Source organism: Rhinolophus sinicus, linkage group LG04 (assembly GCF_036562045.2).
Source record: "Rhinolophus sinicus isolate RSC01 linkage group LG04, ASM3656204v1, whole genome shotgun sequence".
NCBI classification, from domain to species: Eukaryota; Metazoa; Chordata; class Mammalia; order Chiroptera; family Rhinolophidae; genus Rhinolophus; species Rhinolophus sinicus.
In genome coordinates, this window is record NC_133754.1 from 117,087,837 (window position 1) to 117,159,925 (window position 72,089).

The window sequence follows — 72,089 nt, forward strand, 5'->3', positions numbered from 1 at the left end:
AGATGTATTATAGGAAATGTCTCTATATGCAAATAAAATATGTAATATCAATCTTAAATAAATATTATAATATTTTCTTATAAGTGTGAATGGGAAATGTCTTGATCATCAAATACCACCACTCTCAAGGCATCTTTTAGAATAATTTATTTTAAATATTATATGTAAATATTTAAACTTTAATGTAAAATTGATTTGAATTAGTATAGACCATTATATTAATTACAGTAAATAAGAATAAAGAATTTTGTGGTTAACATCAAGTAAAATATAGAAAAAAGCAATTGCATGGACTTTATTAAGTGCTTAAGGTAATTTTTCTATTTAAAAAAATTGGCTTAAGTTGTAATCTATATTGAGACTCAAGTTCACATTGTATATTTTTACTTTTATTGGTATTTTGTTGCTGAGTAACAACTTACTACATGCTTAGTGGATTAAAACAACACACATTTATTATCTCACATTTCCATGTGTCCGGAGTCCAAGCATGGCTTAGCTAAGTTCTCTGATCAGTTCCTTAAAAGGCTGAAATCAACCCCTGAGGTGCTGGTCCTCTTTCATGCATACTGGTATCATTTAAAAGTAAATCCAGACTTAGGTAAAGATAAATTTTATTCAAGAAGAGTATTGTAATAAGGAGAATGCTCCGATCTTAGGATCTGCAAGTATCTCAAAATCAACAGGAAAGGCATTTTCTTTTTCTTTTTCTTTTTCTTTTTTCTTTTTTTTTTGGTATCTGTGTGTGTGTGTAGGGGATGTAGAGCTAGCAGGAACTCTGTGTGGAGGAAGGATAAGTGATGGAGGGAGCAGGTGGCAACACAGGATGCTACATGTTTCAGTAGTCCATTCATTCTTGGGAAGAGCAGTTAAGAGGGGATGCCCTGCACCTTAATGCTTATTTAATATTGGGTGTGATTCAAAGTTCAGAGGCTTTAGGGAAGGAGAGAAGCCTGACTAAAGTTTAGCTGAGTCAAGGCAATGGGTAATTGTGAATATTTGGTAGCCTCCCACCCCTTAATGTTTAAAACAACCAAAAGCTGTTCTTAAACACTGTTAGGGATAGAATCAGAATCATTGTGAAGTTAAGAATTGCAAAATACTTTTCAGGGTTGGACTTGCCTTCATGTTGTTGGCAGTAAAATGCTAAAACAATTGTTGAAGGTTGAATAAAGGAATAAAGCCAAAATCTGAGGTTTGAAGGGGGAGCCAGTTGAGAATATTCTCCGGCATTGGACTTTAACAGTCCTTAGATGGTAGAGTGAAGGCAGCAGTGGAGATCTAATGAATTTTCTGGTTTGCAGTACAAGTATTTTTGGTGATAACACAGACATAAGAGAAGTTTCAGGGAACATATATACAGTAGTCAACTTCTGACCACTATACATGTCCCTATGGGAAGCCACCATCATGTCCAGTGCCATACCATTTTAGAGAATCACTCACTAGAGTTCCTTAGTTCTCTGTTAATAATGTTGGTGGTTTCAGTAAAATCATTTATAGTCCTGGTTATTTCCCAGGGCCACAGTCATAGAAGTTGCCCATACATGAACTGCTGAGGTAGTCAAGTCTTGTAGGTTTACTCGCAATCTTTTAGACTCTTGTTCTAAAGTTTCATGAGAAACTAATTGAAAAAAGCAGGAAATATGTTCCTTATGGAACTAGGATTTTTCAACTGTGTTTATAGATTTAACTTTTTTGTTTTTTTTGACTTTTTGGGTGGTCCAGTGCCTGAAAAACTTAAATCAGAGGTAACAAAGTAGTTAAGAAATGAAGTCAGTCTTTATAAAGATTGGATAAGATCTGATTACATTACTTAGACAGCAGGATCCAGGCCAATTAGGCAGATACTATAGGCTTAGTGGCCACAAATAATGTCTTAGTAGGGGCTATATAGCATTCATGAAAATAATTGCCCATAGATTTGTACTTTGGATTTTGTATGAGCTCTTTTTTGGGAACATTGTCTCATCCACTTGGGAGTGGAAGAATTTGTGGGTTTTTGTTTGCAGGGCAGACAGTTCCAAACATACCAGGTAAAATTATGCTCGGGATCATCTGAGTCTATCATATATATATATATATATATATATATATATATATATATATATATAACAAGGCAAGGAATGTATAACATTGTCTCCTGTAACAGCAGCGTAGGTAAATTAGTAAATTAGTTGTAATTGCAAATGCTTAGACCCATGAAAGGACCTTGGTTCTGTTAAGGTGGGAGTATAGATTTCTCTTTTGAAATGTATTGAAGAATATTTCTTTTTGAAATCTAAAAAGAAAAGCTAAAGACCCATAATATTAATACAAAGGGTGCCCTTAAATCAGAAACAGGTTTAGGAATTTGGGGGAAATGGATGCTACCCAAAAGGAATGGGAGTCCATAATCAGCAATCAGAAATAGTATTACAACATTGTGTTATGAGTTGACTGAAGAAATGTCATGGATTCAGGGGTCCTTAGAGGGCCTGGGGTGGGGGCTATCATTGAGAGAGCACCTTGGCTGAGGAGAAGGAGAAGGAGGGAAAGGAAGAGGGAAGGGGAGGAGACAATGTAATGTAAGGAAGGTTTCTTATGGAAAGTTAGTTACAATGAGTTTGGGAAGAGGGATATATAAAAATACATTAAAAGAGGATAAAAAGTAGGAAAGGGAATCTGAGGGGGTCTATTATAGTATCTTGAGAAATTAAAACTTTGTGCTGTCATCTGCTTGGCCCAAGGTTCAGGGGAAGAGTCTACCTCATGGCAATATGTGATTCTGGGGATCTCAAGAGAAAACCTTAGATTAAGGTCTCCAATTGGGATGAACCTCCATTCACACTAGATTTGTATCTTTTAGTTAAGATAAGTGAATCCAAGATTGGGTCCTCTGGAGTCTGGCAGTAGTGCTAGAGGAAGATGGAATGGTTTTAAGATTAGTTTTCCAGTAATATTGTCTTCAGAAAACTAAGTGTCCAGTTTCTTGATTATAGAGTAGTTTGGATGTTAAGAACTGAAGGAAAAGTGTCTACCCAACCTGATGGCGGTGGATATAATCAATAATTATTTTGAAGTATTTTAGAATGTACGAGCTGAATAGGTTAGAAGATTCAAAACTCGGGAATAATAGAAATCACCAAGGGCCAGATACTAATTTCTATGTGGACAGTTGGTATGACCAAGGCATGGACTGGAGGGCAGTCAGTTTAATAAACTTTAATTTTAATAGTCCCTTATTTTTCTATATCATTCCAGAAGACTGGAGATAATGCATAACATAATTTGGAGGATAAAGGAAGAATTCCTTAATATACTGGATGACTTAACTGGTGAAATGGATCTATTTTTGTCTGATTAACTTGGGGACCAGAAGCCTAATCAAAGTGTAGGCAGGCCAATCCAATGAGTTGGCTTTCCAGTATTGCTAGAAATTGTAGAGACTGAATAAAAGATGGCAAGATAAGAACTCAGGAAGGTATATAAAAGGTAAGACAGTTTATAATAGAAGTGGTATGTGGAAGCTGGTAATATTTCACAAGCTTTTAAAAAATTCCTGCAAAATAGTGTTCATGAACTAAGGCAATTACTTAGGGATCTGGCACCAAAACTAAACATGTAGGTATGAAACACTTAGCATGAAACAAAGTACTGTTACTGATATAATTTGGCTAGGGAATGGAAACTGTAGACATTAAGAAAATAAATGAAAAGCTTTGAGGAGCCAAATATTAACTAACTGAATTCCAGATGGTGGCATTTGAGCTTTACAACACACCAACCATTATAATGATTTGGACTCTAAAGTAATCATCTGTATTTATACAATGATCCATTTAAAAGTTGTTCCTTTTAAAAATTCCATAACAATAAACCAGACTATAAATTCTTCATGATATAATCTAAGTTTCTTAATCATTTCCCCATATGTTTCTGGATATGGGCTGACCTAAGAAAAAATTATGAAGTGCTAAAGATTATTTTTGGACGACTCACTATCTGATTATCTTTTTTTTTTTTTTTTTTTGGCTTTCTCAGCAAAACTTTGTAAAAAGTAATTGATTTTTTAAAAGTTAAAATGGTATGTTATCTATATTTTAAATATGTAAGTAAAAATGGTAACACTTTACTGTATTTTACAATATGGCACTTAATGAACACGTACAATCTAATTTTTCACACATTTAAATCAATACATCCTGCATATGTTGTGTTAGATAATTTTACGACACCGATTTTTTTAAGACAGTGAAACAAAAATACTTCTTAGCTTGATATTTAAAACCATATGCAAAATTATAAGTATTTCTAAATTGTACAGAATTTTCTCAGTGCAAAAGAAAATTAGTGTGTCTTTGGTATCGTCAATGAAAATATTTCAGACAACAGAACTCATTGAAATTGCAGACACCATCTAAATCATGTCATATGCATTTAAATGTTAAAGTTTTAATGCACTTCTAGAAATCAGAGGTATTGTGTTGATAAGTGTTATGATCTGGTAGAATTTACTTCCGAACCAATTGGTGGTGGTTTGGGAAGAAGAAAATCTTATTCCAATTTGCTTCATATAGTCAATTTCCTTAGGCTAGCATATTAAATTCTAAAAAGATAAGAATCATTTCTCAGCATGCATAAACACCGAAGATATTGTACAATTCATTTGGAATATTATTTGAAATTGCAGACTTTTAGAATGAGAAAATGGATATAACTTTCTGTTGGAAAAACAAGAGACATAATGTTTAGAATTCATCACAATCAAGAGAAATGCATCTTTGTTGCTGTCCAAGCTTATTAAACTCTGGTTTTGTTCAAAACTAATGTAATAAAGATACATATTTTTTCTTGACATCCCTGAGAGTTACAGATCATTATTCAACCTACTTTTAACCAATAAAACATAAAGGGAAGTTTAATAGGAAAGTTCGTGAATAGCCTTTGCCAAACTCGAACAGAGACTGATGCTGGAGAATTCCTCACTGGCACCATTCCTTTTGCTTTATTTATGCCTTGTAATAGATAAGTTGTCCAGACCTACAACAGCTATCTTGTGATGATGAGGTGAAAACCTTAATGATTAAAAAATCAAGAGCTATGTATGGTGCCAGTTAGAATGTGAAAAAAGCCTAGTTTCTTGGTAATATTATTAAGTAATAAACTACGTGTGTGTGTCAGTTATGCCTCTGTTCATTAGGCTTCTATTATTTGCTGCTGGATCTGTCTTACTGCTGCAGAACTGCAAGGGAAACTGGCAAGAAATCATAACAGCAGGTTTGCAAATAGGTAAAGGGGCTCTAACCCATGGCTCTACTGGATAGCAGTTAGATATTAGGAAAGAAGGTTGGAGCGTGGGTCTGCAAAAAAATGAATCAGAACAAAACATGCATTTAGAAGATTAAGTGTATCAGATACAGGAGATCAAACCCTGAGTCAAACTTGTTTGTAAGAAACTATTGTTCTTATAGTTGTTGATAAATTTATAAAAACATAAATTTCATGTGTGAACATATGTAATCCTGATTTCCTTTAACTGAAACTAACTTGGCTCATGGATTAATTTTGCTAATTCATGGTAATTTGAGGCACTTGTAGTTTACACTAACTCTTTCTAGTAACCCTATTAAATGAATCAATATTCACTTCTCTCTACAATTCATTTTCATCCTGTAAGGTGATATTTGGGTTGCCAGGAGGTCTGTAAGGTAGCATACATACAGGCTCAGCCCATGGTTGTATTCTTAGCTTGCTAGACTCCACTCAGATTTAAGTCATTTTGTAATGCATGGCAGGTCTGCCCCTGTCCCTGTGGCAGTAACTACTTTTATTTTCTGTTCCTACATAACATCTAGTTCAGAAAATTCTCCATTGTCCTCTTGTAAATTTTTCAAGGTCCTTTTTTTCTTCCAGTCCTTCCAGCTACTTACATATTCCTTTTTGAAGGCCTAAAATGTTCATAGTTTCCCCTATATTTCTTAAGCAACTGGTTCTAACAATTGAAATATTATGTGGCTTTCAAGATTTTGTTTTGCTAACAATTTTCAGAAAATTTATTGGTCATCCTTTTCTTAAAGCTAGTGCTTATGTACTTCTGCTTTAATATTGTTGACAAGGAGGATGGATAACATAAAATTGGAAAAAAAAAACAACAAAAAACACGTAGCTCAATACCAAATAATTAGCCTGGTCCATGTACTGTGTACCAGTCACTTTGTTAAGCGTATAGGTAAATAAGATGCAGTATTTGACACTAAGGTCCTTAAAATTTATCAAAGCATTCAAACATAAAAACAATATATGAGTAAATCAAGGAGTGATGAGATAGAGATTTGTGATTTTGTTCTAAACATTCACAGAACTTTTATTTTTAAATAGAGTATAGTTACTGTTAATTTGAGAAACTATTGTCTTGGCATATGTTATCCACACTGATAAGTATCAGTGGTTAGAAATAATAATAGGAATTGGAGAAAACCCAATCTCTCTTTCCATATTTCCATACTGTTTCCTCTTCCCATATTTCTATACTTTTTCCTCTTTCCATATATTTTGTTCCTTATTTCAAATTTTTGATAATAAACACTTGTTACTATGTGTTAATGGAGATTTTTAAAAGAAAAACTGACCCTACATGAAAGCATGTGGGTAGAAAAAAACACAGTGGGAATCAGAGTCAGATAGAATATATAGATGTTGAGGAGAAAATAGAATCAAATTAAAGTAAGCCAATTTGAATAAAAGGTAAAGTAAAACTAAGATAAAACAACTGCATAAAGAATGACTGAAAAAGAAAACAAACTTTTGAACACTCAGTTATTCAAATATGTAGAACAATATTATTTTTTATTTTTTTTAAATTAAAGTTTATTGGGGTGACAGAGGTTAGTAAAGTTACATAGGTTACAGATGTACAATTCTATAATACATCATCTATATATCACATTGTAGGTTCACCACTCAGAGTCAGATATATGGTGAGGGAAGGAGAACTGACTCTGACCATATATATTTGGTCAAGGAGGATATATTATATCTCCTTCCCTCACCATATATATTTGACCCCCTTTACCCTCATCTACGATCCCCCTGCCCTCTTACCATCTGGTAACCGCTACACTATTGTCTGTGTATATTAGTTTTTGTTTCTTTGGTTGTCTTCTTCCGTTGTTGCTTTCAGTTTTATAGCCCACATATCAGTGAAATCATATGGTTAAAACAATGTTCTTGTGGAGACGGCAGGGTGTAGCTGGAAGATTAATTGCCAGTGAGACTGGAATATGGATCCTGAGCAGTTAGAACTTTACAGAAAAGAGATGGGTTACCTCAGATTTACTCCTCTTTCCAAACCAAGCCTACATATACAATTGAAGTCTTTAATCTACCCCTTTTCCAGTCTGGTTAAGTGATTTTTTTTTTTTTTTTTTAATGCCATAGGATCATAGAATCAGCACTGACCCTAGACAAATAGGAGGGGTCCTGCTGTAGCTCTATTGTTGAGAGGTACCCTTTCAGGATTTCTTCTGTAGCAGAGGAGTCTGAGGTCAGAGGGACTGGCCTTGCCTTTTGACAAATCTCCTGGTAAACCATTAGAAAATCCTCCCCACCCCCCAAAGGCCTCCAGCTTGTGTTTGGTGCTTGTGCAGCACATTTTCCCCTGCACCATGTTATCAGTGAGTAGACTGGACTGGAGCTAATGAGTGCAAATTTATACTGAGGGATAACTAAGTGATAGTTACTTGGGCATGTGTGAAGGAGGCCTTGAATTCTGTGGCATGAGCCTGACACAAGGAAAGAAGGGAACCTGGAGACTGCTGGGCACATACTATTATATTTCTATTCAGAATTACAGAGGAGTTCTATAATTCTAAATTTGAACTTGGTTTTGAAGCTCATCATCCTCTAAGTTTCTTTAAAGGATAATGCCAGCAAGGGTAGGGGCCTGGGGCACCTTGCAGGCAGAAGTTGTCCAGCTTAGATAGGGTGGGACAATTTAAAAAGTCCCTAGATCCTAGACAGTGGTGGTGGGAGAGAGGCAAAGGTCAGACAGAAACCAGACTGTGCAGTGAGGATAAAGAAGTCTGTATCCCCTCACCCTAGAGAGGAAGAGAAAGTGGGTATTTATTTTGTGATCATAGTTTTTGGAAGGGAAACAGTAAAAGAAATTAATTTTGAAATTATGCTAGGTTGTACACCATTATTTTAATATGTATTATTGCTTTAAATGTAACATTAAAAAGAAATCAACTCCCTGCCCTACATTTCCCTTTTCTTCGTTATTTGACTTGGAATTGCAATAGGTCTTGGGATACAGGGATAAAAGCACATGTTGAAGAGGCAAAATTATGTTGCTAGGCTCAGAATCTACTTCTACTTCCTTTGGATTATGTGAGACAAAAAGAAATATGTCTTTAATTCTTGGCCAATGTTTTCTGTGATTTCTTTGTTGCAGAAGCTTATTCTTTACCCCAACTAATTACCTTTCATCTATTACAACATGGCCACTCCAAGGTCATGACTGAACATACTGAGATCCTAAGGAAATGCCAGGCTACATACATGTTCTGTAAAGAGGAATTTGTAATATGCAGTGAACTTTACACAGTTAAAATAATTAAATAATATTTAACTGGCCTCCTACAATTACACGTCCCTTCATAGTTTAGGCATCCTTGCATTGAGACCTAGCAAATCTGTAGGAAAGTTATAATCTCATCGATTAGATAGAGGCATAATAGTTTAGACATGCAAATAAAAGGAAACATTTTCTAAGAGTTGTTAATAAGAAAATAACCCAAAGAACACGTACTACCTTGTTTTTTTGGTACTTTTGATCACTGCTACCTTCGATAGGGAGATTATTGATTAAAAAAAGAAAACACAGTATCCTTTTGTCACCCCTAAGAAATCCTTTATCGTCTTTTTCCTCTTTTCACCTAATGATGATTCCAACTATTTCCTGGAGTAAAAGTTTACAAAATCATATAGATTTTAGACTGAAAAGAGTCTCCTGGAAAATTCAGGATATTATAATATGTTCTCCAGTACATTATAAAACAATATAAAGGATATTCAGCCAATAATCTCCTGTAGATGAATTTTATTTTTCTTTTGGGAAGTCAGTGCAATTGTTCATGTTGGGTTGGAGTGATGCAATTCTTATTTTTATCATTATGGTTTTACAAAAAATTTACACTATTTGGGAACATGAAATAAGCACTTGTTTTTGGTAGCAATTTTTGTTTTTCCTTCTACTCTATCAAGTATCAACACACAGAAAGAAGTAACAGCTTTTCATGAAGTAGGTATTTCATCCAAAGTTAACCAATATATCATTAACAGGATCATAATAATCCAAATTCCAATGTATTATACTTTACATTCATCACATTTATTTATCTTATGCATGAACAGATTAAAGAAAACTCTATCCTATAATTTAGACTGCTTTAAATAATTACTATTAAACAATTGTTTTCTTTGCAAAGATGATCTTGTATTACCTTAATATCTGCACACGTATGTGTATATTGACAATTCATTTTTGTCACCTAAGAAAAATTTCAAATTAATCTTATCTTAATCTGAATAATTAACCTTAATCTAAAAATTACACTTTTCTGTGGATTTTATGTTTGTATTTGTCAAAGCGCAAACACTCAGAAAAAGAACATAGAAAGCCATCAAAATATAAGAGAAACAAGTTCCATGATAACTACCAAAAACACTGCCTTTGCGATTAAAATCATATCAAATTCAATGAGATATAAGCAGTGTATCTTCTTATTTAAGATCATTTTTAGCAGTTCAGAGTCATTTTTTCTTAGAATATAATTTTTTCATTGAAATATTTTTTGTATAAAAGTGGATGGAACTCAAATTGAGTGTGCCTCATTTATTTTGGAGTTAATATCTGTGATTAACAAGAAATATTTATAATAAAATTAACAGTTATCAGAAATATTTTATAAACATTAGATCTTCACCAATTTATATAATTAATATTCATTGATATCTGACAGTTGGAATATTTTTCTATTTGTGGAGTCTTTATTTCATCACGTACAATGCTTTTTCCCCCTTCCATTAATAGCAACAACACAACTGCACCGGTTATAACAAGAGTAACTGGTTCTTGAGGGGGAAAAAACAAAACCCACAAAGAACATGTCACAGCTACTGTGTTTCCCTGAAAATACAACCTAGCTGGACAATCAGCTCTAATGTGTCTTTTGGAGCAAAAATTAATATAAGACCCGGTCTTACTTCACTATAATATAAGACCGGGTCTTATGTAGTATAATATAATATAAGACTAAGTCTTATATAGTATATAATGTAAGACTGGGCCTTATATAGTACTACTTTTTATATTAATTTTTGCTCCAAAAGACGCATTAGAGCTGATTGTCCGGTTAGTTCTTATTTTGGGGGAAACACGGTAGCTATGAAATCTCTTGATTATTTGCCCAGTGGTTGCTGCTTGGATTATCCATTGATGACTTTTAATTGTGACTAATTATTAAACCACTCGTACTTGTAGTTTATTTTAAACAAGTCCTCTTGATTCTCAGTCTAAAAATTACTGTCATGTAGCTTCTCTCATTATTCTATTTAAATGCTGGTTACTAAGTTGAGCAGTAGACTTTCTTATGTCATATGGAGTGAGTTTAATATATTCTTTGCCGTGTGGGATAATTTACCACTCCTACCCTCTTAAAATTCTGTATTCTGATTCCCCTTATATACTCATATCTAAAAATTTCATCTCCTTATGCTTCTCATTCTCCTCGTCATGCATTGGCCCCTGTTTGTGCACTATTGCCTGCCCTTATATATAATTACTTCTTAGTATTTTCTATCTGGGTTTGTTTTTCTCACTTCTGATTTCATTTCCGGGTATTATTTATCATATATTGGCTGTTAACCTCGGTAGAATTTTATCTCCAGAACAACATTTGTGTAGGTATTTATGAATATTTTAAACCAATATATCCAACTCTCTATTATCCTTTTATACTTTGATTGACAGGCATAATATATCTCAAGTGGTATATATTATCTTCCTCCATTCTTTTCTAAACCACTGTTTGCTTTTTTAGTGAGATAAACTTGATTTTGTTACCCAAGCTTGAAATCCAGTCTCTCTTTGAGTTTTTCGTTTTTTCTCCTCACACATCCAAACCATAAAACTCAGATGATATTACATTCTACATGTCTGAAGAAATATCTCTACCTCTCCATCTCTATTAGTAGTTATAATTCAAGTCCTTGCATTGCTTGTCTGGAATTTTGTGTCACCCACAGAAATTGCCTGTGTTTTTTTTGAGGATATCTCTCTGAAATCTGTCCTCTAAAATCACCGGAGTGAATTTTTTCTAATGCAAATGACACCTCCTCCCCAATTTTAGAAAATTGTAATAGTTTCCATAAATATAGATGCAGATATTAATCATTTATTTGACTTCTGTTGGTATTTCTAGTTATTCTTACCTAACACTGTTCACTTTGGAAATATTTAGAACTTGGGATTTCTCGTACATAACGTGTTCTCAGTTTCCTCTTTTGTTGAATGCATTCTCTTCGAAAAACTTCTTAGCCTGGATAAATATTACTCAGAGTTTAATATCAAGCTCAGACATCATTTCCTCTAGAAAACTGTTTTATGTTCAGAAGCCCTGCCCCCACCACCATAGAATGGATAGCTCTCCTTGGTACACGTCTATAAAATCAGGTAATCTAGGAATAAAGTTAGTTTTTATTGTTTTTCAATTTAGGTTCTACTTTTTAAATTTTTCCTTACTTTATTACACTGCCTACATCCTCCAGTACAATGTTGAATAAAAGTTGTGAGAGTGGACATTTTTGCCTTTTTCTTAATTTTAGGAATACAGGATTTAGTCTCTCACCTCTAAGTATCATGTTGACTCTAGGTTTTAGATATATTACATATTACATTTTCATATTTCTATTCCCAGTTGACTGATAATTTTTATTATAAATAGGTATTGGATTTCATCAGATTTTCTGCCATTGAGATGATTCTCGAGTTTTTGTTCTTTATTCTCTTGATGTAGAGTATTATATTAATTGATTTCCTGATGTTAAACAAGCCTCACTTTCATCGGGGACTAGTAGCTCACACATTTCCTCTCTACTTACTCCTCATAGTGTTTGGCCTTGCACATTTACCTGGGTTCTGCACTACTAGGTGTGTATCATCTTAATATGATAATATTGTGCTCTCTCTTTTATCTTACCTCCTTGTTAAATTTCTCAGTGGCCTCCAAATTAAAAACTTGTATGATCTAGTTACCTTGAGATTTTAGCTTACATGAATCATTTGACACTAAGATGTTTATTATTTTTTATAACATTCTTGGGCAAGGGTTTTCCATGGTCAGGTCCAAATAATGTCAGCACCTTAGGCTGGACCATGGAGCTGGGGGTGGATTGAATTGGGATAGGTGTTATCCCTGAATAAAATGGCAGCAACTCTTCACTAAGATGAGTAGATTTTCTTGAATAACTACTTCTAAAATTGCTTTTTTCTTTTGTACAGTGTCTTTAGCACAGGTGATTTAAATGGTTATTCTTGACAATTTTGTCAAATTACACTATTGTTTTTGGTAACAGAGGGTTTGTCAAGTCATTCACACAGTCATTCTAGGAGTCTTCCAAATAGTTCTTGTAGAGTAAAAGGACATTTTTAGTTTGTTTGTTTTTTTAATGAAGATTTTATTTTTAAGAAATTGATATGGTCATAAGAAATTTCCCAAATAATGTAATAGTTCCAGATACTATAGCTATTTTCTAGATAATATAATATGAAGTATATAAAAATGCCCCATGCAAACACATGCATTATGGTTACATAATCTTACGTTGCATGCTGTTTTGATAGTTATTAATATATTGCAAGGTTAATAACTATCAAAACGGTATGCAACATAAGACCATTGAATGTTTTTTAAATATTTTCAGCTAAAATATTGTATCTATAAATACGGAATAACCTTATTCAATTCACCAAAAATTTTAAAGGCTTGACTGAGATAATATATCAATGTGTGGTTTAATAGCATATATTAATATTCAATAATGCTTTATAAATTATTTAAAGTATTATATTTCTTTTGGTTTATTTATTTTATAAATATAATTGACATAATATTTTGTAAGTTTAAGGTGTACAATGTGTTGATTTCTTACATTTATGTATTGCGTTATGATTACCACTGTAGTGTTAGCTAACACCTCCATCACATCACATAATTAATATTATTTTTTTGGTCAGAATATTTAAGATCTAGTCTCTTAACAACTTTGAAGTATATAGTACTGTAATGTTAACTGTAATCACAATGCTGATTACTAGATCTCTTGAACTTACTCGTTTTCTAACTGCATGTTTGTGGCCTTTTACCAACATTTTCCCGTGTCCCATAACTTGGTCCCTTGTAACCAACTTTCCACTCTGTTTCCTTAAGTTCAGCTTTTTTTGCATTCTACATACAAATGATATCATGCATAGTTTGTCTTTCTCTGTCTGACTTGTTTCACTTAGCATAAAACTGTCAAGATCCATCCATGTTGTCTCAAATAGCAGGATTGACTTCTTTTTCATGGCTGAATAATATCCCATTGTATTTATAATATTATGTTTTATTAATTTTAGTATTGATTGTTGATTCAGTTTATACTTATTTATTAGTTTCTTCCTGGGATATTGTTTCTAACATTCATCTAAGTTTATTCTTTTTGCGTAAGGGCATTATTAACTCTTTCAATGAGGAAAGCAAGAGGTGACCTTCCTTAACAATTTTGTATCTGAAATGTTTTGTTTTATTTTTCAGGGCATAGAAATTGAGGTAAACAATTTTTATTTTTGTTTTTGTATATACTTTGAATATTTTATCTGATATCTGAGTTTCTGATGAGAATTCTGCTATTAATCATACTGTTGTTTCCTTTTAATAATCTTTTCTTTTTACTTAGCTTTTAATGTTTTTCTTTGTCGTGAATAACCTCCATATTCAGCTCTAAATGTCAAGGTGTAGAATTATTCAATGCTAATAGTGAAATTTTAATATGTCATTTCACAACTTTATTGAATGACAATCTCTGCACTATTGATATTTTGGGTAGGTAATTTTTTATTGTGGAGTGTTGTCTTCTTCCTTATAGCACATTCAGTTGCATCCTTGACCTCTACTCCCTAGATGTCAAAACAACTCTCTAGTCATGTCAAAATATAACCAAGACATAGACAAATTTCTCTTGTGGGGGGGTGTAGGGGAGAGAGGAAGACAAAATTGGCCCTCACTGAGATCCACTGATTTAAAGTATCAATACATGAATAAAAGATTTAAAAATTATAATTTTAACATACTAATTTAAAATGTCAAAAGTCTCTGAAAATAATTGTTGATTACTAAAAGTATTACTTCAAAATTTGTACTTTTCTATAACCTGATGACTGTAGTACAAATTAAACCTGAGTATTTTTCTTCAGAATTTTGGTATAACTCTTGAATTATTTTGGTAATTATTATATTCATAATTTTCTTTTAATTTTATGAACATCATTGAATGTCTTCTTGAACATGTCCTGAATCCATAGAGATTCTGTTTATGTACTAAACTACTGCTAATGGACTTCATCCAAAGTCACATTAGAAATATAAATGGTAGGTCTTCTGTAGCTAAATCCAGAATTAATCAAGAGAAATTGATTGACTCCTCATTATTGAGGAAACCAGAAGTATGAAATTTGCATAAAATCTCTTTCCTTCAGTTTGTTGGAGATGAAGGTCTTTAATAAAATGTTTACATTTGATAAAATATTTTCTGTTTCACACTTTTTGACTTGTCTGCAGGAATCCTACATTAATACTTACAAAAAAAAAAACAGTGTTATTTAAGTTGACATAAGTTAACAGTGTTATTACACTTCACATAAGAAGTGTAAACATAATTTGTATGTATGATAACAAGAAGGCCACAGTAGTATGGGGTATCATGTCTATTTTTAAAGGAGGTCTATAAAAATTAAAACATTATAATTAGTCTAGTCATTCAGAAATGATACTTAAAAAAAACAAAACTGACCAATTCCTATTATTTCCATACTTCCCTGCTCATTTCTGAAGAAAAAGAGATTATAAGTCCGTAATCCTAATAAATGGCATTTTCTAAAACATTTTTCCTTTGGAAGCATATGCCTGAACAAGGAGATACACGTGGGATATGAATCCACAACTTGCATTCCATCCCACAGTATATTCTTGGAAAACAGAAACACTCAGTAACTGGAAGTTTCAGAACACACAGCTATTCACCTAATGAAGAACTGGGTAAAATAAAACATGGTGTCATCAGGTTATTATATTGTATCACTTGCAGAGCTTGGTAGGCCTTGTTTAAGTTAAGGTCTGTCCTATTCCACCATTGTGTGTGTGTGTGTGTGTGTGTGTGTGTGTGTGTGTGTGTGTAGGAGAGATGGTTTGTTTTGGGGAAGGGAAAAGTAAAACATGGATAATGTAATTCATTCTTTTATTCATTCACTCAAAATGTTTATTGAGTATCTTCTATGTGCTAGACAATCTATAGTCAAGAGAGAAGGATCCTGGACCTTTGAGGCACCTTAAACCACCATGTTGTCTTATTTTTCTGGACTGTCTTAGCAGCTCAGATTTCTACTTAGCCTCTGTTGAAGTAACCAACCAATGTCCTGTTTAGTACAAGAGACACACTAAATAGGACTTTACATTCCACACTTGTCATGCCCCTTTATAGAATTCCATGAGGAAAAAGAGAATGCTTCCTGTGGGGTGTCTAGAAAACACATTTCAATACATAATTTATAATTAATTTGTTAATGTATTCATGGTTTGTATATACCGCTAGCTTATAATTAATGTGATGACAGGACCATGTCAGTTTTGTGCCTCTCCCACTTTCCCAGTGCTGCAAAGCATATGTAGATGAAGTTACTGTAAAGTGTCACTGGTAAAATGTTTTCAAGGCTGTAAAAATCAACACACACTAAAGTGCTATGTTGTTGCCAGACCTAACGTACAGACCATTAGGTCTTCTTCCAACAGTATTATCTAATCTTCTCTTCTCCCCCATGGCACTCTTTAAAATTTGGTCACCTAGCTTAAGCTGACTGTGGACTCATGCTTTGGAATATTACCTAAATAGTACATGTTTTGAGTCTTAAATTCTCCTGAAGCTATCCTGAATCATGGATGGTTGAGAATCTACTTAAGTAAAACACTATGAAAAGTTCTTAAAATGAAAATACATGTATGTCACCAAAAATCGACATAGATATTAACACATTGATAATTTTCTAGTAATATAAAAGCTACATTCTTAACACAGTGTACTATTTTATAATAATGACAAGTCGAATTGAATCATAAAAAGATAAATTGACAGTGAAATCTATGAAAAAAATAAATTATTCACTATGTTCACCATAGAGATAGATGTATAATATTTCTTGCCTAGCAAAGGCTATTTATTTATATTCATTATACATATTAATAAACACGTAAATTGTGCAGAATGGTTGACAAATTTCCATGTGGCTGTAAATGTTGACTTCTCATGCCAAGGTAGGAAATTAATCAAGGATAAATGGCACAAAGGTTCTAACCAGATACTCTTCAATAAAGTATAATCTCTAATCAATTGATCTCTGTCACTGCATTTGTAAAATAAAGTGGCTTTTTTAGAAAATCATGAATATTGCATGGTAACTTCCACATACTTTGGCAGAAATTGGAAAAATGAGAAAAACTATTTAGGAAGTAAATATAAAACAATTTCTGCTGTGTATAAACCACCAGTTGTATGTAAAAAACAAACAAACAAACAAACACAAATAAACACACCCACATTTCTTTGAAGCTGGCTACATATTCTCCATATTGAATATTCTGTTTTCTCACTTGTAAGTTCTTGTAAGAACAATGGGATTTTATTGTGTTTTAAATAGGAAATCATTTTTGCAGGATATTTTATTATATATGGTTGATATTTTATTATCCAGCTTTTATTAACTAGTGATATAAATGATGCAGTTATTTAAGCCTATATTCAGTAAATATTAACCTTGAAGAGAAATATTCTAGTTAGTTTTTTAAATAATACAGTTACCCATTTTAGAGGAATAGGAGGCTTTTCTTGAAGTTATCATTTTCTGTATAGTTTTAATAATATAGCTTCCTTGAAAGAACCTGTGCATTCAGTATTAATTGAAAGCATATTTTTATTAATCAGTTGGGTTTAGGCTTCAGGCATGTTTGGGCCTCAGTAACCAGCTCTTGTGATGAATGAGAAAGATGATACTGGATAGAGTCGTTTGGGCTCAATTGTTAGTTTCTCAGGCCTAGAAGAATGGAGTTAGCCACCCAGTGATTTTAGAAAATTAATCCGTGGAATGCCCAGACAAGGTCAGTTAATTTGGAAAATGGGGAGAAAATACTCTTTCCTAGAGAAATGTTTAGCTTAGGAGTTAATGTATTACCTACCAAGGACACTATTCCAGGGGTCTGAGATTCAGGCAGGAATTTCTATTTAGCAAAAACTAAAATTGTACATGGAAAACATTTAGTGGAAACCTCATTTTCTGGTTTGGGACAATATGGCAGGCTAATGACCGGATAGCATGGGGATGCTCAGGGCTCTACACAAGTATTCCCCATTCCATATCCAGAGTAAATCTTCCATGAGGCTAAGAATTCTGATACACTTCACTCCTTGGCCAGGATTTGTTCTAGAATCTATGGGACTTTGCATTTGTGTGAAAGTCATCAGTTATGTGCAAATAATTGTGTAACAGTCCAGAGTCTGTCAGAAGTACTCATAGAAATACATTACAGTTATGAACATATAATGTGAATTTTAGAAATATAGAAATACACAATCACTATCAAAAGTGGGTGGGGTAAAATGTATGCTTATTGATGAATATATGATGTATTATCGTAGACACATAGATGTTGGAAATAGTCTCTCTATTCATGAAAGCAAAATCTATTTCTATTCTCTTTATCCTCCTCCTCTTTCCCAATTTCTCTTTTTTTCTACCTTTCTCTCTCAATTTGAGAGAACAAACCAGGAGGTATATGGATAAAAGCATGTCCTAATAAACACTTTAAATATACTGAATGCTATATTGTTAATGCACCTGATTTAAGAGCATAAAATGATATTTGTGCCTCTGGATCTCATTTGGAAATTTTACTTTATAACATGTAAACGTAAACATAATGCTATGCTTTAAATTATTACCACAAATTACATCTAGCAGCTGAAACACTGCAAGGTTTAACACTGAGAAATGTTATATTTGCTTTATGTTTTTGTTTTACTTTTTTCATGCTTAATGTGAATGGTTGTCATTGTTATCTGACATCGCATTCATATTTTCTATATGTATTATACAGAATGTGTGTATTATGCACTATATAAGTCAGTCTATATTTTCAACATTTATTAGTGCTATTAGAACATTACCTTTCATATTTTTTTTGTCCTGAAAAAACTGGTAAGATTAACATTTCACTAATATTTATTATGTTTCCTGTTTATTTTTTGTTTGTTTCTGTTGTATTCTTTATAACTTTTTATTGTGTATCAGTCAGGGTTCTCTGGAATTGATTTACGTAATTGTAGCCAAGTTCAAAATCTACAGGATGGGCATACAGGCTAAAAACTCAGGATATGACAGAAGGTTAGTATTTGAGCCTATAGTCTTGAGACAGAATTTCTTCTTTGGTAAATAAACCTTAGTTTTGGCTCTAAATGACTTTCAACTGATTGGGTGAGGACCACCCACTTTATGGACGGTAGCCTAATTCAAATCAACTGACTGGTGATGTTAACCACAGCTACAAGATAATTTCATAGCAGCACCTAGATTAGTGTTTCATTAAATAGTTGGATACTATAGGTTAGCCTTGTTGACCCATAAAACTAACAATCACACACTTATAAGTTTCTGTCATAAAAGCTATGGCATGGGAACAGTTTAGAATTTAAAGACTATTAACATTAACAATTTCAGAATATACTCACCTTTGGAATCATAGAGTACTATAATTGCTTTGAAATTCAATCTTGAAATGCAGTGCAAGAATATAGGATCCCAAACTTCCCTAGGTATCATAAATTGACCCTCTCCTGAGCCCAATTTAGCAGATGGAAAAAAAATGTAAAAAATATTATATATACATAACCTTAAGTCTAAGAAATAATGAAAAAAAAAATTAAAGCTGATAGTATCAAGGATCACACAAAAATATTAAGGTTACATAGTAAGTACAGGTGCCTTCTAAGGTAGAAAAAAATTAAGATAAAGGAAGTAGTCTCTCCTAGCTGACTATCAGGTAATTATAGTACAATAAGACGGAGTAATTATACAACTATGATGGGATACTAATAAAACACAAAGGAAAGAGTATACAATTCAGCCTGGGCAGCAACTAAAGCTGCCAAAATAAGATTAGTATGGAAAGGTGCTTTCTTTGGTTAACAGCATGTAGAAGGAAGGTTGCATTCTAGTTACAGAGAAATGCTCATGCCTAATTTGGAGGTATGAGGAAACACAGTGCCTTAGCAGAAAGGTAAGCAGTTTAGCATCACTGCTAGAATTGATGATGCTCTGAAACATGAATGGGAGGTGAGTCTCCTGGTTTAATAGGGCACCAGCTGTGAAAAGACTGCATGATTTGTATAAGAATAGGAATTTATTTTTTGTTGTTTTTTTAAGTAGGTAATGCAATTTATCTGCTGTGAAAAAATTATCTTAACCCTTTTACATTAAAGACACTTTTTGAAACATAGATGAACAGCAATAATAACTATAACTATGCACAATAGTTTCCTAAATGTACATTCCTGAAAAGTGACCTGATGTCAGATGGCTTCATATTTAATTCTACTTCCACAAAGATTCATATTACATATATTTCATTAAATTTATTGGGGTGACATTGATTATTAAAGTTATATATATTTCAAGTGTACAATTCTATAATATATCATCTATATATTGCATTGTGTGTTCACCACTCCGAGTATTCTCCTTTTATCACCATAGATTTAATCCCTTTTACCTTCTTCTTCCACCTCCCTCCCCCCTCACCCTCTGGTAATCACCAAACTGTTGTCTGTGTCTATGAGATTTTGTTTTTTTTATTCATTTGTTGCTTTCAGTTTTATATCCCACATGTGAGTGAAGTCATGTGGTTCTTGATTATTTCTGTCTGACTTATTTTGATTAGCAGATTTCAAGATCCATTCATGTTGTTGCAAATGGCAGTATTCCATCTTTTCTTATGGTCAAGTAATATTTCATTGTGTATATGTATATATATATATATATATATATATATATATATATATACATATACACATATGACAAAAATATGTATACAAGTAGACGCTTTGTTCAGCGTTGCTCAATTGTTCACCGTAATCAGAAGTGTCTGTACGCTGATGATAACCACTTGGAGCACCTGTTATAATTGCAGAAGTCAAACGTGACTGGTATTCATCTTGTGTTATCAATATATTGAGTATTACAATTTTAATAGTTTCTCCTTTCTTGAAATGTGTATACAGTTTTTTGGCACCCTCTGTATTTTTCCAACTTTGCTACTTTGGGAATAGGATTCATCATTATCATCATCTTCATTACTATCACCATCGTCTCTACATAGCAACAATAGCTAAACATGCATATTGGCCCATTGATTTGCACACATATTTATCCTTTCCATTTTACCAATAGAAACTCAGTCTTAAATATTTAGTGGTTAAATGACTTGCCCAGTAAGTATAGGAGCTGAATAGTTTACAAAGTCCATGTTCAGCCCCCTTTATAGAGTCAGAGCTGAAAACATTTTAAAATACCGCTAGTTTGTTCATGGTGTTATTTGTGGTGATATCATTATGGATTGGTCTTATGGTGATTTTGAGTGAGTGTTACACTGTGCAGTATTTTATAAAGTTTCTAAATTGAGCATATATTTCACTATAATATTTTTTAAATTAAGGCATATTGAAGTAGTAAAAGAATTTCCACCTCATCAAAATTAAAGGTGTGTATTTTAAATGTCCATCTCTAAACAATTTATTATTTAACTTAGATATTCTTATATTTTGTTTCTTCATGATTTATAAAGTTCTAATAATTGATCATTTATCTTTAGATCCACATTTCATTTCTCAGTAATAAACATGAATCATATAATATATTAACCTGATTATTATTCTAAACTCACCAGATTTGTTTTGCTTCCTTCCTTCATTCCAACACTTGCACAAACGAAACATGAATAAAGCAGGGGCAGGAATTAACAAATATATGCAAATTAGGTGATCTACACTTTGCATTTGGACAGTTTAAATATATTTCTTCTTAAAAACTGGCTAAAAAAATGAACATTTTGATATTTAACCAGAAAGAGTTAGTTGTTAGGGTGGTACAACATAGAAAATAGAAAATCTTACTTGTTAGATATAATGGGGCAGTAAGAGTCTACTATGTTCTACCTCATTCATCAGACTATTTCAGTGGCCAATTCATTGTAATATAGTGATCAATTCAGAGTCATCATGGTGATGTCCTATAGAGAACACTGAGTTGAACAGTTAATTCAAGTGAAGCATAGTCTCTAGTGCCTCTGCAGCTCAGTTTAATGAAGCCATACGTTTTCCTAATAACTCATCAAAAAAACCTTCATAATGTTAAAATGACCTGCTAGAGAAAATGTGAAACATGAGTGTGGCAAAGATGAAATTGGTTATGACCACTAGGCCTAGAAAGATGCAATGAGGAGGTTAATTTTTGTGTAGTGCTTGAAAAATAACTAAAATTTCTATGTTTACCTCATTCTTTATAGTCAGAATAGTAGTAAAATCTTTCAACAAAGAACTAATGCCTCTGTTTCACATAAAACAAATACAATGGCCAAAAACGTTGATATTAGATGATATACAGAAGAATGAAGAGAAGAAGAGGTAGGTTACAGAAATACAACCTACAGCTAATTCACATCAACCACTGGGAATGTTGTTACAATCAAATAAATCTTCAAAATTCAACAATGCTATAATGGTCCACACATTGTAATTGGCAAACTCTCTGTTTTGATGGCTTTTGGGAGTCATTAATTTATAAATTTGGATTTCATTGTCAAACAAATAAAATGTTATAGATTAACCCTAGTCATATTATCAAGACTAACCAAGTTGAGCTGTATCTATAAAATTCTAAAATATTGACATGTATATTTGCAGGCTGCTGTACAAGCAACAATTGAACACTTTAGTGCAGCTTCCAAATGAGCAGTTCCCTTTAGTGCTTCATTAACATAATTGGACCTAGGACTTATTTAGTTCTAGCTTAAGGATTTCAAAGGGACTGATTATTTTGTGAGCCCCTTGCGACAGCATTTCAAAGTAGAAGAGGGATGTACAATGAAGAACACGACTACTTAATGCATTTGAATTTCTTTACAAATGAGAAAATGAAAATTTGACACTAATGTGGTTGCTGAAGCCCCACTTTTTCTAATTAGTAGTCCATTTTTTTCCTCTTGTTTTTTTTTTTATTTCAATACCAAAAGTTATGGGAGTGGGACCTAGTGAAGGAAGCATGGTATAATACAGTGTTTCCCCGGTTTTTATATTAATTTTTGTTCGAAAAGACGCATTAGGGCGTATTTTCAGGGGGATGTCTTATTTTTTCATGTAGAACAATCTACATTTATTCAAATACAGTCATGTCATCTACTTCTGGACCATCGTCATAATGTACTAAATGTGTCTGTCTGGCTGACGGCCTTAACTGAGGCTTATTTTGGGGTAGGTCTTATTTTTGGGGAAACACAGTAAGTGGGAGAAAGGTACATTTATTAAAAGTATTGCATATGAAAAGGGGGCTCGGATGGCATGATGCTATATATAGAAAACCCTAAAGACTCCACCAAAAAGCTGTTAGAAACAATCAATGAATGCAGTAAAGTTGCTGGCTACAAAACCAACGTACAAAAGCCCATTGCATTCCTATATACTAACAATAAAATCTCAGAAAAAGAAATACAAAAAACAATTCCTTTTGCAATTGCAGCAAAAAGATCAAAATTCCTAGGAATAAACTTAATCAAGGATATGAAACACCTATATGCTGAAAACTATGACATTTTTGAAAGAAATTGAAGAAGACACAAAGAAATGGAAAGACATTCAATGCTCACGGATTGGAAGAATCAACATAGTTAAAATGGCCATATTACCCAAAGCAATATACAGATTTAATGCAATCCCCATCAAAATCCCAATGACATTTTTTAAAGAAATAGAACAAAAAATAATCAGATTTGTTTGGAACCACAAAAGACCCTGAATAGCCAAAGCAATCTTAAGAAAAAAGAACAATACTGGAGGTATCACACTCCCTGACTTTAGCTTGTACTACAGGGCTACAATAATCGAAACAGCATGGTATTGGCATAAAAACAGACACATAGACCAATGGAATAGAATTGAGAACCCAGAAATAAAACCACATAAATATCGACAGACAATTTTTGACAAAGAAGCTAAAAGCATACAATGGAGAAAAGACAGCCTCTTCAATAAATGGTGCTGGGAGAATTGGATAGCCACGTGCAAAAGAATGAAACTGGACTGCTATCTGTCACCATGTACCAAAATTAATTCAAAATGGATCAAAGACTTAAGCATAAGACCGGACACAATAAACTACATAGAAGAAAACATAGGTACTAGACTTATGGACCTTGGGTTCAAAGAGCATTTTATGAATTTGACTCCAAAGGCAATGGAAGTAAAAGCTAAAATAAACGAATGGGACTATATGAAACTTAAAAGCTTCTGCAAAGCAAAAGAAACCATCAACAAAATAAAGAGGCAACCAACTGAATGGGAGGAGATTTTTGCAAACGGTGCCTCTGAAAAGGGGCTAATATCCAAAATATACAAGGAACTCATGCAACTCAACAACAAAAAAACAAACAACCCAATTGAAAAATGGGCAGAGGACTTGAAGAAACATTTCTCCAAAGAGGACATACAAATGGCAAATACACATATGAAAAAATGCTCAACATCACTAATCATCAGAGAAATGCAAATAAAAACCACAATGAGATAGCACCTCACCCAGTCAGAATGGCTGTCGTCAACAAGACAAATAGTAACAAGTATTGGAGAGGCTGTGGAGCAAAAGGAACCCTCATACACTGTTGGTGGGAATGCAGACTGGTGCAGCCGTTATGGAAGGCAGTGTGGAGGTTCCTCAACAAATTACGAATAGAATTGCCATATGACCCAGCAATCCCTCTCCTAGGTATCTACCCAAAATATCTGAAAACATTTATCCATAAAGATAGGTGTGCTCCAATGTTCATTACAGCTTTATTTATGGTGGCCAAGACATGGAAACAACCAAAATGTCCTTCGATAGATGAATGGATAAAGAAGTTGTGGTATATATACACAATGGAATACTATTCAGCGGTAAGAAAAGATGATATAGGAACATTTGTGACAACATGGATGGATCCTGAGAATATAATGCTAAGCGAAATAAGTCAGACAGAAAAAGCAGAGAACCATATGATTTCACTGATATACGGTATATAAACCCAAAACAACAAAAGAACAAGACAAACAAATGAGAAACAAAAACTCAGACACAGACAATAGTTCTGTGGTTACCAGAGAGTAAGGGGTGGGGGGTGGGAGATGAGGGTAAGGGGGATCAAATATATAGTGATGGAAGGAGAACTGACTCTGGGTGGTGAACACACAATGTGATTTATAGATGATGTAATACAGAATTGTACACCTGAAATCTATGTAATTTTACTAACAATTGTCACCCAAGTTAATTTAAAAAAGAAAATGGGTTCTCTAATAAAACTGACTGAAAATAACCTCACAGGGTGATCTGACCATAAATTCTTAATTGGGCAGATCATGGTGGGCGGTCAGGCCTCAGGCTTATAAACAGTTTTATCTTTCCTTAAACAAACCCTGTCCATTGCTCTTGTGCATCTAGGTTAACACACCTTTGAAATGCCAGAATAATCCTCTTTTTCTAGATGCCTGGGAGGTGTAACCACCCACAAGGGAGCATATAATCAACTATCCTGTACCTTGCCTTCTCCCACCTTCATGCAATGTTCCTTATGTTGCTTCCTTAATTCCAAATGTATAAAAGAAACTGCACAACTGTCATTTTCCTGAGACTTTGAGATCTTGTATCCTGATATGTTGTCAATTTGGCTTAAATAAACTGATAAAATTCTCTGCAGGTTTGGATGTTTCTTATATTCACAGTTTGCACTTCAATTAAAGTTCTGTATTATGAGTATATAAACTATAAGTACATCAACCTTGATTTGAGGTCTGGGCTAATTTCAAAAAAATGTATAATAGATAATGGTTAGCATTCAATAGATGTTCTGAAAAGTGCTTACAAGGTAGCATACTAATTCTGTTCCTTTACTCTTTTATCCTCTCATTATTTTAAATTGTCCTATTTTACTTTAAAATAGTATGTTTAAAGTGTATATGTATATGTATGTATAAGAATATGTATGTGTGTATACACACACACACACACACACACACACACACATATATATATTTTTTCAGAATTCACAGAATTAGGAGTAAGACAGATAGTAAGCAAATGAATGCAATGTATGCGATCTCTGTTAATGGATTTTTCCTATTATTTTAGCAATATTCTATGTCAAAAAAACTATAAATATAACTATTCTTTTCTATACACACACGGTCAAACAATTAAAAACACGAACTTGTTGCAAAGATGTTGCTAACCTTTTTTGATATCAGAGGGATTATTCATTATGAATTTGTACCAACTGGACAAACAGTTAAGCTGACTATTTGGAAGTGCTGAAAAGGCTCCACGAAAAAGTTAGACGACCTGAACTTTTTGCCAGCAACTCATGGCTCTCCCATCATGACAATGAAACAGCTCACACGGCACTGTCTGTGAGGGAGTTAAGGAGTTTTTAACCAGTAAACAAATAAAGGTGTTGGACGGTTAACAAATAACCCTCCCTACTCACCTGATCTGGCCCCCAATGACTTCTTTCTTTACCTGAAGATAAAATAAATATTGAAAGGAAGACATTTTCATGACATTCAGGACATCAAGGGTAATATGACAACAGCTCTGATGGGCATTCCAGAAAAAGATTTCGAAAATTGCTTTGAAGGGTGGAGTAGGCACTCGTGTGGATGCATAGCTTCCCAAGGGGAGTACTTGCAAGGTGACTGTAATGATACGTAGCGTGTGTTCTAGAATGAGTTCGTGAATTTAATTGTTCGACCTCGTGTGTGTGTGTGTGTGTGTGTGTGTGTGTGTGTGTGTGTAATAGTTCTCTGTTTCTATACTCCATACCCAGTCCTTGGATTGCTTTTCTTTCCACCTTGTGAATCTTGGAGATCACAGATAGCATCCTCATTTTTTTTTTTTTTTTTACCTTCTTTATAGTATAACTTTTATAGATACACTGCTCTTTATTCAATCAGGCTTTTGTCAATGGACATTTCAAATGTTTCCTGTTTTTGGCTCTTAATATTAGAATGATATCCTTGAATGTGTCATATGCCATTAGTGTGATTTCATCTCATATATTAAAAAGGGTAATTTTATATGTTCCATTTTCTTAAACTTTCAGAGTACTCTCCTGGCTCTTTATTCTGCACTGATTTCCTCATTATAGGGAAGGAGAAAAGAAGTTCCTCAACTTGGGCAAAGTGAAAGAAATAAAAATGGCTTTAAAATGTATCAACATAAAAATATATAACCACATTCATTAGGGAACAAAAACACATTTTGCTATATCTGTCAAGCTAAGGGCATATGTTCTCAAGCAATCTGCCTATACTTCTATAATTGATACTATGGACTGAATTGTGTCCCACTCGCCAAATTCATATGTGGAAATCCCAACCTCCAATGTTGTGGTATTTAGAGATGGGGCTTTTGGGAGGCCATTTGGTTTAGAAGAGGTTTTGAGGGTAGGGCATTCATGATGGGATTCGTGCTCTTAGAAGAAGAGATACCAGAGACCAACCAACCTCTCTACCCCTCTCCCCTCTCCCTCTTTCTCTCCTCCCTCCTCTCCCTGTCCCCCTCCCTCCTCCACCCCTCTGTCATGTAAGGGCACAGTGAGAAGGTGGCTGGCTATAAGCTAGGAAGATAATTTTCACAGGAAACCAACGTTGTGTCATTCTTCTCTCAGACTCGTAGCCACCAGAACTGAGGGAATGAATTTCTGATTTTTAAGCAACCCAGCCAGTATTTTGTTATGGCAGCCCAAGCTAAGATAAAAGACCACCTCCTCTGCATGTCCTGTCACTCTTAACCACTTTTGCCCATTAGGGATTTTTTATGGGAATAATTTTCTCTCTTTTTGCTGCACCAACTTTTTTTCTCTACTAGATCATTTAATCAGAATACACATTCAGAAAAGCATTTATTGATATCAAATAACTCTTTGGCCTCCATCCCATTTCGCTATTATTGAAAGCAAAACTCACTGAAAGACCAGTAAATATTTGCTAATTCTAATTTTGTACCTCCTGTTTTCTCCTCAACTCACTCTAATCAGGATTTTATCTCTATGATTGAACTGAAACAGCTCATGACAAGTCAACAGTAACCTTCACATTGTGAAATAACAATGGTCTGACCTTACTCAACTCCTCAGTAGTATTTAGAGACAGTTGATCTATCCCTATGCTAAAACAAAGACAAATACATATTTTGTTTTCCTTACCTCAGCTACCAGGATATCATATTCTCATGTTTGTTTTTTTGTTTTGTTTTGTTTTTTGTTCTCAACTTTTGGTCATCTCAGTCTTTGTTTTGTTGGATTCTATTTTTTTCTTCATGCCTTCTAAATGTTGGAGTGTCCCCAGGGTTTTGCCAGTGAAACTTTTCTTCCTCATCACTTAGATCTATAATAGCTTCTTAAAATTACTGTGCATAAAATCGAGCTCTTGTTTCTCCCTACGAAGTCCACTAAGTAAGGAGAACTATAGTTTTTCTTAGAAAAATTATTGGTAATATTTTAAATGCCTCTCTTACTCTCATAAACCATATCTAACCTATCACCCTATCAGTTCTGAAGTACACTTATAATATATTCCAAATCCAACCACAGCTCACCTCTTCTACTGGTAACATCCCATCCTAAACCAAAATGTTTGTTTTTGAATAAAACTGCAATATTCTTCTAACCCATCTTCTTGCCTCTACTCTTGGCTTCCTTTAACCTTTCCTTTATAAGCTGGAGAAATCCACTTAGATTCACTGTCTGACTCAAAGTCCTTGAAAATGTTTTTGTCATATTGAAAATGCAATCCTTACTGTGTCTTGTTACTCCCAATGTGCCTTATCCATAGGTAATGTCTAATTTTATCACCTACTTTTTTGATATCTTGCTTTATTGTGTCCAACACACTTAACTCATTTGTTCTTGAAAAAGTCAAGCTCATTCTGTCCCTCTGACATTCTATTTCCATCAGCCTAGAAACTAAATCATTCCTAACTTTGTTTGTATCAGTGCTCGAAAGTTTCCTCCTCAGAAAGGACTTCTTTCACCATTTTATCTCAAGCAGCACCTTCTCCTCCATGATTCTTAATTCCCTTATCCTGCTTTTCAGTTTTTCTAATTACATGAAGAAGGTATATAAAATATATATGAGTATATATAATATTTCTCTCCTCTATTTTTAAGTAAAATGCATGAGGACATTAATTGTATCAGTTATTTTATTGGTAAGCAAAGGTCATATGCATTTTATATTTCAATAAATATTGCCAAGTCCCCTATTTCGGAGTTGGAACAATTTTGTTTGCACTATGAATATGAGTTAGCTTCATAGCCACCCTTATGATGTTACCAATTTTTTTCTTTCTTTTTTTTTTTTTTTACAAAATTGATGACTAAAAAAGTGAGTGAGGTTAAATATACTTTCATGGGTTTAAGCCTTTTTCTATTCTGTTTTTGACTGGTACATTTTAAGAATTTTCTATTCAGAATTTTCTGTTTCTCTGGATATTTCATATTACTTCTAGATGATGAAAACTAGGCATTTTAGATAATATATTTAGCCTAATCCGGATTACAATTTCTCTGTGTTTCAGTGTGTTTTTATTTTTATTTTTCTTGGTGAACCTAAACATATAAAATACGTTAAATTCATAGCTAATAGCACTTTCAGCTTACGTTGAAAATTGTAATATTCAGCCTTCTGTTACAAAAATGTTTTTCTTCTTAACCTTTGCTGAAACTAATGTCACACAATTTACATTTATGAACAGCAAAGTATATTCTGAAATATAATTGTTACCTGGTATTTTAATGCATTCACTTGATCTCAAAAATATTCATTTGTATTATCAATTCTGATTTAAAAAAGGGGGGGTCATGGTGAGACCCTTCACTTCCTTCTTTTAATAGCATTCAGTTTCAACCTAATAAGAATTTCACAATATTTCTTTAAATATAATATAAATCATTTTACCCATATTAGACCATAAAATCAGGCTTATCCCCCTGGATTTTGTAACCATAACATATGCATTTGTAGTTCTGTGCTCTATTTTTTAAGTCTCAATGGACATGGAGATTACATTTTGACTGTATTTTATAATTTCATTGAGATCAGAGATAGTATTGTCTGTTGTACGCATCCTACATCCAGTAAAGTAATATGGCAGCTTTATTTATGTTTGACTTTAAATTTAATGATTTGTTTTTAATTATTTGCTTAATTTTTCTCCTCTTAATCTCAAAGTATTAATTGAGAATAGGAACAATTTAAGGTTATGGTACAAGTCTCTCCTGAGTAGTTATATGCTCCTTATCTTTCATGATTCTGTAGGTGCTTCAAATAAGATATTCAGATGGCAAATAAGCATATAAAGAGACGTTTCACATCATATATCATCAGGACCATGCAGCACTATACACATGTTAGAATTGCCAAAATCTGGAACATCAATAGCATCAAATGCTGGTGGTGATGTGGAGCAACAGGGATTCTCTTTCATTGCTGGTAGGAATGCAAAATGCCACAGCCACTTTGGAAGACAGTTTGGTAGTTTTTTACAAAATGGAACATACTAATACCATGAAATCCACCAGTAGTGCTCCTTGGTCTTTACATAAAGATTTGAAAACTTATATTCACATAAAAACTTGCACATGCATGTTATAGAAGCTTTATGCATTATTGCCAAATCTTGGAAACAACCATGATGCCCTTCAGTAGGTAGATGGATAAATAAAATGTGGGATATCCAGACAATGGGGTATTATCAGTACAGAAGAAATGAGCTATCCATAGAAAGTTGAGGACACTTAGATGAATATTACTAAGCAATATAATCCAATCTGAAAAGGTCACATACTGTGTGTTTTCAACTGTATGACAGTCAGGAAAAGGGAAAACAATGGAGACAATAAGAGAAAGCAGTGATTTCCATGGAGATGAATTAAGAGATCAAAAAGCATGTATAAGGGAGTGAAATAAATACTCTGTATGGTATTATAATAATGAATAAATGCCATTATACACTTGTCCAAACCCATAGAATGTACAATATCATGAGTGATCTGTACTGTAAACTCTGGACTTTGGGTGATTATGATGTGTCAATCTAGGTTAATCAGTTATAACCAATGTGCCCCTCTTGTGGGGAATATTGATAATGGGGGAGGCTGTCCATATGTGAGACCAAGAGGTCATGGGAAATGTCTGTATATCCCCCTCAATTTTGCTGTGAACCTAAAAATGCTCTAAAGTATTATCTTAATAAAAATGTGTGGATGACAGTTAAATTAGTGCCTTGAGAGAAATTTATAACTTTATGTATATTAGAAAATAAAATATATATATATATATAATAAATACAATTCTAAGCTTTCATCTCAATAATCTAGAATAAGTATAGCTATTAAAACCAAAGGAAACAGACTGAAATAAAAATATTTAAGCCAAAATAAAATAGAAAACAAACATAAATAGATAATATAGTCAAATTTTGTTTTTGAAACAGTAATAAATTGATAAATCTTCAATCAGATTGATTTAAAAATGTGAATATATAACTTCCACTACCAAGAAAGTAAAAGGACACCATTTCAAGCCCTTCCCAAACTAAAGAAATATAACTAAGAAGATATTTTAAAGAAATTTATGTCAATATACATGAAAATCCAGAAAAAAAATAGATGTATTTCTTGAAGAATCAACTTCAAAACTGACAGAAGTAGAAATAAAAAGTATGGATAATCTTACAGCTGTTGAATTTTTAATTTAAAAAAATATATGACAGAGAAAAACTATAAATATTGAAAGAAGACATATCAATCATAGTTAAGTTTTGAGGCCAGTATAACTCTGATACTATCCTGAGGACATTACATATCTAAGAAAATTAAAGGAAAATAGAAACCATGAAAATAGATACAAAACTCAAACAAAATATTAGCAAATTGAATTGTCACAATAAATATAATAAATAGGATTTATTCCAAGAATGAAAGTTTTGTTTATTATTGAAAAACCAATCAATGTAATTATCCATTAAAAATAGAATAAGGTATAGAAAACATGATTATCTCAAAAAAGAATAAAACTTATTTGATTAAATTAAATCATAATTCTATGTTTTATGAGACATTATCATCATATCTTTCTTTTCTTCTTTAAGCATGGTTTTCTATAGTCCTTCGAACATATTTATAATAGATGATTTGAAGTGCTTGTCTATTACATAGAGCATTAAGGCCTTTTCACAGGCAGTTTCTGTACCTGTTTTTAATTTTTTTTCTCCTGTATGTGGATCATACTTTCCTGTTCCTTTGCATGCCTCATACTTTTTATTTTATTTATTTATTCATTCATTTATTTATTTATTGGGTGAAAATTGGACATTTAAGATAATATAGTAACTTTGGATACTGAAACACATACCAGTGTTTTTTTGTTGATGATTTGTTGTTAGCTTGTTTATTTGTCTAGTGACATGGCTGGACATTTTTAAGTGAAGTCTATTTCTCCTGCATTTTGAATCCTTTGATATGTGTCTTCAGAGGGTACAGCCTTGGCCTCTATACAATCACCCTGGGATTGCAGTGGTTTTATTAGGGCTCATTGTAACTGTCACTTTTCTTGATCTCTCTGTTAAACATTTTCTGTCTGTTGGCATTTTACTCATCTCTCTGTCTCCACTGATTTTCAACTGATTGCTCTATTTTTAACAGGCTTACTCAGTTAAATTTAGACTTCTTTGCAGGGGGTAGTTTCTGAATCGTCTTTATGGGTTTTTTGTCATTTCAGGATGGATTTGTTTTTCTCCCAGAAGCTCCCAAATCCCTGAGTCACTGCTTTGCAGTTGCACATGGCAACAGTGGTTTGCTACTCTCAGATTGACAACTCAACTTGATAAGCAGGATGCTGATGGGGTAATAGTTTCTGGTTTTCTCGGATTACTTCTCCAAGTGTGGGACCTCTGCTCTATAAGTGAACTGGGCTGAGGGCAATCAAGTTCCTTGTATTCTTGGCTTGCTGTTCCTGGAGTAGAGTGTCACCCTATGAATGAGTGATAGATAGATAAGGTGATTTCTGATCTCTCAGTTGAAATCACTTGGAATATAAGTTCTGCAACCCAGGGTAAGGAGTAACGAGAAATGCTGGAAGCTTGTTTCTCCCAGACAGATACCACATTCCTTGACTGGAGGTAAGGAAATTATAAGCCCAACTTCTTGACAACATTTGTTTGCAATGGAGCATCTGTTTCACTGGTTTGTGGGGGTGGGGTGTGAGAGCAGGTCATAGCTGTAGTGCCAATGACTATCTCTGTTCTTACCAGTGTTTACTAGATTATCTTGAATAATGTTTAGGAATAAGTGCATAAATGTTTATTCATTTTCTATATGCCTTTAGACAATTTCTAGAGACCTTTGGTTTTTTTCATTTATTTTTTAAATGTTTTTTGCTACTTTTATCTGTTTCACTGGGTTTTGGGCCTGTGGACCTTCTCATTCTGGAAGTGGATCCTCCATCACCTAATATTTCAGTTGCTGGTTTTCTTATAATATTTTTCATTTCATTGACAGGTTACGCCTTCCTTGATGAAAGAGCAAGTAATATTCCCATGAATGACAAGAAATCTCTCATATAAAAGCCTTATAATAAATATCTGTGGAGAAAATTAAGCAATTCTAAGTAATTTGCTAATTTCTTTGCCAATTAATAATGTATTACAGTTTATGCTTAGTGGCATAAAAAGCTAGACTATGTGAATATTGTGTGTGCAAAGCAGTAGAGTTAAGTATTACTTCAACCATTTCATAGATCAGATTTGGAGAGGTACACGTTTCATGCACCCCGTTATCTCATGGGTACAGTCACTTGTTCTCTATATAAAAGTATTTAAGGGAACATGATTTTTTTCCTTGTTTTAGATTGCCTTAATTTCATAGATCAAAGTTAGAATATTCCAAAATTTGAACATTGGTAGAAATTTCTCCATCCCTCTTTAAAATAATTTATATTTCTCTTAGGTTACTTAATTTGTTAATCCTAGATTTTTAGCATTTTTTTAAGATTTTTTTTTCTAGGGAGATATTGTAAGTTCCTGGCTATGAGCTACTGGCATATTCTATTTTAGAACAACCATCTTAATTTTCATAGATACCTCATGATAAAATTATTTATTAGTTTACAAAAAAAATGTAATAATGCTGGAAATAGCATTATTGACAACTGGAAACACAGAGAAGACAAAAATAAGTTCAAATAAAACCTTGAAATTACCATACATAAACTGAAGCGGCAAGAAATGTTAATGAAATTCATCAATGAACCTAAATGTTCAACAATGGCAAATTTAATAAATTGTATAATTATACAATGGAGTACTGTAAGTATTTATAATGAATAAAATAATAGCTATATGCAGTAACATTGGATGAATCTCACAAACGTAAGTTTGAGCAAATGAGTCAAAAGTAAAAATAATTCATATAGTATGATTTGATTCATAAAGTGTTCAAAACAAAGCTAAACTATGTGATATATAAAAACATTGATAAATTAAGTAAAAAGAAAACAAGGGGAAGGTTATCAAATGGCCTGGAATAGTAGTCACATGTAGAGAGTAGGGAAGTTATCTGCAGAGTATTAAAGAGAATGTTTTATTACTAAATTTTCACTTCTCTATATATTATTCATTGGCTTTATATAATCTGTATGTATAATGAAGTTATTTTTTTCCTAAAATATGTGAAAAATTTAAAAAGGAGGAGTTAAGATGAGATCCAATATGGTGGAGTAGATAAATACTGAGCTTGTCTCCACCCATGACCACATTAAAATTACAACTAAATTATAGAACAGTCAACTTGGAGAACCATCTGAAGTCTAGCTGAACAGAAGCCCTATAAGGATATACAGAAGCAACCTTGAGACTAGTAGGAGGGGCAGAGATGCAAAATGGGCATGCCCCACACATTCATATGGCGGTTGAGAGTTGGGAGGGATAGCTCGGCTGCGGACTTCCTTCCTGGAGGAGTGAGGGACTCCAGCTCCACACCAGCCTCCCCAGCCACAAATACCAGTGCTGTGAAGTAGAGCCCCCAAAATATCTGTCTGTGAAAAACAGTGGGGATTCTGACCATTCCAATGAGACATAAGGCTGTGGGAATCCCAGAGTCCTCTTAAAGGGCCTGTTCACAGACTTGCTTGCAGGCCTCACCCTGGGCTCCAGCAGAGGGACGAGGACTTAGAAGGCATCAGAGACATACAGGGGAAGAGTGAGTTATGTAGCTTCATTGCAAGGACTGCAGGGACGATTGCCATTTTTCTGTGTAGAATCCTTCTGTGCAACTGGGTGCCATTTTTCCTGTCTTGATCCCTCTCCCCACAAGGGCTAATCTGAATCTGGCCTAGTGAGCTCCCCTCTCTCCACCCTGATGACTCCCTGGGATGATGCCCCACCCAACGCATGCAACCAGAGAGTTGATATGCAGTCAACAGCTAGCCCTGCCATCACTGCACTTGTTTTTGGGGATCCGCCAGCCTCAGGCAGGCAGGGCTGGCCTCAGTGTGCTCTGAGACTTTTGCTGAGTAGCTCTAGGCTCAGCACTTGTACCAAAGTAGAATCTGCATTAACCTAGTGAATATCTCTCCACTCACCCTGGTGACTCTCTGAGACCCCCACCTCACCCAATTCACATACTGCATGAGGCTCTATCAGAGGCTGAGGCTTATAGGAGCTGGCTGGTGGCATTGGGCCTCAGGGTACACTGGGCTTTTTGTATAGCTACCCTAGGCCCTGTACTGGTGGCAGGCATCCTCAGTTTGCACTGTGGCCTCTCCCACATGCCTCCAGATCCATTTTAATTATGATGTTTGGGTTCATCTTGTTTGGGATACTCTCTACTTCTTGTGCTTGTTGTATTTATTTCCTTTGCCAGGTTAGGGAAGTTTCTAGTCATTATTTCTTCAAATAGATTTCGATTCCTTGCTCTTTCTCTTCTCATTCTGGTACCCCTGTGATGAGAATGTTGTTATGCTTGATGTTGTCCCAGAGGCTCCTTAAACTACCCTAATTTTTTGGATTATTATTTTCTTTTTGCTGTTCTGATTGGGTGATTTCTGCTACCTTATCTTCCAAATCATTAATTTGATCCTCTGTTTTAAATAATCTATTACTAATTCTGTCTAATAAATTCTTCATTTCAGTTATTGTATCTTCATTTCTGGCTGGGGTTTTTTTTGTTTGTTTGTTTGTTTGTTTGTTTTTGTCTATCTCCATTTTTATGCTTCGTCTCTTTGTTAAAGTTCTCCCTAAGGTCATTGAGCATCCTTAAAACCATTGTTTTGAACTCTACATCTGGTAGATTGCTTGTTCTCATTTTGTTTAGTACTTTTGCTGGAGCGTTGTGCTTTTCTTTCATTGGAGAGTTGTTTCTTTGTCTCCCCATTTTGGCTGCTTCCCTGTGCTTGTTTCTATGTATTAGGTAGAGCTGCTATGTCACCCATTCTTGGTAAAGTCATCTTATGTAGTATGTGTCCTGTGGGGCCCAGTGGTACAGTCTTTTTGGTCACTGAGCCGGGTGCTCCAGGTGTGCCCTTTGTGTTTGCCCTCCTGTTGTAGTTCAGCCTTGGCTTCTGTTTGCCCGTCTATGGGGGGATTGACCTTTGGGTTGATTGGTTGTGAGAACTGGCCGTGACAAAGCTGTTGTCTAGGAAATGACCCTATGGAGCTGGATTTGGTTTAGTAGGGCTCTGGTGCCTGTCCGGTCTGTCCTTTGGGTGTTCTTTTTGTGGAGGTGGTGGGATGGTGCTCTGGTGTGGTTTGAAGCTAGACACCAGGTGTGTTTTTTCTGGGGCCTGTTGAGAAGCATTCTATTACAGGACAAGTTCAGCTGCTGCCTGGGCCTTCCCTGCTTATGGCCAGTTGGTATGAGCTACAAAGTGGACTGCAAATGCTTACCAGTTGTGCTGGGCTTGGAGGTGCCTATGAAAGTCTAAGCTGGAAAACGATTTTGGATTTGGCCCTAAGAAGTTTGATTCAAGATTCTATACTTTTGATGAAATCAGTGTTATATACAAAGTTGGGAGGGCAAACAGAACGAATTGTGAAATAACCGAGTATTGTTATAAGAAGTGAATTTTATCGTTTAGGTCTCGGTTGTCCAATACAGTAGGCAGTAACCATATTTGTCTATTGAGCAATTGAAGTATGGATTCTGTGATAGAATAAAATAATCGTTAATTGTATTTATATTTATATTTATATTTATATATATGATGTTAGAGGAGCAATAGATTGGAGGCCATGCCACTTTTCATAGCCTGATTCAAAAAGTAAATAACAAGTATTTTAGTTCAATATATACATTGCACAGTAGAACATAGCAGTAAGAGAAACATTAGTCTCTTGTTTATAGTTTCCAATATATACAGATTTCCTGACACCAGTTCAGTTATTTAGGTTATAAATTCATAACATTTTTAATAAATTTGGTAGTTCTTTGAGACAAATGTAGCCAAAGAATTAATAAGGTGATGCCTATCATATGGCATAATTCATTTAAGTCTAAACCAAAAAACAACAACAAAAAAAAACAAAACACTTGCAGTTCTTATAATAGGAATTTGTTAAATTTTGAAACATTAGAAAGCTAATATTTTCTGAGAAATAGTTTGGTGGCTTACTGAAGATATTTTACTTTTAAAAAACTCAGAATATTCTAATAAAATGTCCATAACATGAATAGCATTTCTTTACAATCTGTCCATCTGTAATGGTCTTTTTTTAAATGTGTCAAATTGGATAGGCTAAGTCCCAGTTATTCAGTCAACCATTAATCTGTTGTAGCTGAGGATATATGTTGCAGATGTAATTAATATAGCTAATCAGTTGACTCCAAGGGAAATTATCCTGGTTTATCTTTCTGGGCTTTCTGGGCCTGAGTGAAAGGTCTTAATACATTGCTGAGGGTTTCCCAAGACAGAAAGGGAGGAGAAGAAAAGAAGACAGATAGAAACTCCACCTACAGCCAACAGCTTTCACCTTCACCTATAAAGTTGTCTTGTAACTTACAATCCACTGATGATTCCCTTTATGATTGCTCAGCTGTTTGGATTTCAACTTGTTTAACCAGCTCCCACAATCCCATAAGGAAATGGAAATCTCTCTCTCCCTTTCTCAATTTTTCTCAACACGTGTGTGTGTATAGACACACAGACATATCCTATTGTCTATCTCTAGTTGAACCCTGACTGATACACCATCTAGATATGTTTTCAGATTTATGCAAAAATTAAAAACATTTTGTAGTTCTCCAAAGTTATGGTCTCAGATCCTGTTTACAATTTTTTTTTTTAATTTTTGTTAGATATTTAATTCTGATTTTAGACAACCAAGTTTGTCAGTGCTTTTTGTCTGTTGAGAGGAATCTTTTATTTTATCAAATTCACTACACATTTGCTAAAAATGTCTCAATATTTTTGCTCTGTTATACATTTAAATATTTTACACAATATTTATAAAGCTTTTTTGTTTTGCTCTCTTGCAGCAAATTTCATTTGCCACCCACACCAAAATTTGTACCTACCTTTTTCCACTCTCCTTTTATCTTTATTTTACAATTTTATAGTAACGTCTGCGACACCACTTGATCCTACTACCTGCGACTGGTCTATTTTGTTAAACTTGAAAATAATTCCAGCTATTTTAACTTAAAAAATAAGTATTTCAATTTAATTGCCAATTATAATTTACATAGGAATCTGGAACTTGTGCTGTGTTCATAAAATATTTGAATAAATACATTATATCGGTATATCATTGCATAGAGAAACATTATTTGAACTGAGTCAATTTATTCACATCAACTAGTTTTGTGATATGTTTATAAGTAATAATAGAAACAGTGCAGACCCATAACAGTTTAAAAATACTTTACATAATTCAGAAGTTAAGGGGAAATATATGTCTAACAAAACAATAAACTTGGTTATTTTTTAAATAAAAAACATATTTCTCCAGTTTTTAAAATTATATTTCGATAAACTACAATTAAGAATTCTTTCTTCTATTACAGAATCCACACTTCAATTGCTCAATAGACAAATATGGTTACTGCCTACTGTATTGGACAACCGAGATCTAGATGATAAAATTCACTTCTTGTAACAATACTTGGTTATTTCACAACTCGTTCTGTTTGCCCTCCCTTCTTTGTATACAACACTGATATTATCAAAAGCATAGAATCTTGAATCAAACTTCTTAGGGCCAAATCCAAACTATAACCAATATATCTACTACTGTTATATAATGCACTGATGTGTTCCTAGTAAATACATTAGGGCCAGTCAATACAAAGAAAGATGAGCTGTAATATTATGAGAGAGAACAGATGCCCTTAATATAGACAAAAAACAACTGTTTCTTAAAAATAATTCAAGTGATTTAAATGAAAAATCTCAAAATTTTGTCAATAATTTCCAATTAATCTTTATTTCAATTCAAACCTAGTTAGCCATACACTTATGTGTACTTTTTTGAATATTTGCTATAATTTTTAATAATTCAAAAATATGTAACAAAAAACTGATAAATTGCATTAATGGGTAGATGTCTATGGAGATAAAAATGTCAGATGTGAGGCTGTGCTCTCATTCTTGTTGTCTCTTGTGAAACTATGTTCACAGAGTTACTACTCAGACAAAATGTACGTAGAGGACCAATAAGATTTTTTTCTTTGTTTAAACAAATAGAATATTTTGAGCACAGATATACTATATTTTGCTGTGTATAATGTGCTCACTTGTATAATGCGCACCCACATTTTTGGCCCAAACTTTCACAGGAAAAAAACCTTTCGTTTTAATTTTTTACTTTAAATTTTTATTTGTTTATATTGAGGTACTTGTTTTTTGTATTATAAAGGAATTTTAGCATTTATTTATTTATTTATTATACTTCTAACTCATAAAAATAAATAAAAGAATTAACATTTGTACAGATATGGAATTAGTACTACCCATGTATAATGCACATCCTTTTTCCCTCACAAATTTGGGCAAAAAAGTGTGCATTATACACAACACAATACAGTACTTATGTTTGCTCGTTGAGAGAGTTTATATGTGACAACTTCAGATACCTGTATAAAATAGCATGTTAGCGCAGTGCCAGTAGGAGAGATATATGGGGTGGGGTTGGGATGACGCATGGAGATTTAAAGAGAAGTGAATAAGCGCTCAACAGCCATTGCATTTTGCAATTTAGGAACCACAAACACATAGTAGAATTTATAGGCCGTTAGATTAATGATTGTGAATATTTAGCCTCACTCATGTATTCTGTTGGGGGATTTTTATCCATCACTACAAAACTGCCCTAGGAAGAGCACAAAGAAATCAGGTATTTGGATTTTTCCAAATTCCTTTTCCTAGTTTAAAATATTTAATTTCGATCAGACAAGATGAAATGAAATGAGTGACAAAATATTATTATTGAGAAACTGAGTCTCCAGGATATTGATTAAGTTGTAGAAGGGCATAGCTAATAAATGATAAAGCTGAAATGGGACTGTAGTCTGATGAAAGGAAAGCTATGTGAACGTGTCACCACTGTTTCTCCCATAGGAAAATTCACATAGATTAACATGGCAGCTGCTCCTCATACTTCATCATCGTGTTTCTTTCTCTAGTTCTGAACACTGGTAGGTAATTGTTTTGAAAGGATCTTCTATCCTGAGCGTAGAAAGCACTTATCTTTATTATGTTGCCAATACAGTGATTCAGCCATGCTTGTCCAAGGCCACTTGGGAGTCATGATGCAGAACTATAAAGCATAAAAGTAATTTTTTGAGGAACAAAGCAAAAACATATGAATAATATACTGCATAGGAATGTCAAAAGATCAGGGACAGCAGATGTGCCCAATAGGCTATTAAAAATACCTTTGGAATTCTAAAGTGTAATATAGCGGATCAGTAGGCATTGTTTTAATTGAATGACACAAGGAAAATAAGCCCCACACAAAAGCAGATTCATCTTCCAAACATAACAGTGATAAATGTCTTTAGATAAAATAATGATTTACATTATTTTAAGTAATAAAATCACAACAGTAACATAGTAACTGATATTGAAGGCCTTTGTTCTTGAATAGGAGCTTTTATAATGCATCTCTGAAATACTTATCTCAGATTATTCTGTTTTGTATTAAAATAACCAGTTATAATGGAGATTCCCAGTAAACTGTCTTGACATGCTGATAGGTACAATATAAATATAAATCAATTTTGCAAAGCCCTTCTAAAAAAAAAGACTGAAGAGGAAAGGTTTATAGCTTGCCTGTGCAATTATTTATGGGCAGATTGTTTATGTTTCAGCAGAAGACAGTAACAAATCTTTCAGCAGGCTTCTGGACCCATACTATTTTTATCCTTCTGTTTGAGCCACAGCCTAGAGGAATCTTTTGGTCCTAGTATTTTGATACTTATTTTTTTTAGAATCTGACAGGAATATTCACTTAAGGAGATAATTAGATGTACAAGTGATAACTTCCGTGCAAAATTCCTTGTGCTTGTGTATGAGGTTGGACAATTAAGGTCACAATCTCATCCTAGAAAAAGTACTACATACCTCATTGCTGAATATCACTTCAGTCAGCTTCGAGTACTCCCCTTGGGAAGCTATGTGCTGACTAGCCAACAGCTAGTCCACTTTCAAAGCAATTCTGGAATTCTTTTTCTGGAATGGCCATCAGAGTGTCATTGTATTATCCTTGATGTCCTGAATGACATCAAAATGTCTTCCTTTCAATATGTCCTTTATCTTTGAGTAAAGCAATAAGTCATTGGGGGCCAGATCAGGTGAGCAGGGAGGATGTTCCAATATGGTTATTTGTTTACTGGCTGAAAACTCCCTGACAAACAGTGCCTTGTGAGCTGGTGCATTGTTATTCTGCAAGAGGCATGAATTGGTCGTCTTTTTCACGCAGTCTTTTCAGCACTTCCAAATAGTAAACTTGGTTAACTGTTTGTCCACTTGGTACAAATTCATAATGAATCCCTCTGATATCAAAAAAGGTTATCAACATCATTGCAACAAGTTCGCGGATTTAGTTGTCAGACCTTGTATGTATGGTCACTTTCTGAGTCACATTTCATTCTTCCTAGGATTCACAGTGAATGACTGTGGCAAATTGTAATGAAAAATAGGATATCGAAACATAGGGTGAAAGCAATAAAGCAGTTGGTACAGGGTGTGCACTCCTAGTGCCCTCCCTATGGTAATCTGCGAACTTGATATTATAAATGCCATAGGATCACAATATCATATTTGGAAGGATGGTGCTCTCATGAAATTGTGTCTAGTCATCAGCTGCTATTTGCATCATTGACATCAATGTAGCATTGATATTTTTCAGGCTTATTGAGATATAATTCATACATAACTTTGTGTAAGTTTAAGATCTACAACATGTTGATTTGATATTGTGAAATGATTACTAGAGTAGTGTTAGTTAGTATACCCAAACCTGTTATAATTACCATTTTTTTGGTGATAACATTTAGGATGTCCTCTCTTAGCAACTTTCAATTATGTAATACAGTATTGTAAACTATAATCAGCACGTTGTGTATTACATCCCCAGAACTTGTTTGTGTTATAACTCAAAGTTTGTACCGTTTGACCCTTTCACCAACATCTCCCCATTTACCCCACCCACCAACCGTTGGCAACCCCTATTCTATTTTCTGATTCTATGAGTTCAACCTTTTGTAAATTGTACATATAAGTGAGAACGTATAGTAATTGTTTTTCTCTGTCTCACTTATTACACGTAGCTCAAGGTTCATCCCTGTTGTTGCAAATGACAGGATTTCCTTTTCATGGCTTAATAATATTTTGCTGTATATATTATACTACATTTTCTTTATTCATTAATTTGTAGATAAACACTTAGGTCATTTTCATATCTTGGCTATTGAGAATAATACTGCACTGAGCAAGGGACTGTTATCTCTTCGAGGTAGTATTTCATTTGAATATATGCCCAGAATTAGGACTACGGTAGTTCTATTTTGAATTTTTTGAGGAACCACCATACTATTTTCCATAGTGGCTGAACCAATTTAACATATCCAGCAACAGTGCACAAACATTCCCTTTTCTTCACATCCTTGCTACCACCAGTGTCTTTTCTCTTTTTGATGAGAGCCGTACTAACTGGTGTGCAGTGATCTCGTTGTGGTTTTGATTTTCATTTCCCTGATGATTAGTGATATTGAGTATCTCTTCACGTAAATGTCGGCCATTTGTATGCCTTCCCTGGAAAACAGTCTCTTGAGTTTCTCTGCCCATTTTTCAATTGTTTGTTTCTTTGCTGTTGTTATATGAACTCCTTATGTATTTTAGATCTTAACACTTTATCAGATATGATTTGCAAGTATTTTCTTCCATTCTGTAGGTTGCCTTTTCAGTGTGTTGATTGTATTTTGCTGCACAGAAGCTTTATTCAATATAGTCCCACATTAATTTTTGCTTTTGTTTCTTATACTTTGGTGTCATATCCAAGAAATGGTTGCAAAAAGTAATGTTGAGGAGTTTTTCTTTATGTTTTCTCATAGGTGTTATACAGTTTCAGTTCTTAATGTTTAAGCCTTCAATCCATTTCAAGTTATTTTTGTCATTATTTATAGCTAATACCTTGGACCTTTAATATTGCCACAAAATAGGTGAAGTTCAGATTTAAAAGGGAGGGAACTTAACATTTTCAGCACCAGGCACCTACTACCTTTGTCACTGGGGGCGGGGGGGAGACGTTTTGCTTATTAACACATGACAGAGATCCCTTTAGGGAAACAAGTGTATGATTCTGATTCAGTGTTTCATGTTCATGTGCCTTCCTGTTTCACAGATGCATTTCCTATTTTTGTTTTCAATATTTGTGCTTATTAACTTCCCTTTTTATTATTTTATTTTGGAAAGAAAAATTAACATGGAATATACACTCAAGGTTTTTAAATGTAAAATACACTATTATTTACTATAGGCACAGTGTTGTACAGCAGATCTCTGCAACTTACCTTGCTCGACTGAAACTTTCTGCCTCTTGATTACTTTTTGCCATTTCTCACCCCCTACCCCAGTCCCTAGTAACCACCATTGCACTCTTTGATTCTTTGACTTGAACTATTTTAGATACCTCATATAAATGGAAGCATTTTGTGACTGACTTATTTCACTTAGCATAGTGTCTTCAAGAGTCATTCCTGTTGTGGTATATTGCAGAATTTCCTTTTTTTTTTTTTTTTTTTTTTTGAAGGCTGAATAGTTTCATGGTATGTATACACCATATTTTCTTTACTCGTTCATCTGTCAGTGAACATTTAGGTTGCTTCCACATCTTCGCTATTGTGAATAGTGCTGCAGTCAACATTGACATACTAATATCTTGTTGAGATTCTGATTTAAATTATTTTGGATTAATGTGCAGAAGTGGGCTTGTTGGATCATGTGGTAGTTCTAGTTTTAATTTTTTGAGTCCTCCCCCCATACTATTTTTCATAGAGGATACACCATTTTATATTCCCATCGACAGTGTGCAAGGGTTCCAATTTCTCTACATCCTTGTCAACACTTGTTTTCTGTTCTTTCCTTTTTGATAATAACCATTCTATCAGGTGGGAATTGCTATCTCATTGTCGGTTTTACTTGCACTTCCCTTATGATTAGTGCCATTCAGATTTTCCCCCCCATATATCTGTTGGTCACTCGTATGTCATATTTGGAGATAGGTCAGTTAGCCCATTTTTAATTGGGTTATTGTTTTCGTTTTGGAGAGATTATTTTTGTTTTCCTTTTACTGTTGAGTAGTAATTGTTCCTTATATATTTTGGAGATTAACCTGTTATCAGATATATGGTTTGCAAATATTTTTCCTAAGCCATTGGTTGTCTTTTCATTCTGCTGTTTCCTTTCCTGTGCTGATGCCTATTAATTTTCATATTGATAAACTTGGAAAATGTTTCTGTTTTAGCAATCCAATTCTAGTTTCTAGTGCATTTTCTTTTTTTCTTTTTTTTTTTTGTCACTCAGCTATATTTTTAGAATGAATTCTCTGCCAAATTAGTTATTCTGGTGTTGTAAAATAATATGTTTTTATTTTTCTTTAAATCCTTATAATTATTCTTCCCTATATGAAAACAGGTGCCCTTCACAGTACACGGATATTCCCAACTCTCATCCTATTAACTAGGGTATAACTAGGCAAGTTGTAGCATAGCCAACCTGTGGATATACTGGATTTAATGATAGAGGAAAGGGACTAAACCTTGGCACAATATACTTGAAGGAGCTGGAAGGTTCCTATGAATCAGGATTGTGAGGTTGCTTAATCAAGGGAGCCCAAACGTAGAATGGGGAGATAATTCTCTGAAGATACAGGTTTTAATAATCTAGCAGTACTTAAGAGATAGTATGAACTTGCAACTTGGATAACTCCTGGAAGATGGAAAAAGTGAGGACACATTCTAAGCAAAATTGAAATACCAGGGATAGAAGGAAAGGCGGGAGTTGGGATGGTAGAATAGGGTAAAGGGGGTCAAATATATGGTGACGGAAGGAGAATTGACTCTGGGTGGTGAACACATAATGTGATATATAGATTATATATTATAGAGATGTACACTTGAAACCTATGCAGTTTTGTTGACCATTGTTACCCCAATAAATTTTAATTAAATAATAAAAAAGAAATACCAGGTTTACTGTGGTAGATGGTAGATGAAGGAATTTAAAAGTCTAAGGAAGTGGTCATTCTAGAATACATAATTGTGTAAGGTTATAAACCACACCAGATTGCAAAGAAGATTCTTCATTTACAAAGGATATACAGTATATACTAATAAAAAATTTACTGGTGGTTCTGGTATCTGTGGCAGGACTACAACTAAAAAAGGCCATTACAAGACAAGGCTTACTGAATGCAATGACTGATAAAACCCTAATATCACATAGGCCATGCTATTAACTGGAGAAGTCAGATGGATGCAGTTATCATAAATGACACAGTTGGAGTGACAACCAAGGGATCAAAAACTGCAGAGCTTAAGGACATGGTTAAAAGAACACAGAATCCCTAGGAACAAGTATATACAGTCATCCCAGAGGGTATAGCTCAGCTTTGTCATCAGAAGAAAATGTGATACATAGCCAGGAGACTTAGAATAGTCACCCCAATGGGAAGTGGTGATCCATTGCCCAGTTTTTAGGTCTGGGCCAGTTTTTATTCCTAAAATCTGTTTGACCAAAAGGAAGCTGAATCCCAGAAGGAAGGAACTTATAATGTCATAGCAAGTACAGATTGTAATCAACCCCCATTCTTTCTTCAAGAAATATTAAACCATTCACTTCGGTAATTGTCCACTGGTGATATAATGTACCCAAGTATTTCAAGATAGTATTACTATCTCTAAATATCACAAGAGTCTTCAAATATATTTTTTATCACCTATGGAAGCCTTATGAATAATGACATAATTAGAGTCAGGAATCTTCTGAAAACAGCTGTATTTTATGAAAGCAAAATGATAGCTTTTGGTGTTTAAAGATGACTGGAACAAGTGCTTTGCAAATTGTTTTATCCTCTGATATCTGACACAATTGTGGGTCAAAGAGAAACAAACAAAAAAAACCCCACAAAATCCAGAAACATTAATTGAAGTTAAATTATAATCCTCTTAAAATTTACAATGTACTTTTGAGTTCTCCATGATAAATATAAATAAATAATAGAAACTTAACTCCATTCTTGTAAATTAATGTTAAAGTGATCAATGACTTAAAGCCTTGAAGTTCATGTTTACAGCTATAGCAACATTTCAATCGATTTCAACTTTGATTGCAATTCAGTATGCTACTATGATAAATAGTCTATATTTAGTTGTTTTAGGGGATAAAATGATTTAAAAGATGCCCATTAGAAATTATAATCTAATGGGGAAAATAAGCCTTTTTTCCCCCTTTATATGCCGTATCATAACTATGGAAACACATGTAAAAGCAAGAATCTTTTTGACTGTGGATGGTAACTTTGGAGAAAGTCTTCAAAAATATTTTAAGCTGTTATAGAGAACATAAATATACATGGTCCTCTAGGAGGGGAACAGCAAAAATGATACATGAAAGGGAAGTTTGAGAAAGGACTGTAAATTTGTACAGGTATAAAATATACTTAATTTAATAGGAATTTACTATATGTTGGATATTGTTGGAAATGCTTATTTAACTTGAAACAATACTGTGCTGTTGGTATTTTATTTCCTTTTAAAATTATTTTTCTTACAGCTTTTTATTTTTTATGAAATTTATTGGTGTTAATAAAAGTATATAGGTTTCATGTGTACATTTCTATAACACATCATCTATCTTTCCATTTTAAAGGTGATGAACTGTCACACAGAAAATATTAGAGCTAGGACTCTTGAACTTGAAAGCCATTGCTTATCCCATTGTATTGTTTGCAATTTTGTTAAGGAACACACCTTTATGTTAGATTGCGTATTAGTTCAATATGCTTAGTAGATCACCTATTTTACTTCCTTGAAACGTAACTTAGTAGTGAAATGATGACAATTATACCAGAAAGTTTAGAATACAACTACAGACATCATGATGGTACCTGTTAAAATACAGTCATGATATCTGTGAGGAATAAATATGCTCTTACCTCTACGGGAGAAATACATTTTTGCAATGTAGCATGTTAAAAGATTAAGCTGTGAATACCAAGACTATTTAAAAATGACTTGTATTGATGTAGCTTCTCAGATAGAAAAGTAATCCTCTCCTAACAGTTTTAACAACAATATACCTTAACTCCCACCAAAAATTAGAGTGCCTCAAAAAATTTAAATCTACTTTAAATAAAATAGATTCTATTTCATTTTAGCAGTAGTTACAAGGGATTCAAAGATTGAATGTTCTTTCCTTTATTATAAGCGGACATAGTGGAGAGATTACTTGTGAATGGAATAGCAAGGAAAGGGATGGGGTGAGGCAATTTCTGTTCTCCAGTATTTGAACAGACAGTTGCAATTACCTTCCTAATGAGTTTGGACAGAGCCTAAGCGGAGATAGGAGCCATGTACTGCTGCTATACATGTGGGCGCCGGATTGTAATAGACAGTCATTCATAGCTCAGATTCACTGCTTCTTTCGTTATTATAGGAAGTCTTTCTCTTCCCATTTGCATCAAAATGCTCACTTCACTCCAGTGACCTGCCCTTTTTCAGCTTGGATCTAATTTTAATGCCTATTTTCCATGATGTCAATGAACTGTTTAAGTGGACCTATATTATTTGCCTTGCTTCCCAATAATTTAACATCAGAAGTAATTTTAAAGCTGGAAGAAAAATACGTTTTTAGTATAATTATGTTTTCACATAATGTGCTTAATTACTCAGGACTCTATTATTCCCATTTTCTATATCTACAAAGGGATAGATGTACTGTACGTGTAGTGTAGAGAGACAAGCATCTGAGATAAATTTTGCTCCATGATCTCTTCTGAAAATAACTTGTTGAAACCCAGTAATAGGTGGTCTGTGTTATAAGGTACTCTTCTTTTTTTAAGAAAAAATATATTTCTTTTTTTCACTTACAGATGACATTCAATATTATTTTATATAAGTTTCAGATGTACAGCATAGTGGTTAAACATTTATATAATATATGCAGTGATCCCCCAGATTAGACTAGCATAGAGAATATAGTCAATAATGTTGCAACAACTATGTATAAGATATTTTTCAATTAGCACAGATATACTTGAATTATATAACTATCTATTTATTCAAGCAGTGGAGGTCACAACAGTCACTCAAAACTCTTTTGCTCACTGTTTTTATAATCTGCCAGGTGTAGATTTAAGAAAATTGGAACAAACTTAATCTTTCTAATAGGAAATTACAAAATGAAAGTACTTTTCACGTCATTATATGCTGGGGAAATTTCAGCTAAAGGTTCTGTTATTACAATTTCCTGCTATTAGAAATAGTTTTTAAAATCTGAAAAGTGGCACTAAATCAGAAATAAAAGAAAAGCAAGCAAACAAACAAGAAAACACATGTAGCACACAGTGTGCCTATTCTTATATATTTAATGTATTTTTGTTACTTCTTAGGTCTTTTGCTGTTAGAATGATCCATTCTACTTACATACATTAAGCCTTAAGGAAATAAAAATGAATAGATGTTCATCTAATGAGCCATATCTTATTTGATTTTAACATCCAAAATGAACTCATCCTGCATTTTAATAATTTCTTTTTCATTGGAAAGAAATAATGTACTTATTTCTTTCTAATATACATAATATAGATGCGTAAAACTATGGCAAGTGGTAGAAAGTAGTTTTCATAGGTAAAATTATGCTCTCAATTATGTATTAGTAGTTATGCAAAGAATCCTTTGTGAATAACATTCATTTCACAATGATAGGCTCTAGGTTTGTATTATCCTTTTTTAGTGCCGAAGTAAATATGTTAAAATTAATAACATTGATACATTTATCATTGAAATAACATAAGCATAGACTGGAACTAGAATTTTATTTATTTATTTGCATTTACTGATAAAATGATCAAATACAATGAAAACTGATTGTTAGATTGTTTCTAAAAAGAGAATAACTAGGAACAAATTGATTAATTCTAATACTAATTATAAATAAGATAAAATATATTAAGATTTAAAAAAACAAAAACAAAACTATGGTTTCTTAGTAACTGCTCATTTTTGCCTTCCCCCAGCCTCTGGAAACCACCATTCCACTCTTTCATTCTATGAATTGGAATATTTTAGAAACCTCGTATCAGTGGAATTGTGCAGTACTTGTCTTACTGTAATCAGCATATTTCACTTAGCGTAATGTCCTCAAGGTTCCTCCATATTGTGGCATATAGTAGAATTTCCTTTTTTTAATAATTTTTATTAAATTTAATAAGGGTACATTGGTTCGTAAAATTATGTAGGTTTCAAGTATACAATACTATAATATGTCATCTATGTATCACATTGTGTGTCCACTTTATACTACAACTTTATTCATTTTGCTGTCAATGCATATTTAGGTTTCTTTCACATCTTGGCTATTCTGCATAGTGCTGTGATGAATATGGCGGTGCTTATGTCTTTGAGATTCTGATCTCAAATCTTTTAGCTAAATAACCAGAAGTGGGATTGCTGTATCACAGGATAATTCTACTTTTAATTTTTCAAGGAACCTCAATACAGTTTTCCACTGCGGCTACATTTTGCTTAAGATGAGAGAGATCTGCTGTACAATATTGTACCTATAGCCAACAATAATGTATTGCACACTTAAAAATCTGGTAAGCGAGTCGATCTTTGGTAAAGGGAAAGTGCATAAAATTTAAAAAAAAAACTTTCAATTAAATAAATTTATTTGAAAATATTGATTGCATGTGGAAAAGCAGAAAGTATAAATGAACAATCTGAGAAATGGACTTCCATTATCTTTGAAAGGGAATAGGCCATAAACTCAGTAGCCATCGGTTTAAAGAAGGAAATTATTATGGTAGAAATTTGAATTCTAACAATTACTCTTAATTAATTTACTAATAATTGTTCCTTGCATAATAACATTATTCTATTTATGTATCTAAGCAGCATTAGTATAACTGTTTCAAAATAAAAGAAAACAAACTAAACAGCTAATGATATGTTATATTTTTTAAAGACATAAAATAAAACTTTTTGTTATAAATTTTATTAAAATGTATCTACGGAAAAGTCCCCACGTTATAAGTATGCACAGTACAATGACTGTTTTACAAAGTGAACATCTGCATATAACCTGCACCTTCAATATTAGCAGCATCCTAGAATGTGCCTTTCTGTCCCATCCCATCACTGCAAGTCTATCCCTATAACTTCCCATAACCACTATCATAAGTGCTAACAGCCTGAACTAGTTTTCTGTATTAAAAAAATAGACAGTACAAGGTATATAAATGTAGAATCTCTGAAACTAACATACACCTGAAATTAACATAATATTGTAATTCAACTGTAATAAAGAAAATAAATAGAATTTTAAATTAAAAAATGAGCTATAATACACTTGGTAGAATTAAAGGATACAAAATAAATTTATCATTCCTGGAATGCTACATATTTTGTAAATATGAAATTGTATTTAATACACTTTCTTATAGACTCGACTCCAAAAGATAACTCCTTAATTTCACTAAGACAATTCAAATTCAATTTAAAATGGATTAAAAGAATGTTACACAAATCCCATAGGCAGAGGACAGAAATTCATTCCCACTCATGTGTTCATTCACTCATTAATCAAAACTTAGCAGACGACTTATTATTTGCAAGGTTGTGTGAGCCCTGAAAACACTACCAAGATTCATTTCCTGCCCTCAAGAGGCTCAGAACGGAGAGGTCCAGGATGACAGGTAAATACGTATTTGTAATTTAAAGAATTGAATGCCATAATAGTCTCGGGATATGTAGGAGATGCCAGAGCAAAGAATTAGGTTAGAAGCAAAATGAAACAACGAAAACTTTAATGCTTTTTAAAGATGTAATTACTAGACTAACTTTTTACATAAAATTAAATTATAAAAACATTGAGTATTTAAGTATATAGATTATTCAATTATGTGAGTTGTAAGACATATTTAAATAAATGCCATATACACATGTGTTAAGGTAAAAATACCACATAAATCTTCATAATATCATTTGGTTTTACAATTTAAGAGGATATTTTAAACTCCCTTAGTTTTTTCAGCAACACCAAAACAGAATTGTAAAATCTAAAAAGTCAGAAAGATCAGTTGGTTCATAGAGAAAAGAAAATAAAGGGACATTTTCCCATAAACTTTATTTTGATATTGTTAAGGAAAAATGAAAAGTGTTTTATGGTAGGTGGTTTTCTACTTGACTAAATATACTATATTATTAAATGAAGCATAACATGTTAGATACTCTTTGTGAACCTAAAAAGCATTATATGTATTTATTCCTTAAAAAAATTTTCAATTATTGATAATTCTGTAAACATAAGAACATCTAAAAAACAGAAGAAATGGATGGTAGGTAAGGCTAAGGACACATCTGAGAATGTGTCCTATATATTAAAGATATCTGCTTCATCCCACCACCCCCCTCGCCAACGTGTTCATTGCAGCATTATTTGCAATAAATAAGACATGGAAACAACCTAAGTGTCCATCAGTGGAGAAATGAAGAAAAAGTGGTACATATATACAATGGAATATTATTCAGTCATGAAAAGGAGGAAATCCTCTCATTTATGACAACAGGGATGGACTTTGGCATTATGCTAAGTGAAATAAGTCAGAGAAAGGCAAATGTCATATGATCTCACTTATGTGTGGAATCTGAAAATAAAACAACAACAAAAAACTCACACAAACTTACAGAAACACTGAACAGATTGGTGGTTCCCAGAAGCAGGGGTTTGGGGCCTAGGCAAAATGGGTGAAGGGGGTCACAATTACAAACTTTCCAGTTATAAAACAAATAAGTTCTGAGGATGTAATGTACAGACTGGTGACTATAGTTAACAACATTGTATTGCATGTTTGGAAGGTGCTAAGACATATCTTAGAAATTTTCCTCAAAAGAAAAATATTGAAGTTATGTGTGGTAATGGAAGTTAGCTAGACTTACTGTGTTGATTATTTTGCAAGACATAATAAATAAATATTGAATCATTATGTTGTTCACCTATAACTAACATAATGGTATTTGTCAATTATATCTCAATTAAAAAAAAATCACATCCCAAAGAACTTTTGAAAAGTAGGTAAAATAAATGATAAATGACTTTTGCTGAGATTAAAGTCACATCTCTAGCTGAAAACAGACAAAAAAAAAAAAAAAAAAAAAAAAGATTACCTTGGAGTTATATTTGGAAAGATTAAAGTATCTTCCCTGAAATAAAAAAAACAAAAATGTGGAATTCTGAAAGGATGAAATCTATGACATTAGCTGGGAAAGCTCTTCATATTAGATAGAAGATTCCAAGATTCCATTGATGACTGGTATTTTGGGAACTAACATGAGACACCTTCTAGGTTATTTTCAGTAAATGTAGATTTTAGTACTATCTAGTGCAGGGCTCTGCAAACAATAGTTCCTAAAAAAAAAAACATCGTTGTTTGAGGGACATTGGGATGATATGAAAGCAATTCATATTTACCTATCTGCTGGTCTCTTCCACTATAAATCTATTTATGTTCAGTGATCTTGTCTGCTTTCCTTTTTAGGCAGGGTCAACCCTAATTTTTTGCTAGTTAGGATATGTCAATAGGAGGTAGATTGAGGGAATCATCTGTCCTGCTTAAAGATAAATTATTTCTCTATTTCTTGCTTTCATCAGTAACAGTTATTTATATTTTAGTATATGGGTCTTCTGTTGGTTATTCTGTTGCAAATATGTTTATCATATCGAGTCTTATTTTCATTCTTTTCATGGCATATTTTGATGAAAAGTTCTTAATTTTAATAGAGTCCTGTTTTTTCTTTCGTGGTTACTGCCTTGTTTCACCTGCTTACAAAAATTAAGAGCATGTTAGTGGTCTTCTAGTGCTTTCTTATTGAATCTTGAATGAGTATATTTTTATTTGGATCTATTACCAATTTTGAACTGTGCCATGTGGAGTAAAATAGGACAGAATTCATGTTTTCCACTTGAAAAAGACTTTTACTCACTGGTAATACAGTGCCATTGCTTTTGTCATAAATGAAGTGAATTCTCTATTTTCTTTATTTGGTCTGTTTTATTTTTTCCTTCAGAAATACCACGCTGCCTTCATTATGGTGCCTGTATGATAAATCTTGATTTATGACAATCTAAATTTCCTGGATTTATTCTTTATTTTCAGTATTGCGTTAGCTCTTTTGGTACCATTTTTTTTTTTTCCATATGAACTTTAGACTCAGCTTGGCAGTGTTCACTAACCACTGTTCACTTTGATAAGGATAGCATTAAATCTATAAATTAATTTGGGGAAGAGTATTTAATTAAACTTTTAATATTTTATTATCCATGGATTATGAACAAGATATTTTCACATAAGGTAAATAGATACGTATATATGGTAACAATCATTCTGGAAGAGTATAATGTAAATCAAAAGCCATGAGTGTCGAAGAAGGGACATATGCTTGAAAAAAAATAAGGAAAACTACAGATAACAAAAGGAAAATAGAAATCTCAATTGCTTTCTGATGTGCCATACTCAAGGAATGTAACACTTTCTGTGTGTAAACATGTCATAAGTCTAAAATACTGCCACACTCCCCACCAAACACGCACACACACACACACACACCCATCCATATCCCTTTGCTTTTCTTATCTAGTTCTTTTCAGTCTGGCATTCTCATTCTAATATATTGCTTAATGAGGATTATTATAATATAAAAAAAGAAGAAACAATTTAGATAATTAAGAAGAACTTTGTACTACCAGACGTTGATGCAAATATCATATTTCAATTTTACATATATAAATTATAAATATGTATATTTATAACACTATATTTTTGAAGAATTATAAATCTTTTTTGCCCATGGGACTCTTTTTTTTTTTTTTTTCTAATAGCTTAGAAAAAGCTAGTAGGCATGAGCTAAACCAGTCTGTTGAGAGACAGAAAAGTTTTAGAATGCCTTCTTGACATACAAGGCAGATTCCAGGATCCTCCATATGTAAATCTTAGCTCTCAGTATACAAAACTCCCTCTTTAGTTCCCGTTGCTGAAAGCCCTTGATAAGTTATTCAATTCCTGTGGGAACTTGGTGTTGCTTAGTTCCTGCTTGGGCTAACCTCTACCTATGTAACAGTGTGTGGGTGAGGCTTGTTCGCCTCTTGGTTTGCGTCTCAGTCCAGTGTCAAACATGCCACTTAGGCAGGACCCTGCATCCTAGAACCTTGGTCACACATATGGAACATCCATGTCTATCTTATACTGTGTAGTGATGGGAATTTTGGGGGTGAGCATGAATCTGCTTCTTCTCTGCTTGTGTTTGTTCCTCATAAACCGTTTGTTACATCTGTATCCTGTGACAATACAGGTCTGTAATAACCCTTTAGCAAGACATTCCAGTATTTGCATGTTTATATTTGGAGTGTGAACACATATTTATGTATATCTTTTTAGAATAATTTTATTACTCTAAGGCTATTTCTCAAAACGTTCACAAAATATGACAGTTAAGAGTTAAGGTATTCATGATCGATCACCCAATTACGCCTTGTCTCTATTGTATCAGATATCTGCGATATTAATCACTCTAGGTTTATTCAACATTCTAAAAGACAAGCATTGATCACATACTTTATTTCACAGACAAAAATATTTCAATAACCACAGATATTCTTTAAGGAGAATGAAAACCATGTAATAATGTAGAGTGAGTACAGACTTTGTAATTAGACCCGGGGTTTCCCTCAACCTGCTGGGATTTGTTTAGTATCTAAAAGTGCTAGAATATAGTGAGTTTTAGGTTCTTCATCTGAAAATAGAGAAAATAATGAACGCCACATAAATTAGAGTAAAAAAATAAAAACAATAGATGTGAAATGTCAGGTATAGCTCTTTGGCATACATAAAGCAGTGCTCAGTAAATTATATCCCTTATTTTTTCTGAATAAATATGTGTCCAACCAGAGGAACATGAATATTAAAAATATGTCCACCTAGAATACCTTTGGTATACTAATGCATTATATCCTAATCATTTTCAGTTTGATAATTTGCTTAATACCATCTTTCAATACCCACAGTCAAAGAAAGTAACAGGGCTACAACATGATATGTAGGTCTTTTGTTGCTTAATCATCTTGGAAATTCAGCTTTTTTATTGCTTATTGGTACACAATAATAACGCAATAATTTTTCATAAAATCCTAACATAGGGAAGAGAGTATGTGCTGTAAATGGAAATATGACTATTTTGGAAGCTTTTCACTTTTATTTGAAAAATGTTAATTCTGGTTTTACTCATACAGGAGGTAGGGTGTCGGACACTAAGAATAACTTGGGATTTTGAATGAGAAATGTATTCCCTACTCAGTTCACTAAAGAAACTTTCCACTATTCCTTTAGAACACAGAGATCAGCTGCTCCATCCTTCCTGCAGTATATTAAATGATCAAATCTTAGTCTCCTCATGATAGCTGTTGTGGTAGGCAAACTAATGCCCCCATCACCACTACCAAGATGTCCAGGTCCTAATCTGTGGAATCTGTAAGTACAGTATGTATTTATATACATACTGTGTTCATACCAGTGTTGGCTTGTCAGAGTAGGATCTTTTACCTCGACAAAACAAACTTTACTAATGATTCAAAGCATACAAGAAGAAACATACACACGAAGGCTTTCTTTCTGTATGTGCCACATCTGAAGATTCAGTTACCTAGTTGCCCTTTTTCCTGCGTTAGGACTCTTTTGGTTTAGGTGTAACTGTGAGAAACACAAAAACATTGTACTGTGCTTGCAACACATTTTTCTCAAAGGAAGTTTTTATTTTTGTTTGTTTTATCAGTGTTGAGACCTCTTCGTTATATACTGTGTGTCATATCGAAAAGTTCTTCATGAATAATTTTTATTCTTCAGTCAGCTATGCCACATAAATCCACGAATTTCCAGATTTATTGTCAATATGGACTCAAGATAGACCAGGGATAGGTTAGATTATTTTCCCTCAAAGATTCCTTATATTTTTCAGATAATAAATACCACTGGCATGTTTCTAAGGCATAAAGTTTCCAAGGAGGTCTGATGGTGCTAAGACCTTCCTGCATTCAGCTCCAAATGGACTGAAGGAGTCACAGGCCTGTTGTCAGTGTGTCCCTCTGCACCATGGTACAGAGAGGTGAAGTGATTTGCCCAGTGTTTCACAACTAATAAATGCAAGGGGACCTGCGTGATCTGAATTTAGCACCTCTTCTCTTAACTACTATTCTGTGTAGCTTCTGCTCATATTATGTAGCCAATCTCTTAAACAAAAATCAAGAATGCCAATTATTAAAGGAAAAGGTTGGGGGGAAAGGCATACAAGGCAGGAAGCAAAAGAAACCATAGCTAATTCAATTTCTTATTGTTAGAACTCAGAGAACTTCAGGTTGTTATTGGTACAACCCAGAAAAATTTAGGAAACAAGCAACCTTTGTTGTTGTTGTTCCCTTTGCAAAATGAGTTTGAACATGTAGGGGAGGCAAGGTAATGGCAAGCCATGTGTGATGTGAACATCATTTTGGACTTTATTCTGCAGGCAACTTGGAGCTATCAGAGGTAGGAGTCACATCTTTGAACAATAACCCTCCTGGTGTTATGGACTGTAATATGTCCATATAATATGAGGGAAAGAAAAAAACAGACATTGGGAAATCAAGTTGAAAAGCACTAAAGAAATACAAGAAAATTATATTATCAACAAAGACTAGTGATGTTAGCTTGTTATTAGGAAATAACAGAATCAAGATTTTATATTTGAGAAAGTGTGATATTAAATGCAGGTTGAGTTTGAAGGGACTGTGGAACATACACATAAAGATTCCTAATAATATTAGGATATATAAGTATATGATACAGTGAAGATAAGTTCGGGCTGTGCATATATTTAGGATACATGAAGGGATACGTGTTAGCTCAGGTCAGGGGAACAGGAAATAAATTTGTGAGGTTATTTAGAAAATAAGAGAAAGCCCAAGGCCAGAATCGTGAAAGAAACATTCATTTGAGTGTCAAGTAATTATAACAGGGCCCATGAAAAAATGTCAGAAAAGAAGAAGTGAAATGAAACTTGTCCAAAAATATCCATAAAAGCTGGAAATCGTCCTTAAAGAAACACCAGAATGAGGTTGGAAATACTGGAAGAATGGTGATATGCATTACCCTGGAAATGGGATGAATAAATAAACGGAGGTGGATTACAAATTATAAAACAAGTTCTTACGAGTTTGTTAACATTTGTTAAGTGGGACAGGGTGCCAGATGGTGAACTGTGCTTCAACAAAAATCTACAAGAGAAATAGATGTAGAGTTTATTATTCACAGTTCCTAGAGAAAGTACACAGCATGACTCGTTGGACCATAGTGGGAGGTCATAGCAGGGTACAGGCAGAGAGGGAGAGAAAAGACCTTGGGCATACGCCTTTATTAAGTCAAGGGGTGAAGTGCTCTGTGGATCCCAGGTTAAGACTGGGTTGGTCAATTCAAACCCAAAGGAGCAGGGTTTTGGTAAGCTCCACAGGGGTCTTATTAAAAAGGTGCATAAAGGGAAGACCGTGGGATGTGGCGGGGAGACTGGGGATCACAAACATCCTTGGCAAAGTCACCTCAGGAAATTACGTTTGTTTGTGACTCTGTGGGCTGCTATCTAGGTCAAGTGCTTGCATGAGGAGAATAGTGTCAATTTAAGGTCCCTGCAGGCCACTTGGCCAAACAAAATGGATTGCGGAGGTAGCAGTACTATGGATGGCTTAGCTAAACTCTCAGCACAAGTCATAAATAAGTCTCAGGGCTGGCTGTACAATCTGCCAGTCTCAGTCCCAGATAAAAATATGAGCCTGTTATTTGAAAATTCAAGAAAAATACTGCTAATGGTGCTAAAAAATAAAGCTTTCTTCTTTTCTTCTGTGGTCTCGCTCTCTCTTTTGAATTGTCATGGTGCTTTTTACTTGCTGTTTAAAGTCATTCTAATTAAGGAAAAATTAGAATTTTAAATAACTAGCATGCATTTTACTGTTTATGTTTTGCAATTCCAGTTTTAATATAAAGCACCTATAAAAGCCTTTGACTTACCATGTGGAATAACTAATTGCACAATTTGTATTTTGTAGCTCACACATGCGCATGTATATTTTTCTTATTAGAACCATGGAGATGCTCCACAAGACTAACTCAACTGATTATATTTCACTTCTTGATTCATGTACCTTCTACCCACAAACTGTACCTTCAGTAAAGAGCAGATAGGAAAAGGACCTACAAGTTACCTTTTAAGTGGCTGACACAGTACTGCAGTGTCTTCTCTGCTCATGCTGTCCCTTCATTGTCCCAACAGACTTCAGTTACAAAACACAGTTCAAAGACTAAGTTGTTAGGAATCATAAAGATAGTGAAGGTAGAGCATTAGTGGGACTCCTCAGAGCACAGGGCCTCGTGCCATTGCATAAGCCACATACTCACGAGCTGACAGAGTTGGAGAAGCCACGTAAATTTGGATGTGTATGAAATTTAGCTGGGTGACTTACTTTTTATTTGATGAACAATTGGTTATGCTTCCTCTAGATTTTTAAAGAATGACTTAATTCCCATTTGCGTATTTCTCTGACTAGACACAATATGTAAATACAATATCAATGATATATCCTGGTTTCAGATTATTTTGAATTTCCAAATCCTTTCAGTTTGACTGAAGAAAAAGAGCAAATGTTCATTGTAACCTGAGTATGCAATCCTGGGTATTTAAGAAGAATCCAATTTTACTAGCAGTGAGTAAATAGTTATGTAATTATTATCTTCTCTTATTTTCTGATCAGATCTAGTGATAAAGATTCTATGAGGTAGGATTTACAGTCAATTCCTTGATTGTAACAAGGAAAACTTAGGTGCCTATTTTACTAAATAGATATGGGCAGATTTAGAAAGCTATGCATTAATTTATGACTAGTGAACTTATGCTGCACTTAACAAGAACACATTTATTTATACTTATTGTAAGACTGTATTTGTGCTGAGTATAGAAAACACATGACCAATGTAACTGTCTATTTAAAATTGACACATTTTACTTATTTCCCTTGTATTTAGACTGTTATGATCCATAAACATTGGTTAAACAGATTGACATATTTCCAACAAAAAGTAACTTCAGTTGGAAGTCTTCATATTGATACATAATGCAAAGACATTTTTCTTTAAATGTGCTATCATTTCTTTTTTAAATTAGTTTCAGGTGTACAAAACAGCATAGTGATTAGACATTTATAGACCTTAAAAAGTGATAACCCTAATAAGTCTATTATTGCCCTTCTAACACTGTACATAGTTATTTTAATATTATTAACTATATTCCCTGTGCTGTACTTTATATCTCATGAGTGTTTATTTCTTACTTTGTCTCACTGAAATGTATTTGGAAGCTTGGATGTATGTTGGAGTGAGGAATTTATTCTGTAATTTTGACCTAAACTGTTTTTGGTATCCAAACTATTTGTTAGTTTTTTGCATTTATGCAAAATGCTGTTTTTACATCTATTTTTAAGCTTTTAAACCGCAATTACCTTTGCACCAACCTAATGTAAGATTATATGGGCCTTTTTGAGAACACAGTAATCATTAGAAAGACACTAGGGTTTTGCAAGTTGGATGTTACTCTCAATAAGATATCAATGAAGAATGCAGATCTATGAAAAGTGAGAAATAGCCAAAATATTAATTAACATAAAATTATTTGACTGTATATTTACATTAGCAAATAGTGATAAAATATATGAAATAAATGTTTAAAATGCCATAAGCTAGTAATGAAAAAAGATAATATATCAAATGTATGAAACCTTTTAAAATAGAAATAAGATAGCAAAACTTACAAATAAAAAAAATCTAAATACTTCTGAAAAATAGGTAAAAATAAAGTAATGAAACAATTGGAAAAGGGCTTGCCATATTGCTCTGAACCTGTTGATAATAGGAAGAAAAAATACTTTGTAAGGCTATAGTTTCTACTATTTTTCAGGTAAATTGTTCTTTAAAATATTTTCCTCAGATTGCATTTCTCCATTTTTTTAGCATAAATGGCCGTGAACTAGGAAATAATATATTAGCTACTATAAGTAAAGTCTGTTAATCACATGAGTTTAATTAAAATGTAAGTAATCAGGTTAAGTCAATTTCTGTTTTAGGTATTAGTAGACAACTGGCTAGAACAATGCCTACAATTATGTCACTTAGGTGTTCTGAAGTTTTTGGTGGATTGTAAAATAGGATTCCTTAGTATTATTTCTGAATTCTATTTAGGAATTATACCTATAATTTTGAAGGAAATAGAATTTATGTGTAAACTAACATGAGTTTCTATTTTAGAAGTAAAACATATAGATAACATACGCTGTGCCAGTTTATCCCCAACACTCAGAAAAAAATCTCACTTGTAATCAAAATTATTACTATTACGGATTGTCATTACAGTCACTGCACTATGATTTGTAATATAATATGCTGGGGGTGCCAAAAAATGTATACAAGTGGACACATTGGTCAACATTGCTCAAGCAGTAGTTCGCCGTAATCAGAAGTGTCTGGATGCTGATGGTAACCACTTTGAGCACCTCTTGTAATTGCAGAAGTCAAACGTGACTTGTATTCATCTTTTGTTATCTGTATCTGTTGAGTATTATAATTTTAATATATTTTTTTTCTTTCTGAAAATGTGTATACAAGTTTTTGGCACCCTTTGTATTTACAAATGTCTCTACTGTTGAAAACTTTTGTGTTTTGTTTTGTTTTATAGTCATAGCTTTTACCAAATCAAATTTTCTATACTATCATTGTTATACATTTTGTATTAAGTATATTCTCAGCATCTCTGGGTGCCAGTTATCCTTACTTGTTAACTGGTGGATATTTTAATATTCATGATGGAGGTATACAAGTTATTCTTTAAATATGCAGAGAATCAAAAATGGAAAAAAATGGCATATGTATTGAAAGGTATGATTAGAAAGCAAATTTTCCATTATTTCCAAACTTATAAAATGATTCAGACTTCTACTTTGGTTAGAGTGTACAATGTTGCAAGACACCTGAACTTACATTATCATAGTTCATTTTTTTTTTTTTTTAACTTCCTAGAGCAACCAGTTATAGAGCAAACCAGCACCTACCTGCCAGCTCTTTTCTAGGGATATTCACAAGATCTATTCTTAATGTTCTGGCCAGAGAAGGAGAGAGAAAATAAATTATTGGAGATGTGTGGGGACTTGCTTAAGTGTGCTGCAGTGGGATGCTAAAGGCTGTGAACATAGCAGTAGAGTTTCTAGAAATCCCTTCAATGTAGCTTTGGCTCTCACCAAGAATAAGTAGCAGTTTCTAATGGCTGGGGACAAGGAAGCAAGGGGTGATAAGATAGTCTGTGCTTAAAAATGATGGAATAAGATTAGATAGTAAAGAAAACTTTTCTATGATACAAAAGCTGGCAACCGGGTAAAAAATTGTGTGTGCACGCACGCACACAAGAGAGAGAACTGTATTTTTAAGAAATGAAAACACTGTATTAAAATTTTACTACAATGAACGACGCTAGCATTCATTTGATTAACTCCATCTTTTGAGCAAACGTCATACTACACATGGCTACCATAATTCAATTCAATTTGAAAAGTATATATATATATATATATATATATATATATATATATATATATATATTTCAAATTGAATATATATATATATATATATATATATATATATCTCCAGGGATGCCAAAAAATGTACACATTTTAAGAGATATTATCTATGTATTACTTTCAAAGTTGAATTACAGTAGCAATGTGTAGTATGATGTTCGCTCAAAAGATGGTGTTAATCAAATGAATACTAGTGTCACTATCGGACAGGCAGGACAGTCAAAGAAAATGGCAGAGCACAGTTGTCATTTGAGGAGCACAAGACCGTTTTGAAGTGGTGTTTGAAATTCGAGAACATGGAAGTACAATGACAATGGAGGGATGAGTATGCAAGAGAACTTCCAAGATGCCTAATTGCACACATTTGTGATTAGTTTGAGATGCATGGTACTGTGTGTGATGTGTACAAGGGATGATCCGGGAGGCCTTGCACAGCAACAAGTCCTGCTGCTTCTGCTGTGGTGTTGGAACAGTTTACACGTTCACTACAGAAGTCTACCAAACAGTGTTTGCCATAATCAGAAGTCTAGATGCTGACGGTAGCCATTTTGAGCACCTCTTGTAATTGCAGAAATCAAACGTGACTTCTGTTCATCTTTTGTTATTGGTATATATTGAGTATTACTATTTAAATACAGTTTTTTCCTTTCTTAAAACGTGTGTACATTTTTTGTCACCATCTGTGTGTGTGTGTGTGTGTGTGTACACCTATGATAGTTTAATTAATAAATTAACCTCAATAAGAGATTAACAACAGTAAATAATAAAATAGAAAAATTATAACAATATACTATAACAAGGGTTATGTGGATATGGTCTCTCTTTCTTTCAAAATATCTTGTTGTACTATACTCACCCTCCTTCTTGTAATGATATGAAATGATTTAATGCCCATGGTTTTTATGTCTTCATCAAATTTGGGAAGCCTTTAGCCATTACTTCTTCAACTGATTTTTGAAAATAACGTTCTCTCTCATCTCCTTCTGGAATCCCAATGTATAAATGTTAGTTCTTATGTTTTACAGGACCCTGTGGCTGTGTTTATTGTATTGTCAGTGTGTTTTCTTTCTGTTGTTCACATTAAATAATTTATATTGGTCTGTCATAAAGTTCATTGATTCTTCTGTCATCTCACCTCTACAGTTGAACCCATCCAACAAGGTTTTTATTTTGATGATTGTATTAGTCAGTATTTTTAAAATTCTGCAGTATCTGTTTGGTTCTTTAAAAAGAAAAAAGAAACACATCTATTTCTCTCTTGAGAGTTTCTATTAAGTTGGTGCAAAAGTAATTGCAGTTTAAAAGGTTAAAAATAATTGCAAAAACCACAGTTACTTTTGCACCAACCTAATAATTTTTTTTCATATGTTTCAGAAGGATGTGTAATTGATTGCTAAATGATTCTTGTGATAGTCACTTTAAAGTCTTTGTCAGATAATTCCAATATCAGATTCATATTAGTGTTGGCATTAGTTAATTATATTTTCTCATTAATGTTGTGATTTTCCTGTTTCTTGGTTTGATGAGTGATTGTCAAGTACCCTAGACATTTTATCTACTATGTCAGGAGACTCTTGATACTATTTAAATCTTTTATTTTTAGCAGGCAGTTGCCCTGTTTAAGTTTAACATGTCATTTTTGACCTAATTTGTGGGCTATAGTTCCAATGACAGCTGAGTTTATTGAGCCCTTGTAATGCTATTATCATTTCATTTCACTGGAGCTCAGATAAGGTTTCTGCTGGTTTAACTTGGGGAAAGAAGTCACTTTCCTGGTCCATAGTATCCTTAGGTGAAGGATGGTAGATGCCATATCTGCATGACAGAGAGTATTTCCCATGACCTTTTCCCTGGCCACACAGTGGCAGTGCTCTTTCCATTCTGTCTTTAGTGGTACTTCTGAGGAAGGAAGCACCCACTTGGTCAGTGTTCTGACACTGAGTGGAGGATCAGGAGCTGTGGAGCTGGGCGGTTTTCTGTTATTGAGTGGAGGTTCAGGAGATGCTGGAAAGGGTTACCTTCTGCTATTGAGTGCAAGTTTGGTAGTACCTGGCCTGAATCATTATTTACTGCTGGATAGAGGGCAGGAGTTACTGTGTGGGGGTGGCCACTACTCTTATGCCAAGAACTTGAAGACATTGTTCTGAAGTTTCTAATTGGCACTGGACTGATGGCCTGGAGACACTGGGCCTTTTGTCATCTTTAGGCTGTAAGATCTTTTCTTCTGCCTGTGGCTGTGAGCTGTGGCTTGTGTAAGCCTGCTCAGTTCCATTGTTGTTGCTGTTATAGACACATCTTGGGGCCCTTGTTATTCAGATAGATTCCTGACACTGCTGACAGAGCTATCAGTCTCCCCATTAGGCACCTGCTCAATTCCTCTTTCCTGTTATTTTGACCAGAGAGAACAGGATTTTTTCCCTCCTTTCCTTCCTTCCTTTGTTACTCCCTCCCTCCCTCTCTTCCTTCTTTTTCCTTTCTTCTTTCTCCCCCCCACCTCTCTTTTCCCTCTCCTCTATCTCTCTCCTTTTCCCTCTCCTTCTCCTTCTCTGCCCCTTCTTCTTCTCTCTCTCTCTCTCTCTCTCTCCTTTTCTCTGGCCTATGTCTATTGGACATTCATGGTTTCAGGTTTCTCTGGCGCTCAATTTGAGCTATATGGGAGGTTAAAAAAAAGCAAGACAGACAAAAAACAAAACAAAACAAAACTTAACCACAGTGTTGTTCTTTAAATATTTACATTCTTAGCCAGTCTACCATCTTTCTTCCCACATTTTAGATTATTTTCACCTTTCTACTTCCTATGGTTGTTGAATTCTTCCCAGAGTACTTTTATTTGGAGTGAAAGAATAGGGGTAAGTGAGTCTATATATATCATCTTCTCCCAGAACTGAAAGTACATCTAATGTTTTATATTAAAAAAAATCAATATTATCAAAAGTAAAGTTGCAAACACTCACTTTGCAGCCACCCAAAATAAATGTTACAATTGTATTATAATAGCTCCACATATTAATTATTTAAAAATAAAACATTGGGGATAATCATTAAGTCCTTCATGTTACCTTTTTCTTTGCAGTCCTCTCTTTTTCTCCCTAGAGGCAATCACATGATGAATTATGGATAGAGCTTGTGATTTCATACTTCTGTTAGAAATATGTGCATTCACTCATATTATTAGTGTTAGAAGTTTCAAAAAAATGAGTCAATGATATCTCACTATGTATAATATCAACAAATAACTGATCAGCCTTACACGTGCTCTCCCCCTCATTTCTAAGGTACTGCACACGGAATCACAAGAACTACTGAGGAAATCTGTATTTTCTCAAATAGGCTTAGAGCTGAAGAATAGGGCGGATAGTAAGAGCCTTGAACCTAAGCTATCTATGCTGTGCTTGATGTCTCCTTTTCTGCCAGGTGGTATGCTTGTTGATTTTCAGTTTTCATAAATCTTTACACATGAAGGAGGGCTAAGTCTCCATGCTCATGTATGTCCCCACAATCCAAAAGACACATACTAGCTGTTCTGTCCCCCAAACTATTTGATCTTTCCTCTTACTACAAAATATTAGGACTGAAGATTCCACTAAAAATGCATTCAACATGAGTCTTCCAACTTGATTCTTCCACCATTCCACAGGTTTGTTTTTTTGTTTGTTTGTTTGTTTGTTTGTTTTTTTACTTATTGTAATGTGTAATGGATTGATTTGCTAATAGCTGGTGGTGATAGAGTTCATTCCATTGGTGGGGGGAGGGAGATAAGGAGGTAGGGAGAGAGAAAGAGGGAGAAAGGGGCTGCCTTAATATCTGGAGTATCTGGAACCAAATTTGTGAATTGCACATACTTGGACGTAACATTTGGAATATCCAGTTTATAGCTTTAAAGTTTTCAATAAATTGAAAAAAAAAAAAAGAATCTGCCTACAGACACTTTTCTGATTATAGGGTGGTAAGAAGCACAAAGTTCAAATTTTGAAAAGGCAAGGTTCTAAGGAAGACTTTAACTTTAAAATGACTTGCATTAATGTTACAGCCATCATGTCTTAGAATTCCATTGGGAGAGCTTGTCTCATTTTGAATGTCATGATGACTAAAATTCCTCACCCACCTCACCATCCCCATCCTCCACAAAGGCTTTCAAATGAAAGTTCCTGTGAATTCTTCAGTTATTCTGACTTAAATGGGCTAGATATATTTAGTCATCACCTTACAATTCGAGTGAAATAGCAAACTCACTTCAACAGAAGAATACATCTTTTGTTCTTTCAGAAAACTATCCCATGGCAGCTGTCTGTTAGCACTAAAAATGGCACCATGATTGCCAAGAAAAGGAGTTCCCCAGCAAGCTGTAGTCTCGGTTTTTATACAGAAGTCAATGCCTTTTACCTAAGGTGAATCCTTTTATTAAGTCCTACATGTTTAGGTGTTAACAATTTTCATAGCTACAGTACTCCTATTGTTTTGGTTATTTCTGGTATAAATTCTGAAAAGCTGTTCTTTTGGAAGAGGAGATATCTTCAATCATGTTGTTTTAATTTCCTTTCAGTGGGCTTTGTCTTACATTTTGAACATTCATGTTAATGCTTTTACTAGTTAACTTTACAGATGTTCTACAAAATTATCCCCATTCTGCCACTAGAAAGGAATATGTATGCAGCACGTTTATACACAATTTATAGCATTATGCATTTCTAAGTCAGGCAAGCGCATCAAAGGAAATACCAATGTTAATGTGACATTTTGACTTTGTGAGCTAGAAGGTCACTTGAGTAATTAGTCCTAGATAATCCCGGAGGATATGCTGTGCTAGTGTGATCATTCTAGTAATACCCACTGTGACTAACAATGTCAAACTTATTTATGAATTATGAAAATCTTCTTAGCTATTTTATAAATACCTTGGACTTCCTTAAACTTCACCACTCTGAGAGAAGGGACTTTGCCTAATTTGAAAAATAATACAAAGAATCTTAAAGGGTATTAATGTGCATCAAGATATAACTTGAAGGTAGCTACAAATATTGACCCTTGTGCCTTCCAAAACTCAAAATAATGATTTTCAGTTTAAAATATATTATCTCAGAAATTCTGGGTTTTTTGTTTGTTTGTTTTTCTTTTAATTCTTTTGACTTTATGAAGAGTCTGAGTAGAATTGGGGAGCTACATTATTCCAGGTTGTCAGTAAACATTTACAACTCTCTTGAAATAGTTGATTATATACTTTCCTATTCTTTTCTATTAATTTTTGTCCCCTAGATCTATTTATAAATATTTCTTGATTTTCTTGATTACTTTTTAGGTAAATGAACACTTAGATAAAATAATTATAATAGAAAACCAGTAATAGTGAAAAGAACAGCACGCTAATGCTAATACAGGATATTTGCTTAAGAGAAATTCAGTTAAGTCTGAGATTCTTGAAATGAAGGAAATCATATACACTTGAGTGATATCAGCAAAAAAGCAGAATAAGGAACTCCACACTGCATATCTCTACAAAATCAATGTATAAGTTACCCAAAAGCCAGAATCAAAGTTTTCTGAACTATGAAATCTATTCAAAAACTTACAACAATAAGGGGAATGCTTAATGAAGAAAATAACTGCAACATTTTGATAGGAGAATTCTATGGTATTTTACTTTACCCTACTATCATCTCCCACTCCTCAGCTTGGCAATGCCCTTGAAGATGGCAGCTTATACTCTTGGTGCAAGTTGGTGGTACCAGAGAAAACAGTATAGATATGGACCTTGAATATATAAAAGTCAATACCACATTAACAGAATGAATTAAAAACAATAAAAATAAAAATAAACATGTTCTACTTAATGGATTCATAAAAAGTATTTGTTAAAATTCAGCATCTTTGGATGACAGAAACACATATAAAATAGGAATGGAAGGTAACTTTGTAACCTGAAAATGGTAAAAGACTGTTCCCCCAAACATCAGGGACAAGATAAGAATGCTTGCTTTTACCACTTCTATTCAGCACTACTATAAGTGCTAGCCAGAACGATGAGGTAATAACATTGCTGTAATACCTCTTCCTTAACATTGAAAAGGAAGAGGTAGAACTATCTCAAAAACACGTGCACACACACACACACACACACACACACACACACACACAACTGTAGTGCTATTAAATGAATATTCCAGTGTTACAGGATACAGGGTCAATACAAAAATCAGCTCTATCACTAACAATGACCAATCTGACAAGGAATTCAAAGACAAAACCAGTTATATTAACATTAAAATAATTAGGAATGAATTTAAATAAAGACATTTAGGAATTGTACACCTGAAACTACAAAACAGTGTTGAAAGAAATTAAAGAACATTGAAATAAATTGAAAGACATTATGGTTGAAGGATAGAAAAATAATATTATTAAAATAGATGGCAGTACTCCCCAAAGTGCTTATAGATTCATTGCAATCCTGATCTAAATCCCATTTTTGGTGTGTGTGTGTGAAAATGCAGGGGACCCTGATAGCTAAAACTAACTTGAAAAACAAGAGAATTAGAGAACTCACACTTCGTGATTTAAAAAATTACTACAATCCTATAGGTATAAAAATAAGACAGTACAGACATAGAGTAGAAATACAAACCAAATTAATATAATTGACAATCCAGAAATAAACCCATACATCTATGACAAATTAATTTTGTATAAGAGTGCCAAGACCATTCAATAGGGGAAGAATAGTCTCTTCAATAATTCGTGCTGGGTCAACTGGATATCCACATGTAAAAGAATGAAGTAGGATGTCTAAATGACACCACATATATAAAACAAATAAATAAATAAATAAATATTCAAAATGGATCAGAGACCTAAGTATAAAAGCTAAAAGACTTAAGATGCTGAGGAAAAAAAAAGAAACAGTAAATTATCATGACCTTGGATTTGGCAATGGATAACTTGATTTGATACCAAAAGCACAAACAACAAGAAAAAAAGATAAATTGGACTTCATCAAAATTTAAAAACTTTTGTATATCAAAGAGCATTACCAAAAAAGTAAAAGTATAATCTACAGAATGAGAGAAATATATTTTATATATATATATATATATATATATATATATATATACACACACACACATATATATCTTATCGTATATATATATGATTCTCTCTCTATATATATATACCTCTGTGTGTGCATATATATATATATATATATATATATATATATATACATATATGATGAGAGTCTAAAGTATATAAAGAAATCTTGCAACTAAATAATGAATGACAAAACTAGATTTAAACAATGAGAAGAGACTTAAATAGACATTTCTCCAAAAATATATATGCATGACCAACAAGCAAATAAAAAGATGTCAATACCATTAGTCATTACTGAAATGCAAATCAATACCACAACATGATACCACTTCCTACCTACTAGGATGGCTATCATCAAAAACTGGGAAAATAACAGGTGTTGGTGAGTATGTGAAAAAGTTAGAACCTTTACATATTGTTGATAGGGATTTAAAAATTGGTGGATCTACTGTAGAAAACTGGCAATTCCACAAAAGCTAAACACAGAATTACCATATTATCCTACAATTCTACTCCTAGGTATATACCCCAAAGAATTAAAATAACTTATGTTCAAACAAAACCTTGAACACAAATATTCATAGTAGCACTATTTACAGTAACCAAAAGAACAACTTAAATGCCCATCAAATGATGAACTGATAAACAAAAGTGGTATATCTGTACAATGGAACATTAATTAGTGGTGAAAAAGAATGAAGTACTGATACACGTTAAAATGTGTATGGACCTTGAAAACATTATGTTAAATAAAAAGAGCCAGACATGAAGATCACTAATGGATGATTCAATTAATATGAACTATCAGGAATAGACAATAACATGGAGGCAGAAAGCAGTTTCTATATAATAGAGGGAGGCGAGGAATAGCAAGTAACTGAGTGATTTTTTTTCTGTTTTTGTTTTTTTGTTTGTTTGTTTGTTTTGCCTGTTCCTTGTGTTTCTTATTAAAAACAATAATTAAATTTATTGGAGTGACAATGGTTAGTAAAATGATATAGGTTTCAAGTGTACAATTCTGTAATACATCATCTATATAGCGCATTGTGTATTCACCACGACAAGGTTTCCTTTCAGGGTGATGAAGTGTTCTAGAACTAGATAAGGGTGATGGTTGGGAAGCATTTTGGATGTACTAAAAAGGACTTTAAAATGGTTAAAATGATAAATTTTATGCTAATTAGATTATATTAATTAAAAGGGTGTGTGTGCATAATCATTTAAGCTAATTTATCTTGTGATTCCTGTATCTTCCATAATACTTACCTTCGATCAATTAGAGAAACCTATACCCAAAATATGTAAATACAATATTTTACCAGTAATGGAGCTAATGAGGAAACAGAAACAGCACTGTCCCATTATAGGATGGCAAAGTAATTAAGAGCACGGAACCTAAATCCACACTGCTTCAACCTGAAACACACCGCCTGTCTTGGATTACTGTTCCTGATACTTTCTAGTTGCTCCACGTTAGGCTAGATACCAATCTCTTATTGCCTTAGGCACATGAACTGTTTGATGAGTTTGCATTTTACCGGAGTCAATTGGTTGGTATATGAGGTATGATCAAAACATATGGTGAATGCTGCTGCCGAGTGCCATCCATCGGAAAGGCAGGGATCTTCAATATGGGAAGCAGCATGTCTAACCTTAATAACAGTGTGTGACAAGTTTCCATTTGTTCGTGCAGTCAGTCGGGTATAAGCTACAGTTGAGATAAGTTGTGTTTTAAAGTGTGCTGTAAATCATCCTCCATCATGGCAACGCTCCATGTCACACATTGCTTCTGGTATTCGGCAATTTCTGTCAAATAAAAACATTACGGGTATCCTCACCCACCTTATTCACAGAATCCGGCACCATGCGACTTTTGGCTCTTCCCCAAAGTCAAAATGATCCAGGACATCGAGGCAGCCATGACAGCGCAACTGAAGACACTCGTGAAAGAGGAATTCCAGAACTGCTTCAGAAAGTGGCAAAAATGATGGGATAAGTGTATTCAAAGGGAGGGAGGTTATTTTGAGGGGGATTAATGACAATGCGACTTTTACTATAATAAATTTTGTATTTAATCATTCATCGTATATTTTGATCACACCTCTTAAACACAATCTTAGAATTGTCCCTGTCCTGTATTAAGTGTATAGAATTATTAATTCTTGGTTTTAGTACTCAGAGAAAGCCCATCATGATTTAACTATAATTGTACTAGAAACATGAAATTTATCTCAACACTAGTGATCTACTAAAAGAAGTGATAATATTCTAATCCTGCTATATTTACACACTGAGTTTTCTTCAGTGCTTTTTAAATTAATGCTACTTTAGTTCTATTAGTAACTACTGGACTTTTTAATTTAATTTTACTTTTTGCTTCTTTCACACCGAATCTTCAAATGGTGCAAATATATTCATGTTCAAGCTATCTTGGCCCCAAACACTGAAACATAACTCCATTTTTCTCTCCTTATGCCTTTTCTTCTTAAATCATCCTGTGCACACATCCCCCCTACATGCATATAGAAACATCCAAACATACATGAAAACAGGCAGGGCCTTCCCTCCCTGATGATACTTCTTGGGTAAGTCATTGGTGGCATTTTCTCTGTTCTTATTCTCAGCCCAGACCATGAGATTTCTCTACAACTGTCTAAACTTTATAATGCTATCTATAAAATTTGGGAGATATGCCTATTTTCTCTATATATATTCATAATTTTAAAATATAAATAAAAAAACGTGATCCTGGAAAAGCAGATTCACTGGAAGGCATTAGGCCAAGTATCACTCTCTCTTTCTGAATATGACAGGACTAATATTAGTAGCCACTATAGATGTTGCTAATTCTACTTTATTTGGGATTCTCTGTTTTATCCATTCTGCTAGAC